This window comes from Scardinius erythrophthalmus (assembly GCF_964197995.2).
Source record: "Scardinius erythrophthalmus genome assembly, chromosome: 8".
In the NCBI taxonomy this organism is placed as follows: Eukaryota; Metazoa; Chordata; class Actinopteri; order Cypriniformes; family Leuciscidae; genus Scardinius; species Scardinius erythrophthalmus.
This window is the reverse complement of record NC_138228.1, coordinates 10500735-10572823: the sequence shown is the minus strand read 5'-3', so window position 1 is coordinate 10572823 and position 72089 is coordinate 10500735. Positions and strand designations below refer to the sequence as shown.

The 72089-nt window shown below is 37.1% G+C and overlaps 5 protein-coding genes across 6 annotated transcripts; 3 read left to right on the top strand and 2 right to left on the bottom strand.

The window, feature by feature from the left end:
• Positions 1–22693: 22693 nt before the first annotated feature.
• On the top strand, positions 22694–25755 carry snapc5 (small nuclear RNA activating complex, polypeptide 5). Its single transcript, XM_081372211.1, has 4 exons — positions 22694–22873; positions 23353–23468; positions 23545–23619; positions 24867–25755. Exons 2-4 carry the CDS (start codon positions 23379–23381, stop codon positions 25041–25043), a joined length of 342 nt encoding a protein of 113 aa, XP_081228337.1. The 5' UTR covers positions 22694–22873; positions 23353–23378; the 3' UTR covers positions 25044–25755.
• A 1745-nt stretch (positions 25756–27500) lies between these two features.
• On the top strand, positions 27501–35834 carry lctlb (lactase-like b; the record flags this gene model as incomplete). Of its 2 annotated transcripts, XM_081372209.1 has the most annotated exons (14): positions 27501–27630; positions 27806–27966; positions 28055–28142; positions 28229–28338; positions 30006–30134; positions 30225–30320; positions 30408–30462; positions 30537–30698; positions 30784–31058; positions 31285–31411; positions 31721–31920; positions 32680–32743; positions 35531–35575; positions 35719–35834. In XM_081372209.1, the coding sequence occupies 14 exons, from the start codon at positions 27501–27503 to the stop codon at positions 35832–35834; spliced, it is 1758 nt and encodes a 585-aa protein (XP_081228335.1). The 2 variants fall into 2 exon arrangements, with proteins under 2 accessions (XP_081228335.1, XP_081228336.1); XM_081372210.1 differs by lacking the exon at positions 35531–35575 and having other exon boundaries at positions 28055–28133.
• zwilch (zwilch kinetochore protein) lies at positions 32409–42998 on the bottom strand. The gene is made up of 19 exons (XM_081372208.1): positions 42642–42998; positions 42465–42504; positions 42296–42385; positions 42080–42198; positions 41804–41994; positions 41610–41689; positions 41362–41517; positions 41185–41256; positions 40978–41071; positions 40741–40793; positions 38987–39089; positions 38824–38903; positions 38545–38701; positions 38359–38387; positions 38123–38259; positions 37799–37894; positions 37162–37277; positions 36949–37045; positions 32409–32608 (listed from the first exon to the last, which is right to left on the bottom strand). Exons 1-18 carry the CDS (start codon positions 42689–42691, stop codon positions 36954–36956), a joined length of 1755 nt encoding a protein of 584 aa, XP_081228334.1. The 5' UTR covers positions 42692–42998; the 3' UTR covers positions 32409–32608; positions 36949–36953.
• A 51-nt stretch (positions 42999–43049) lies between these two features.
• rpl4 (ribosomal protein L4) lies at positions 43050–46910 on the top strand. The gene is made up of 10 exons (XM_081373158.1): positions 43050–43321; positions 44078–44249; positions 44425–44531; positions 45055–45193; positions 45384–45508; positions 45595–45724; positions 45911–46067; positions 46299–46382; positions 46555–46675; positions 46750–46910. Exons 1-10 carry the CDS (start codon positions 43319–43321, stop codon positions 46843–46845), a joined length of 1134 nt encoding a protein of 377 aa, XP_081229284.1. The 5' UTR covers positions 43050–43318; the 3' UTR covers positions 46846–46910.
• A 152-nt stretch (positions 46911–47062) lies between these two features.
• On the bottom strand, positions 47063–58718 carry map2k1 (mitogen-activated protein kinase kinase 1). Its single transcript, XM_081373157.1, has 11 exons — positions 58244–58718; positions 51004–51214; positions 50158–50304; positions 49448–49525; positions 49280–49331; positions 49059–49183; positions 48498–48705; positions 48318–48382; positions 48142–48200; positions 47703–47748; positions 47063–47607 (listed from the first exon to the last, which is right to left on the bottom strand). The coding sequence occupies exons 1-11, from the start codon at positions 58324–58326 to the stop codon at positions 47494–47496; spliced, it is 1188 nt and encodes a 395-aa protein (XP_081229283.1). The 5' UTR covers positions 58327–58718; the 3' UTR covers positions 47063–47493.
• Between the last annotated feature and the right edge of the window lie 13371 nt (positions 58719–72089).

Genomic DNA, 72089 nt, shown 5'->3' with positions numbered 1-72089 from the left:
GTACTTAATTCAAGCGAGTAGAAATGAAAGCGTAAATATCAACTCAATAAAATTAAGTAAAAATTACTCAACTTTTCTGATACTGGGGTTCCCATCATGCACTGGACCTTGAATAATTAATGAGGTTCATTTTTCACTGGTTTCCAGCTGTATTTACACTGTTTTATCATTGCTTTTGTTGTCAGGATTAGTAACTTGCCATTTTGTGACATTACGAGTAAATTTTCTGCTCAAAATTACACATTCAAATACAAAAATTATCCATCAAATGTTACCGTCATTGTGTATTGTCTACCAAGTATTGAGGTCCTTGCATTCACATGATGCTTAACATCTGACAAGATGTAGTATAAATTACTTAGATTATCTAAGTAAAGCACATACTATAAATGACTGGTATAATACAATATTATTGTTTGAGTGAAATGTAAATCGATATTAATCAACCTTTTACTAGCCAAGTTAAAATTACTTATTTTCTTTGATACTTTCAGTTAACTAGGTTAAGTAAAGTTTACTTAATTCCATATTCCAAGTAAATTTAACTTAAAGATTTCTAATTAAAGCTACTGATAAATATGTTTAGGTTTTTACTTGGCAAATCTTTGTAAATTTACTAGCATTTTCTGAGTGGAAAAAGTTGCCTAGCTTTTTTCAAGTAAATCCTACTCCAAATTTTTTTCAGTGTATATTAGACATAATGTACACTATCAGCACTCTTTTTCTAAACCCCTTCCCATCCTAATCAAGCTATCATAACCACCACCATGCTTCATTCACAACAAACAGAGGACACTCAGCATGACAGAGGCCTCTATAAATAGCCATTTCATTGAACTATGTTGTTAATAGGGAGGCACTGCAATGCCTTCTACAGTTGCAAAGGTTAAAAGTTAACAGTAAGCGAATATTTGTATTGCACATTAATTAAACTCAGACTAAAGAAGAAGAAAAAGCAGCACTTGAATACGGAATGTGTCCGTGACAGTTAGCCATCTTTTGATCCACAACCACAGTTTGATAACAAGTAGACATATTAAATCTCTGCAAGTCTAACATTTCCCTGTAAAAAAACAAATCCCTTCAAAAAAAAGAGCAAATCCCTGTTTTGTAGTTGAATGCAAACAATGGCTGAGCTGTAGATCATGCCTGGTGTTGGGCAGAGGCCCAGGCTGTCTGGGCGCAGTGAGCAGGCTTGATTCATTGATCATTAATTCAGTTTACTAACACTGATTTACAAGCAAGCAGCGTCATGGACCCATTCTGGCATAGATTAAAAGGTCTGCCAACGAAATCATGCTTTTGCCAGAGCAGGAAGGGGGGGAACAAATCAAATAAATAAAAGGAATTATTCCGATGCATTTCTTTCAACTCAAAACCATAAAAAGGGCTTTGACACTCTGTCTTCCCTCCTTGCAACAGAAAAATTGATCTACAGTAGCTCTTCTCCACAAACTTTACATCATCTATCATAAAACCTTTGCACAATAGAAATTCTTAAAAAAGTAAGAAAGAGAACTATGCGAGAACTGCCTTACTCTTTAAGTAAACCATGCATAAACTCTTGTGTTGGATTCTAGTAGCAGGCAAACACACTGAAATTGCTGCCAAGCAACCACATTGGACTTGTAAGCTTCAATAAAAATAGACTCTGAGCATATGTTCTGTTGGGCTGACTGGTGTTCTTAAGGTATAATGTTACATTACTGTTAATGATTAAGATTTATCAATGGCCATTTATTATATATTAGGCTATATTTATTATTCATATTTAAGTAAAAAAATAATTAAAACACTGTTCTTTAATACATATAAATAAATGAATATTTTCTATATTTATTCATTAATATAAAATCAATATATAAAATAATAAGCAAATGAACACTTTACTGCTGTCTTTAGGGCATAAAGTGTGCAGTCATCAATATACATGCATGCATTTGAACAAGGGTAATAAAGACAGAGGTTAATAATCAAATAAAGTTCAATAAATTATACAGGTGCCTCCTTTTGACAATACTTAACATGCAAACACAGTCTTCGTCTTCCTAATATACAATGAGCATTACGTCTTTTTAATTCCTCACTCGCTTTCTTAATTCTCCCGTTGTTAATAAAGACTAAAAGGACTATTTCAAAATGTTCCTCTTAGCTCTTTAAAGTAATAATAATAATAATAACTTTCTCAAAGTATAAAACCGTCAAAAAATAAAAGTCAGGACATTAAGAGGTACAGACAAGCTCTTTCAGCAGGCCAGGGAAAAACAACGAGGTGCTTCAAGCCTGAAGGCCATGATACCTGATCATCAAACCACCGCCAATTAGAGCATTAGGAGAAGTCATTTATTTTGCCTATGTTAAAAAAGGTGCTAAACTCTGTGAACCATTCCCTCATACCCTGCTGAAATTTCATCCAGAGTGCGGCCCCACGGAGTGAGAGACAGAGGGATATTGAAGGGCTGTGCGAGGGAAAGACTGATTGGAGAGAATGTGAGACCCCAGAGACATAGACCCCTGGTGCAGACTCTGCCAGGCATGGGCCAATCCTTTTTTTTTTTTTTCACTTTTTCCTCTTCTTGCAATACCTACTTGCTCCGACCATCTACATTTCTAACCAAATAGGCAAAATAAGTGTGTATGTGTATAGTGAAAATACAATTAGAGATAAAGAATTATAGTTTTTACTAGTTGAAATTCAATTGTTGTCATTTTTTTATACCTTTACAAATTCCTTTATAATATAAATAATGTTTTAAATAAAAAAATGCTCAATAGAGAAATATGCAATGATGGTAAAAAAACGAAGTGACGCTTTTAAATATTAAATTATAGGTGGCGGCAAGTCACTGTCTTTATGAGTGAGTCATCGAGTCATTCATTCATTCATTCAGTACCTAAGCAAGTGGCTGTAACTATGAATGAGTCATTGAAGCATTGACTCTCACGATTTGTTCAAAGCCGCAGATTCATTCACAAACACTGCTGTGTGCTGCTGTTCTGTTCGTGGAGCTATTATTTTGTTGAAAAAAATACTGACAATACTGTTTAAAATTAAAATCACTTAATATCAATACCTTTCGTTTATTGAACTGTTGTATAAAATCAGTGTCACATTTGCAATCGTGTGGATATTCGATTAATAAGAGAGTTTAAATCTTAAATCGATCTCTATGCACAGTCTGTGTCTATATTTGTTCTTCATGCTAGTAAGTGCTAAATCCCCTACCTTACAAAGGTAGGGTACATGGTCGAGAACGGCAGTAGGCTATAGCGCTATTAGCCAAGGCAGCATTGTTGAATGAATGCAGTCAGTTTTGACTGCAAAAGATGAGGTAATTTGATTGGATGCCATGTATTTACAGCATTTTACCTGGTAGAAATACATGCTCAGTTTTAATGTTATTTTAAGGTGGAGTAGAATTATATGAACGCAAAACTCAGCATTTTGTTCGCGTACCCCCTTCTGTCACCTCACGTATCCCCAGGGATAGGGGAGAGCAGGGCACAACCTAACACGGAGCTAGTTGTAACACCCTTGTTTTAAATACTTCCACACATGCTAGCATAACGAAACTTAGTGTATTTACTAGATGCCATTTCAACACTCTATAGAGAAAAAATTGTGCCAAAATTCAAATCTTTGGAAGATACCAAAGTCTCTAGCACGGACACCGCCGCCTCCGGAAAGGACACCGCCGTCTCCGGCACGGACACCACCATCTCCAGAAAGGACATCACCGTCTCCGGCACGGACACCAACGTCTCTGGCACGTCTCAGCCATCTCCGGCACGGACACCACGTCTCCAGAACGGACACCACCCACCGTCTCCGGAATGGACACCATCGTCTCCGGAATGGATACCACTGTCTCCGGCACAGACACCAACGTCTCCGGCACGGACACCAACGACTCCGGCATGGATACCACCATCTCTGGCACAGACACCGCGGTCTCCCTCCGGCACAGACACCGCCGTCTCCGGAAAGCACAGCAACGTCTCCGGCACGGACACCACCCACCGTCTCCGGAATGGACACCACTGTCTCCGGAACGGACACCAATATCTCAGGAAAGGACACCACTGTCTCCGGCACGGACACCGCAACGGATACCACCGTCTCCAGCACGGACACCAACGTCTCCAGAACAGACACCAACGACTCCGGAATGGCCACCACCGTCTCCGGCACGGACACCAACGTCTGTGGTGTCCGTGCCGGACACCAACGTCTCCGGCACGGACACCACCATCTCCGGCACGGACACCAAAGTATTAGTGCAAGTACTAGTACAGTGCCAGTGCCAGTGCCTGAATTTTTGTCCCAGTCCACCCCTGACACTTGCCTCCGGAAAGGACACCGCCGTCTCCGGCACGGACACCACCATCTCCAGAAAGGACATCACCGTCTCCGGCACGGACACCAACGTCTCTGGCACGTCTCAGCCATCTCCGGCACGGACACCACGTCTCCAGAACGGACACCACCCACCGTCTCCGGAATGGACGTCACACTCACTCACACTCACGTCAGAGGAAGAGGAAGAGAAGGCCCTTTCCAAACTACTCACCCACATTCTGTGTTCTGATGAAGACCCCTGTTCAACAAGTCATTGACCAACTTTATATTCAGGTTACTTACAAGAAGACTTCCTCTGTCACACTACTATATGCATACTACTGTGCATACTACTATTCTAAAATGTGAGGTCATAATAAGTGTTTTAAAGTATAGTATGTTGAAAAAAAGTATGCCAAAAGTCCCCAGATGGTGGATCTGTGCACATTAATGGCTAATATTACCCACAACATTATATTTTGCACTTTGGAGGAGGATTTAGTTGAATATGTACGTGAAGCCAACAGTCAAGTAGAGATGCCCTGAAATGGGTTTAAGTTGTTAATAATCAATATCTAACCTGATGAATGATATGTATTTAATGTTCTGTGTTATATTTCATCAACATTGTAAACGTTAAAAACAGAATAGCACAGTAGCAAAACAGATATATTTGACCACTATTAAATGCATCATTATGCAAAAAACAAAAAAGTTTATAGAAAGGTTTTTTTAACCTCTTCAAAAACAGCTCTGTTCACAGCGACCCGTTTCGGTGCATGTCTCAATGATAATGAGCAACTGCTCACCCCAACCCTCTCTTCTGTTAGGCGTGTCGACACAAGACAGCTAAAGTGCTGCCTTGGTGGACAGTATAGAGAGCCTAAGTCCCTCCCCTTCCGGTCGACCACCATGGGACCTTAGTTCAGAAAAATATTGTATGGTAGTCAATGGCGAGAGACAACAAATATTTTGATCTCGTTTGAATTGTGCCCTGAATTACACATATGATGTTTGTCAATTTAAAAGATACATTTTAAAGTCAAGAAAGTCGCAGCTTGATGTAAAACTGCTGAGGTATAAGACTGTGAAAATACGGAATTACAAAGACTACAAACCCAGAAGGCGCACATGTGACGTCATACCTTTTCTCTCAATGAATGAAGCTAACTTTACTGAAGCTAACGTCTGTCGTTTTTTCTATAGTCTTACATTATAATCGTAACGTTACGCCGTCATGCCTGAGTGTTTTGAGCCAGAATACACACATACGAGCAACGGATCTTGTGACGTACATAGTGCGAGACGAGAGATGTAGTTCATTGAGCGATTTTCACATAAAACTAAACGTTACTCTTCTGTTTTATGACAAACTGCGACTTTCTTGACTTTCATAATTACCTTTTAAATTGACAAACATCATATGTGTAGTTCAGGGCACAGTTCAGACTGAATAAAAAGATAAGTTATCTCTCGCCATTGACTTTCATACATATTTTTTCCGAACTAAGGTCCCATGAGCCGGAAGCGGAGGGGCAGGACTTAGGCTCTCTATACAAATGGCTGAGGGTGGAAATATGCTAATACAGGACAATATGCTAATAATATGACATCATATTGCTCAGAAAATCCAAACGGCTTGATTATTGAGAGTGTTTAGACTTTTTGAGGATTAAAAAAAGGAGTGAATGTATTTTTTTCATTGGTGGCTGTGTCCACATACTGCAAAGATACATTTATATGCAAAGTTGCAAACACCATATAAAAGTGAATTTTGCATCCGATAACCCCTTTAATGCACAAAAAATAAATTCCATTATTTTATTATCCTATATATAATCCTATTCAGTTTAATGTGATAAATGAGTTAGGTCAAACGTAATATAAAAGTAATCAAAAAGTATAGTCGGATCATATAAGCCTACCTAAAACGTGTAATGTGTAGAGGATTACATTACTAACTACTTAATTTAGAATCAGTAACGGACTACAATTTGTAAGTAGCCTAATCTACCCGACACTGAATATTCCATAAAAATAAGAAAAGTCAATTAGGATTTCATGGTGACTTTAACAGTTTTTGAGAGAACAACATACGATTCAGAACATTTACATGTCACTGGATGTCACATGGCTACAGTCAGCATTTGGACAATCATAGCCTAGCTTACAAAGATAAAAGATGGTGGCGTCCATAACATCTGAAAATCTTATCACAGCTGACAATGTTATTTTTTACAGGTTTTACCTTTGTAGTAGAGTGCAGCACTGGGGTCACGCAGGCAGAACCGATGAGAGCAGCTCCGGGGGAAGAAACGCAACAAACACGATATCGCATTGTATGACGTAACATAGTAGGCTGCTACGGTTCTGTTCACGTAACACAAGTTTACCGAAAATCCGGTTCCTGAAAGATAAAACTAATTTTGTTTAGTTATACAATTTGATTGTCTCTCGCTAATAACAGAACGCAACCGAAGTCAAGTTCTGAGCTATGTGGATGTGGCAGTGAATCATTGGCGATTGAAAAAAAAAAAAAAAAAAAAAGAAAGAAATAATATATATATATATATATATATATATATATATATATATATATATATATATATATATATATATATATATATATATATATATATATATATGTGTGTGTGTGTGTGTGTGTGTGTGTGTGTGTGTGTGTGTGTGTGTGTGTGTGTGTGTGTATATTATATGTGTATAATATATATGTGTGTTTTTATTTATTATTATTCTTATTTATTTATTTATTTTATTATTATTTTACCAGTGAATCATTGTCATTATTTATGTTGATAAGTAACAGGCTATGCACATTTCATTGGTCTCTGGCCGAATGTGCCTCATGCATTGTACGGCGGAGCCCCATGTGAGGAACAGTGCCATCTGCCGGAAGCAGCGAAAAAAACAGGGTGAGTTTTGTGCTGCAGTCTTTCTTTCAGCCTTTAATTCTTCGTGATGGAAAAATTGTTTAACATTTAAATGAAAGTAACGTATTTACTTATACGTAATAACAATTATATTGTGAAATGACTCCTTTACGGGTATAAACCAGCTTGATCTCAAATCTTAATGTAACATTTGGGTCAATGTTGTCTATAAACTATTTTCTAATGGTTTCATATAGTTCTGCAGGGAACTTTTGTGCAGTGTCCTGTTTGAAAGTTGCTGTAGATAACATAACTGGGAGGGAAAACAGCTTCACTTTAGCTGGTTTGCTGCTCTGTTGGCTGGTTCTAAAAGGTTTTGGGTACTTTTCAACTTGTCAGGCTGAGAGACTTGAAATCAGCAAACTAGTTTAGGCTTATTTAAGATGTTTATTATATATTATTAATGATAGTTACCCTGAAGTAACTTAAGTTTAAGTAGTGCTTACTTAGCACAAGAGCACAGTATTGATAGTTGATTGCATTTTGTGTGGTTTTAGCCTCCCAACTTTTTGTGTAACAAAAACATTACCAGCAGCATACATGAAATACAGTGGCATTTTATGCTTAAAAGCAGCTGGGTCTCATGGCTTTTGTTGGCCAATATTGTTTGAAAAAGTCTGACCCAATTCCAAACCTGATGAATGATAGAAAAAACAAACATCAAATTTAATAATCAAGACCTATATTACCCCAGTGCCCCCAACACTGCCAACAGACTTGAACTTGAGCTCCACTTACCAACCTGTCCAAAACAACATTCAAGTCATGGGCCTGGAGCAAGAGTCAAATCTGCTAGAGGGAAAAGGATATTTCATACGACAGCCATCCACGGGCCTCCAACAACAACACCTCAACACAAAGAGGAAATTCTCCCCCGTCCAGTGCTCGCTGCTGGAACACAGCATCCGCTTAATCCTGCGATATAATGAGCTCATTTCACAATGTCATTTGCAGCCTTTTCTTTACTATTACAGTCAAACTGAACTCCATTATCTCCAGGGATACAGTAAAGAAAACAATCACATAGATCCCATTTCCTTGAGTTTGTGTAATCCATCGCATTTGACAAACAGCAGTAGTTTGTGTATATGTATTTTGCAGGTACTTTATTTTCAACCATCATAAACTTCACTGACTGGATTTTGGATTGCTTATTAAGAGGGCTATTCAACTTTGGAAAGCTCAGGGACCGCAAAGCAGGATCCCTTCAACCTCAAGTGCCACGCTCCCAATTTTCATAATAAATATTTTTTATGAACTTGGCAAGTAGAAAATGTGTGGTATTTCTAAAATCTTATATAATAGTATAAATAGTAGGCTATATGACATGAAATAGTTTTTTTTTTTTTTTTTTTGGAAATTCAACCCCAAAATATTCTATTGCATAATTACTGTGTTCAATAATGCCTACATTTTTCACAATATATTCAGATTTTTTATACTTTTTTGCATTGGTAACTATCCCTTTAATTAATTTAGCCTATTAGAAAAACTTTTGTTCAGATTATTTAATTGACTAATAGAATTATTTAAGAAATAATTATTAATTTAATTTGTTTGATTATTTTGTTTTTCTACCAGACACTTGTCAGAAAAGCTAACCGCAAGCCCGTCTCCTGAAAGCATCTGATCAGAGGAGATGGCCGCCCAAGATCCAGCACTTAAGCCGAGGTGACAGTGAGTCTGAAAGACATGATGCAAGTCAGAGAAAATTGGAGATAAACAGATAAAAGAGTGCACTCTCTGCTGGACGCAGCAGGATGCAGAGGACAGGAAATAAACCTGTATTTAAGCTGATTACCTGCCCAGAGCCCTGGGCCTTCTTAGTAGCTCCACACTGCCTGGCCTCTCTTCATCCACCGCTGTTAATTAGAGTTGTGCTCGGGGGGAAAAAGGCTGCCTTGTCAGCCTGGCAAGAGTGTTAGTGATGGCTGGTTGCAGGGGCTCTTAATTGGGTCTGTATGCTGTATCAGTGGCTGGCCTGAGCATTGGTGATGATTGCTGTGAGCAGGTGGCCATGGTGGCAGCTCCACACAGGCAGTCCCAGGCCAGCATGTCTGTTCTCGTCAAGACCTGGAACATTGAGCAGACAGCTCTCACTCATTACCCCAAACCTGCGCACCCCTCATCGCTTAGCAACCAAACCCATGGCCCCTCCACAACACTTTCTCCGGCAGGCCCAAAATCTACCCAACAGTTGTGCTGTGGGCTTTCCAGACTTCTTTATAAGAGGGGCATGCAACTCGACTGCAACGTTCATGCATTAATAAACAAACCTGTAAATGCATAGCGGTTAGTGGCGTGAAGTGGGGAGGCAAAATCCTCACAGTTTAAAAAAAAAAATGTAGTAATGTTCCAGCTGCACTTTATGTTGACACTTTTTTTCAGGGTAAAAAAAAACTATAGGGCTGTCAAATAGATTAATTGCATCTAACATAAAAATTGGTGTAATATATTTATATATATATAAATATATATATATATATATATATATATATGTGTGTGTTAGTGTGTCTATGTGTATATGTAAACAGTATGTATATATATATATACACATACTGTTTACATATACACACAGACACACACACTAACATATATATATATATATATATATATATATATATATATATATATATATTATACACACACACATATATTATATAAACAAACTTTTATGTTAAATGCGATTAATCGCGATTAATTGATTTGACGGCAATAAAAAACATTATTTACACTATCAAGAAAACAACAATAGCCAAAACAATTATATTTTGTATTTTTACATTAACAATGTAATTATCAGTCCATTTATTAAAATAGTATATTTTTATACTTTTTACATTTATTCCAAAATATTAACTTGGTAACAAATTTCATATTTATTTTCGAAATGATGTTTATGTGTTCTTTTTAATAGTCAACTTATTTTGGAATAATTAGTAATTAAAGCTCAGTAAACACTGCTCACTAAATAATCCTCGCAGATCATATTTTCAAGTTGAATGTAACATGACATAAAGCGGTGATATCAAGTGGGTGAATTGTTTACTTTTTAATTACTTCCATTAACACTTTTATTCATTCAGACCGATTTGTAAATGCAGAATGCACATGAAAACGTGAACAGCCCAATAGGCTTTATGCCGAACTTCACGTGAACAGGAAAACGGGACACATTTTGCATAACCCATATAATCAATCATAGCACGATGGAGACTTTGGCTGCGTTCCGCATACTTTGGATGCAGCCATTGCCTCTTCTCACATGACTTTTTCCCCTTTCATTCTCAATTACCCCCACCAAACTCTACTTCTCACTTCAAACACTCTACTGTCACTTTAGAAAAAAGTGTGATTTATACACTTTTAATGGCATATTGCTTTGTTTTATTTTTGTACCATGGATTTTAGTTTCTAATCCAGTTTTTCGAGGAGGCACTGCCTCCCTTGCCTCCTCTGAGGAAACGCCCATGATACAGAGGGTGAGTAAATGATGGCAGAATTGTCATTTTGGGGTGAACAATCAAGCTGATGGACAAGAAATAACTGTCACAACAGAATAAGTTCTGTACATCCTACTTTTTGTGCCTTACATGATGGGCTTTTTCTCCCCGATGTGTGCGTGCCTCCAGACATGCCAGAACTAGAAGTCATACTCCATGACTTGTGCGATTGAGATCGGTCTGATAACACCTTGTCGAACACATACACAGGAATTGTTAAGATCTTGAAAGCATTCTTGTGAAATCTGCAGCCGTCTCTTTCTGGCACAGATCACCATCAGCCCCAGATTACGGTCAATATCTTTGAAAAAAGAAAAAAGAAAGAGCTTACTTACAGAACCAGCCTTGTGACTTCAACTCTCAACACAAGAAGATGTTGATGGATACCATGTGACCAGAAACAGAGAAAGCATAAAACATTTTTCTGAACATGTAAACATCCAGTTTGGTTTGAGTGAAATGAAAAGAGACAGAGTAGACCCACGGCTCCAGAAATACCTCCGTACTTATTGGAGAGAGGCAACTGTTGGTTTTGGGATGACCACATGTCATCTGCTGCTCAGCCAGGCACATGAACTTAATTTATTTTTCCATATTTCTATATTAAATCAATCCATTAGAAGACTCAGTCACACAAGTACCTGGGAGGTAGTGAGGGAAGGGCGGTGAGTAAAGCTGTTGAAAATGTCATGAGTGAATGGAAGTTTGGAAATGAGCTGTAAAAGACTCAATCATTTAGAGATCTCATTTGACTTTAGCATGGCTTAGGAAAGTGGTATTTGGTGGCATCCAGCCCAGCCAGGGAAATGGCAGGAAATGACATCAGCTTTTGAGTTGCGCAGTGCTGCGTTTGTTGAACAGACTTTGGAAATAAATGGACATTTTACAGGTTTCACACCTACAGTGTATGATTATGCTGCTCGCTGTGGCATTGAATGTATGTTGACATTATTGCATACCGTAAAAACATTTTTTTACGGCACTGTATTTAGGTTATAAGATGCAAGCTTTCCAATAGCGATGACAGATTGGAGTGAAAATGTACTGCATATTGAATTTTGAATGCATTATGTCATACCACCACAGAATGTAATCATCTGTAACTTTTAATCATTCTCCTTTCCTCTGTGTCTGCGGGTTTTAGTTTATCTTGTTTTTTGTTTATGTGGCTTATCCGCTAATGTTAGTTTTGTGAATTGTCAAACAGTTACTTGGGTTGTGAATCAAAACCAAAATTTACTTTTTTAAATGCATGTTTCTAGTCTGATTTTAAAGGGCTTGGTAAAAGGCCTTCAAAAATTCATAAAAAAATTTGCTTGTGAATCAATTCATGAACAAATGACTCTTTTGAGCCAGTCAAAGTCTCACAAGCTCATGATGAGTTACCGCTTGAATCAGTCTGATGAATCCTTCACCGAATGAACTCATTGAATCCATCAGGGGTGCATTTCCCAAAAGTTCCATCATTACCAACAGAGTTCAACGAAACTTGCAACCATAGTTGGCTAACGATCCTTTAAGGAAACACAACCCAGAGCTGTTACTTAATCAACCACTGAATCAAGTTAGCATTACTTCCAGTTATGAAATAAATGGATTATTGGAATATTATTGTAAACTTGCTCTTCCTCAGGAATGACTTTTCTTTTTCATCCCCACTTTTCACTTATCAATTTCCAGTGGATAAAATCATGATTTTCTTGTTGAATATCCTACTTCACTCATAAATATGTCACATTACAGAAGATAAAGGTAAGTGGGTTGCAAAATCAATTCACATTGACTTTATATGTGGTCTATAAGGGAGTGGGTGAATTAGTTGTCTCCTGGACTTGGAAAGGTCAGGCTCGGGGCTTAACATTAATAATCCAAAATGGATTTCTGTGGCTTCAGAGCCAAGTTCTCCACTGGATCAGTATGTGCGGTTGGGAGGAATCCACACAGAACCCAAACGGACCCACTGTAACACATACACACACACCCTGCCGTATGGCAACGGACCCACTGGAATTCCCCTGGCTGATCATTTGTCACGGGTTGAGTTTCGCACGGCTGGAATTTCACAGTTTGCGCATGCAGAATATCAGACAAGATGTGTGATGTTTCTGCAGCTCAGGGCTGCCTGTGTGTCGTGTCGATCAAAGTGTGCAATGCCGCTGTTACACTGTTCACACACAGCTGTGTGTTCAGCAGGGTTGCACTTGGGCTACAGGTGCTAGACCTCAGTGTGGAAGTGTTTGTAAATGAATGGTTTTGTCAGTGTGTTCGCACATTCTCCCTGAAGCTAATGCAGATATCAACCTTATACGCTGTAAAAAATGATTTTTCAAAGATGTAGGTAAAACAAGGATTGTTGGTGAATGTTTATTTGTGAAATTTACTTGCAGTTTCTGAGTGAAAATTGTTTGTACGCTACATTTTTTTCAGTGTAGTTACAGTCTACAGACTCAAACCACACAGAAAATGCAGGCCTTCCAGCCCTGATTCGGACCCTCACTCTACCTTGCACCCCGTGGACGATATTCAGGTATGATGCCCAACACTTTTACACCTTTAGTAGTCAACTATATAATTTCATTTAGCACAGTAGAATTCACACCTCTCAGTTCTCCTGCTTATTTGTCCCTCTAGTCCTTGAATCAGTAATGCACTCCATTTTGCTAGTTCATGACATTGTTGAAGCTTTTATCAGTCCACTGGAACTCTAAAGTGAGAAAAGTTCTTCTGTCAAATTTGAGTGTGTATGTGCATGAGTTGTAGGGGAATTACTGCTTCAGAAGTGAGGCCATGTTCCAAGGAGATGTAACAAATGGCAACGGGGAAGAGAAGAAAACCTAGTTCTCCCACTAAACGGAATGTATACATTTGATTGAGATTAGAAGTTTGGAGTAGCTATCATTTATTATTGTCAGATGATGTCTGAAACAAAACAAAAAATCTTACTGACCCCCAACAGTAGTGTATCAAACCCTAGTGATACACTCAGTAAGATTTATTTTTATTTTTTTTTAATTAACACTTTTATTCAGCAAGGATGCAATCATTTGATCAAAAGTGATAGTAAAGACATTTATAATGTTACAAAATATTTCTATTTCAAATAAATGCTGTTCTTTTGAACTTTCTATTTATCAAATAATCCTGAAAAAAAACTGTATCATGGTTTCTGCAAAAAAATATTAAGCAGCACAACTGTTTCCAACATTGATAATAATAAGAAATGTTTCTTGAGCACCAAATAATATTAGAATGATTTCTGAAGGATGTGACACTGAAGACTGGAGTAAAGACTCCACCCCAAACTTTAGAACAGTATACATTTTAAGTATATATAACAATTGCCCAATCAAAAATGTAAATTGTAATGATTTACACAACCTCATGTCATTCCAAATTTGCATAACTTCCATTGAACACAAAAGGTGAATTTTTCATGAATATCCTGCCCATTTTTCTTTAATATAATAAGAATTGGGGCTGTCATGCTTCAAAAGGGACTTAAATCCAAATGACTTCCAAGTCTTTTGAAGCCAGAGCTTTGTGTGAAAAATGTATGCGCTCCGCTCATGGGAAAAGCAGAGATGATGAATTCATGAGCTAATCGTTCTTTTGCATGAATCTTATAAATTAAGCATTGGATCCAGATCACAATGGTCTAAATGATTATTTTACTAATTGGACTGATCCAGTTCTTTAATAAAAACTTGCTGACTCGATTTGATTTGGTTGTGTTCAATTATAGCTCATTAGAGGAGGTCCAGGATATTTTTCAAAAATTGACCTTTTATGCTTCATGGAAGAAAGAACGTCATAAGGCCGAAGCAGACGCAGATGCAGACCAACGCGACATGTCACCAGATGTCTCTTCTCAGACATTCTGACTCCAATTCTGCATGTTCAATCAGCGAAAACTGACGGACCGACGCCATAAGACTCCGACAAAACCCTACGAAGTGTCTGTAGCTTGTGGCCTATAAATGTTTGAGAACATGAAGATGAGAACATGAAGGTGGGTAAATACTGACAATTTTTTCATTTCTGTTTGAACTTTTTTTCTTAGAACTTTGCATTCAAAATCTGTCTTTGTTAAACTACTATAAATTTGAAAGAACTTGTAAAGGACACTCACCTGACCTTTGACTGCTGTTGACATTTAGCTGAATAGACTCTTTCTCACCCTTTCCCAGGGTGGATTTATGTTTTATAGTTTCCTAATTCCTCCTTTCCTCTCCTTTGGCATTCAGAAGAAAGAGAATAAATAGAGTTAAAATTTCCCTCCAAAAATCTTTCAGCGCTCCACTCAGCCGTGCAGAATGCTATCTGGAATTAAAAGGCCTTCACATGAATAGGGGAAGGAAAAAAAATGGACTTGAATTATGAATTATTGATGTGTGAGAGAGAAGGAAGAAAGGAAAACAATGACAAATGAAAACAGCAAGAATTATGTCTGACGTTACCGAGCACTTTAACATGAAATGCCACTGTTGGTGAGCTGGTCTGAAACATGTAAACTAGCAGGCAGACGAAGGGGAAATTGGCCTGGATGAATGTGTATGTTAACTACACCAGAGCTCCACGGGGCAAAAGCTACAGAGCCAGTCTGTGAGCGGCTTGGGATTACACTCCCCCCAGCTTCTCTGAAACAGGCCTCCTAGAGCAGGATTGCTGCATACGGGTGGTCAATTCGTTTAAAGGTTTCAGCTGTGGCAGAGCAGTGCTCCTGTGACTGGCTTTGGATACTAGTTTAGGCTCTCTCTCTCTCTCTCACTCTCCCTCTTGAACCACATCAGATCACCAGCAGTCCAAACACTCACACAAACCACATGCGTGATCTGAGGCGTTCCCTTGCTGTAACATAAAGAAGCTCTCTCCATTTAGTCCAGCCTAAATCAACAGGCCTTTTTACTGTGGTCGCTGCTCATATGGACTTATTGCCAGAATAGGACCAGCGTCATTTGCGCTGCTTTGATTAGTGCTCTCCTCCACACTCAGTTTGTTTAGTGTGACAGTTTGTCATTTGACTGATGCTTTTAGGACTAAAAGCTTGTTTCAACATCCAATCACATGAGTCGTTTGTCCTCTCAACAATGCCAGCGTGCATTTCGTTACCATATTTCAAGGTTTTAGGAACACCTCAAATGAATCTACAGCGCAGTCGTTGTTAGTGATTCAAAAACAAAGGCTATAGCGCGGCCAGTGTAGTGTGTGCAATTCCCATGGGAAGGATTCTTATGAGTCGGTTCTTATTTGTGAATCTCAAACATACAGGATGTCCAGTGTAGTGTGATTTCAAAATGAGTTATTCTTAAGAGCCGGTTCTTCTTAATGAAACAAAGGCCCTGTTTACATCAGGTATTAAAGGTGCAGTAAGCAATTTCTGAGAAACGCTTTTAAAAGTGGATTGGACCGTGCACCAAAAAACATTTGTAGCCAATAAGCAGTAAGGGACCTATTGAGGGTATGTGCGCTAGTGGCAAAAAGACTGAGCAACAGCATTTGTTTTCAGCGTGAATGCCGCGAAAAACAAAATCTGAGGTATATTTTTACAGGCTGCCGAAAGCTACAGAACATAGAAACAAATGGGTCGCTTCAATTTAATTTAAATAAATGGACTCCAGGCAGTGAAAGGTGGATTTGCAGTTATCATTTGTGTGTCAATATGCTGAATTTCAGGGTAAAATCATACCCTATATATTGAATTGTTATTTATTGTATTGAAAACTCATTAATTAAATATTTACCAACGTATAATCTGCATAATTAGACGTAGAAGTTTTAAAGGTCCCGTATTATGCCCCTTTTCACAAGATGTAAAATAAGTCTCTGATGTCCCCAGAGTGTGTATGTGAAGTTTCAGCTCAAAATACCCAACAGATCATTTTTTACAGCATGTTTAAATTGTCATTTTTTGGGGCTCAGAAAAACGCGCTGTTTTAGTGTGTGCCCTTTAAATGCAAATAAGCTGCTGCTGGACGACCCAGGGGGCGGAGCTTCATGAGCTCGCGCTCAGTCTCTCAGGACAATTTCATCTCACGGAATGATGATAATATCAGAAACTCTCAGTAATGGTGTTCATTGATCGAATGCATTCGAACATCCACAAAAGACCGAACATCTAAATTGATTCCTTGTGATTCCCATGCAAATTCCTAAATAAAAGTGATACATTGTAACATATTTTTTTTCTGAAGAAGCCTGTCCTAGTTAAACTTCTTTGTCACTCGGAGAAGGTAAGCTGTCTTATCTGCTCTTTTTAATGGCAGGACTCTTGATTCGTACGTCCACTTTGAGAGCAAGTGATGACAGACAAAGACCACTCTGTTGACCAAGTCGCATTTCTGCGGTCGTTCTGATGATGGTCTGAGACTCTTTTATTAATCATGGTCTTTGATGTCATAATAACCCACTGCGGGAACTCAAAGCAGGTGATTCATTTGGTGCGAAAATCATAGCACGCATAAAGAACCTCAGTGTGTTCACACATCCGCACTCGCCCACTTTCACAGCAGACACGGACTGCTGCCTTGAGTCTGTAAACTGTGTTTGAACACCGCCGCAGAGGGAACGCAAGGCCACACCTTGAAAGTGAAACCGAAAATTGGGAAAAAATAGAATTTCCCCCCAAAAACAGGAATCACGCCTTACTTTGTGGTTTAACGGCGGCAGTGTTTATATTGAATCAATGCTCCAGTTCTGAACAGCGGCCAATATATAGAGTCTTTTGAGGACAGTTGTGTTCACTAGTTGTATAGGCCTACGTGCAGAAGTGTATATGCCGAGACTTCAGATGTGTCACGTGTGCGTGCATCCAGACACGCACGCACACATGACACATGAAGTCTCGGCATATACACTTCTGCACGTAGGCCTATACAACGATATGTCCAAAAGGAAGAGTGAACGGATGGGAAAGGTGAAGGTTGAGACGGAGCTTTGAAAACAAAGAGTCTGAAGTCTCCCCACACACACTTTTCCTTTTCCTTGGAGCACAGAGCTCCTTCCACCATTATAGGCTTAAGGAGTAACATCCTGGACATTATGGTTTTGTTTGTTGGTGCATTTTCATTTATAGAATAGTTTATGTGGGGGTGGGGGGGGGGCTTTAAAAATGGTAAACGGCATGTTCGGTCTGATTTTGTGTAACGGGCCGGCATTGTGCACATTGTTCTTCCCTACAAATAAACATCTTTTGAATGAGAAAGCAGATAGAGAGCATGAAAATGGATTGTTTGACAAGAGTGACCACATACTTTGGCACTGTTACCAATTTGATATAAAGAACAATGAAAAGAATATTATTCCCATGTTAAACTGCTAGAGCTTGGGACAGTCAAAAATGCACCATTCGTCCTCTTTCATGAATTGTTCTCTATCTTGCCATATACATTGTTATATATAGTGTGTATACTTTTCCCTCCATCACTGTTGCTTTGTGAAATTGAGTCACAACTTCCTGACTCGACTGTCCAAAGGTCAATCCTGCTGGCTCAATCCGTGAGGCCCCGTAAGGCCCCTTTCGTGAGGCCCCTCAAACAGCAGGCCCAGCTCCGCATTCCTCAGTCACACAGCACCCTCAAACAGAGCAGTGCTGGGCTTGAAGCAGGCTCCACAGCACTCAACCAGCCAGCTCGAGGAAAGGTCTCACTGCGAGAAAATGCAGGCCAGCAGCAACCCGGCCACCGTGATGACAGGGAGAAGGCAACTGGGGGCTCTGCTGGGCGCAGATTGGTATATGCAGCACATTAGTCTCCGGAGCCAGAGGCCACAGTTAAGCCCACCATGAGGATGTCCTGAATATCTCAAGAAGCCTGTCGTGAAATGTCTGGCTTATATATTATATCTCATCCCTTAATAATGAGAATTTTTTTTAATACTTTAAAAGGTGTGCACATCCAAAATCCAAATTGGGCTCAGATGCAGGACAAAACGATAACAATAAATGAACCTGTCAGGTCTTCATCAGGCACAATGTGCTTTTATTTTTACTATTGGCTATGTTTACTACTGTACTTTTACTATTCCAATTTTTTTCCCCACAATTATTCTCATTACCATAACACAGATTTTTTTAGATTTTTTGAAAATGATTATATAATTTTTTAATTAAACAATGGAAATATACAATATATTAGGTGGTGTGATACAATTTAATATATTATTTTATATTATGAAAAAACTCTTAATGCTCTGAAATGTAATCTTACATTTGATTTTATCTATAAATATTATTGTATATCGTTTTATTTTATTGTCTTCATTCCTTTGATTTCATATTATTAAAAATTCGTAATGCTCTGAAAAGTGATCTTATGTTTATTTAATATTACTATTTATTACAAATTATTTATTTATATTTTATTGATTTTAAATTGATTGTATAATTAAAAAGCTTAATGCTCTGAAATTATATAAAAAAAATAAAGTTTAATTCAATTTTATTTATTACAACATTTTTATGTTATCGTTTATCATTTTATATTGTGTATATAAATGATTAAGTAATAAAATGATTATTTTTAATTATTTAACTATTTTCAAATACAATTTTATTTGATTAGAATAGGCTTTCTTCAGTGTCTTATTTCTTTCCTTTGACTTGAGAGTGAAATATTTTTCTTGCCATGTTCCGTGAGAATCACCCACCAGCACATTCGCTCAGTGAGTCACTCCCATGCCTGTGTTTGGAACTGGCAGCTGTGTAAGCCCTGCACCATTTCCCCTCTGACCCCAAAGAAGCAGGCAGCAGCGCTATGGGCTCCCCGTGCACTGACGGAGCGCTCCAGTTACATCCTTCTGACCAGTCTGACATACACCGCACAAGCACTAAGCCCTCTTTGGATGTCTGGCCATGGAAGAGAGTAGACGTGACATTAGAGGTGGGTGAACTTGGCCAGGTTTGTGTTATCAGAGACTCATATGTCTCCAGTGACCATCATTCAAGCTCTGTGCACTCACTAAACCCACTGACCTCACCTGGATGGCAGCACCAGGCGGTCTCTCTGCCACGAACACTGCCTTGGCTTTCACCTGGCCTAAAAAAGAGCTTTTTCGGGACGTGCCACATCTGCCACAACATGTCTGCTGGTGCCATCCTCACGTGAGATACATGGAGATTGAAAGCAACGATTGAGGAGCTGATTAGAATCAGTAGGAGAGCCTTGCACGAATGAGCTTCACGCGAGTGTACATCATACACTCACTATGATGTAATCGGAAAAGTTTGCAAAATCCATCATGCATAGAATGCCTTGGTAAAATCATTTCAAATAGTTCAAATATAAAAAATAAATACATGAATAAAAATAATGACATTTAAAAATAAAAAATAAATATAATATGACATATTTTAACATGTGCTATACATAAAACACACAGGAATATCTTTCAAACTGGCTTGTTCACATATTAGCTGTGTCTCCAAAGGTCGGACCGAGTGTTGTTAAATGGGACTAGCCTACGGAGTGTTGTTCTTGTCGCCTTGCAACATTTCTTACTAATGATAAGAAATGTTTCTTGAGCACCAAATCATCATATGAATGTAATCTGGAAACTATATTTGCCATGCTGTCATAATCATCTGACACCAGCGTCAGTTGTGTCACTCTTCCATGGACTCATGGGCACACTTAAGAATCTCTCTGAAGTATAGGTCATCCGGGTACTTTATGCCATACCCTGTGAATTCAGGCATAGGCTACTTCTTTTGTCACACACTGTTTTTCCCCTACTGTAGGGAAGTATGTGATTTTGGATGCAGCCCATGTATGTTTTGATTGGTTCATTACATTCAGGTGTGAATTATATCATTAGTCTTTGTGTATATATAGCCCTCATTGTGTCTGGTCTAGCTTTGTTGGTGAGTTTCTGTTCATGGTTCATGTTCAAGCCTGTTCAAGTCAAGTAATGTTGAAGTAATTTACTTTTCCACCATAGTTAAATAAAACTGCACTTGGGTTCTCATCTCAACCTGCCTTCGGTGGATTATGTTACATCTACACTGTCCAGTGGTGCTCACATACCAATGTACACATCTGGATGGGTTTAAATAATTAATACTACTACTACTACTACTAATAATAATAATATAAATAACAAAACAAACTAATTTGATCATCATAATATATTTTAGCATGATTTATGCATGAAACACACAGGAGTATCTTTCAGACGGCTTGTTCTCTACACTGTCCAATGCTGTGTAGTGTACACATCTGGATGGGTTTAGTCAAGGAATCCTATAAAAGAACCTAATGGGCTCATTTTGAGAGATTTTGAGAGATTGATTAAGAGAGCTTTTAGATGTTCTTCACATCAATGAGTTCCATCTGTGATTTATGTGAGTTTTCTTTAAATTAGCGTTTTCTTTATGTCCCCTCTTTGGGAATTGTTTGGGCACGTGCAAACTCGTGCGTGCCTTCCGAACAGGTTGATGTGTCGAGGTGGTGCCTGCAAGTAGCTTCAATATCCCAAAAAGGTTGCATGGAGACTTTGAGTTTGTGAATATATCACACAAGGTTTCCCTTTTATGTTTTGTAAGTAATTCCAGTCATCTAATGCAAAACATGCATAAGGACACTGCATAATATGTTTTGTGTGTGATGCATACAACGGTCCTAATAAATAATGTTCACGAGAAATAATCTTGGATGCCCTTCTGAGCATCCATTGCTTTCAAGCTGACACTGAAGGTTTTATTAGATCAGGCAGTTGAATAAAAGAACAATGCCTTCTAATGGTATTATAGACTCTTAAGACAAATGCAGACAATGATCGGATAATAGCAGCTTAGATGTTTAATGTGGTGCAAATCATCTAAAAAGCAGGGTGCGTGTTTTGTGCGCTGGCATCGAAACACGCATTACATTTGCAATGCATTAGGCTTCCTGGTGCTGTAAAGTTGACACCTGCCAGTTCAAACATCTCCATATGCAGGTGAGGACACAGTACAGGGGGACAGATGGAAATTTATACCGTATGCTTTCTGTTTCTACTAGCTATCTCTATATATAGATATAGGTTATACATAAAAAGAATGAATATGAATAGCATGAATACTGTTTAATATTACTTACTTTGATGTGTCTCCAAAAATTCCATCTTTTATATGGTATAACGCCTGTCCTCAAACTGACCACATGGCGTCACTAATGCGCTCCGTGCAGAGTGTCATAATAGGCATAATATGCTGTGTGATATTATTGTCAGTAAAGGATGAGGTGTGATTGAGTCCTATTTAAAAAAAAAAAAATAAAAAAAAAAAAAATATATATATATATATATATATATATATATATATATATATATATATATATATATATATATATATATATTTAAATATAGCATATTAAAATTATTTTACAAATATCTACAACAATATTAAATAAATAAAAAACGAAATACAGGCCAATATAAAGATATTACTAAATATAAAAAGGTTATAATTATTCTAACTAGATGAGTAAAATTTGTAAACAAACTTTGATGTTGGCTTGAGAAAGCCTAGTCCGAAAGTTGAACAGTTTTAATAGACAGGCTTATAATAATAATGATAATAATAATAATAATAATAGAAGAAAAATATATTTTAACTGAAGAACAGTAGGACTTTTCCATGTACCAACATTTTTATGTATATTTGCCGTTTTGTTTTTATATAGCCTATAAACAGTTGTTAACATAAACAGCTATTAACATATAAAATAAGAATATATATTTAAAAAAAAAAAATTTAATAAATGTATAAAAAAATCTATAATTATCTAAATTATAATCTAAAATATAATGACGTGCCGACATTATTATGTGTTTATCCATATTATATCTCAATTTTTATATATTGTATTATACTGTGTGTATATATATATATTACATAAATAAGAAGCTATAACAAAAGGATTCTGGTCAGTTCAGAAAAAGGTTCAAACCTGCGGCACTCTTCAGTCTTCACGTGCTTTAAGCGCATGCGTGCTGAAAGTGCGCGTGACATGTTCTTCAGAATGCTACAACTGTGGAGTTGAGAAGAAAATAAATAAACAGTTTAATCGAAATCATGCATGTTCCGCAGAGCGTGTTGAACCAATAAAGTAAGTCACGTCGTTTTGTTTATGAGGCTAAAAACTAAGTAAGGCTTAAAGAAATAAATAGCTTGTAACTGTATTTATTTCCGCTAGCATTCTTGCTAAATGAGCTGACTACACGGATGGGTTCGGATACTGTTTTACATAAGAAAATGCAAATAAAATAACTGTTTAGATTATGCATTATTAAGATGACTGTTAAACTGAATAATAATTTAGCTCGATAACTATGGTATGACAGCGTAATTCCCAGAGAAAAGCAACAGCAGCCTGTAAACCACTGGAGATCAGGAACATGATGTACTCACAAACCAAACAACAATTCCATCTACGATTTGATCTTGCAGGCTGTGCGATTAATGTCAACATTGTTTAACTTTAATTTGAAGTTGATATACATAGAGAAATTCATGTTTGCTTCTGAAATCTGAGGCCATGCTCTGTAATAAGCAACGAAAGACATTGTCTCGTGCTTTTGTGTTCAGTAATGCTGTAGAAACACTCGTCCACTATGCTGAGTCGCCTTCAGGAGCTCAAGAAGGAAGAGGAGACTCTTCTGAAAATAAAAGTCATGCTGCAAGATCAGCTCAACAGACTTAAGGCAAGAACAAACGTATGTAAATATTTCATTGTGATCTTTGAGCATAAAACTGATCGTCTTTGTTTATGTTCATCAGTTTGAGGAGGGGACCCTGAAGTCAATGATAAGTGCTCAGACTGAAGAAAGCCCAAATGAAGCCCCTGTCCCGGAGGTAAATAAACACCACATATTCAGACATTAAAAAACATATGTACTTAAAGGAGTCATACTCTCAAAATTAAGAATATTTTATTAAAAAATTCAATTATAGTAAATAAAATATCCCCCCAATGTTGTCTTAAGCTATTATTATTTTTCTTTCTTTCACGTATGTCCAAGTTGGTCTTTATACTGCAAAGCTCCATAAGGGAAGCATCATAAGAGTAACCCATACAACTCTTAAATTCTCATTTGTGGTCAAGTATATTCAAACTTGCTGCCTCATTATCAATCACATGACACAATCAGGTTTTTTTAACAAATAGGATGCATTAAAAGATTTCGGTTCTAAATAAATACTGTTCTTTTTAATTAATACAAATAAGAAATGTTTTTTAAAGGGTTAGTTGACCCAAAAATGAAAATTCTGTCAGTAATTACTCACCCTCATGTTGTTCCAACCGCGTAAGACTTTTGTTCATCTTCAGAACACAAATTAAGATATTTTTGATGAAATCTGAGAGCTGGATCACTCCGCCTGCAGGCTTATGGACACTATAACTTGCTGGCCCAGAAAATGTATTAAAGACATTGTTAATATAGTCCAAGTGACTACAGTGGCTCAATCTTAAGTTTATAAAGCGACGAGAATACTTTTTGTGCGCGAAAACAAACAAAAATAACGACTTTATCCCACTTTTCATTTCCTTCTCTCTGGGCGTCGAGTCTTTTTACGTAGTGTAATAGCGTAGCGCGTCTGTGTTGCACGTCACCACGTAGGCTCACTATTGGGCGACTCTGGTCATGTGTGATACGTGGTGACGTGCAACACAGACGCGCTACGCTATTACACTACTTGGAACAACATGAGGGTGAGTAATTACTGACAGAATTTTCATTTTTGGGTGAACTAACCCTTTAAGCACGAAATCAGCATATTAGAATGATTTCTGAAGGATCATGTGACACTGAAGACTAAGTAATGATGCTGAAAATTCAGCTTTGCATCACAGGAATAAATTTCATTTTAAAAATATATTAAAACAGAAAACATTTATTTTAAATTGTAATAATATTTCACAATATACCCATTTTTACTGTAAATAAATGCTAGCTGGGTGAGCATGAGGCTTATTTTAGAAACATACAAAAAAAATCTTACTGAACCCAAACTTTTGAACGAACTATTATTTTAAATATTAGGACCTTTACATCTTTCAGATCTTTTTTTTTTATTACATTTATATTTGATATGCACAGGTGGAAGTCAACCTGGATGATGAGACAGAGATCAACCAGACCAAACTAGTATTGGGTGCTCAAACAGACTATGACATGGAAGAAGAAGACGAGGAGGAAGAGGACGATGACGACGATGCAGATGATGATCTTGATATGGTGCTAGAAGATGAGGAAGAAGACAACGACGACTACTGACTGTGCCTGCAAAGAGAGCGTTATCATTTACTCCTGTGTTTAGGTGTGTAATCTGCACATTTGGCATGCTGAAAGAGACTGTAACAGACTCTCTCTGTCTTAGATTGGTGTTGCGTTAGGTTAGATAAACTGTTGGTTCACAATCTATAAAATCCTCCAGAACTATGTGTAGCACAAATAGAACTCCTCCTATAACTGTGCTGTTGGCCAAGCCTGCACTTTATGTATTTCTAAATACATATAAATTAAAGATTGCACCAATCCTATTTCATGGTGTTTACCAAGTGATGCTGTACTGTATAGGCTTTATTTAATATTGTATTGTATTGATTTCAGATTTGAATGCATTATGATTATGAAGCTGATGATAAGTATTATGTATGTACATGTTCATGTTGTTAACTTGCAGAGGTATTTTTTCTATTTAGACTGAGTGTGTGGAATACGTTGTGTATGCATGGGCATGACAATTGTTCTAGCTGAGCCAGTATTATAACTTTTTTGTACTTCATTGTTAATGTACAGAGAGTTTCTATGTTTTCTTAGAGAATAAACTCTTTTCTGAGATTTTGAAGGTGCTCAGCGTAATAGACCTGGAGTGATGCAGATTGTTTGGTGTTTTGGTGTTGCCTTGATGTAAATGTATGATGTGTGAATGACATTTTTACATTAACCCCTTGGTACATGCGAATAAAGGCGAGTATGATGATCAGACAGCCGCATTTCCTCTGTTGGCCAGTAATAATGATATAATAAGGTAAAGACTTCTGCCCCATCAAAACACAGCATGAACCTGCAATGTAATAAAAACACTACCAGCATTCAGCATTTTCTAAACACCTGTTAACAATGTGCAACACTTCACAAAAAGAGCGAGGGCAGCTCTGGAGAAAAATGATGCCACAAATAAATAGGCTTCTCAAAGATGATGGCAGTTTTTCAATGGAAAATACAAGCTAAAGGGTTAGTTCACCCAAAAATGAAAATCCTGTCATTAATCACTCACCCTCATGTCGTTCCAAACCCGCAAGGCTTTTCAGAACACAAATGAAATTCTTTTTGATGAAATCTAAGAGCTTTCGGTCTCTCCATTGACAGCTACAAAACTACCGCTTTGACACTTCAAAAAGTTCATAAAGAAATCGTAAAAGTAATCCATGTGAATTGAGCAGTTTAGTAGAAATTAGATTGCTTTATATGATGAACAGGTTGAATTTAGGCTTTTATTCACATATAAACATTTATCAACTCACACATCAGTTGTGGCAAACGGAAGCTCAAGCATGTTCGCTTGACGTGCGAGAACCAATGAGGTTCATTCTCGTGTGTGACTCAGCACGATTGAGCTCCCGCAAGAACCAATGAGGTTCATTCTCGTGTGTGACTCAGCACGATTGAGCTTCTGCAAGAACCAATGAGGTTCATTCTCGTGTGTGACTCAGCACGATTGAGCTTCCGCAAGAACCAATGAGGTTCATTCTCGTGTGTGACTCAGCACGATTGAGATCCCGCAAGACCCAATGAGGTTCATTCTCACGTGTGACGCAGCACGTTTAAGCTTCAGCAAGAGGCTTGTTCTCGCACATCAAGCAGGTTCGGTTGAGCTTCTGTTCATGTTCAGTGATCAATGTTTCTATGTGAATAAAAGCCAAAATTCATTCTGTTCATCGTATAAAGCGGTCAAGTCTCTTCAGAAAATTTGACCTAAACCGCTCAATTCATATGGATTAGCTTTATGAACTATTTGAAGTGTCAAATTGTCAGTTGTGTAGCTGCCAATGGAGGGAAAGAAAGCTCTCTGATTTCATCAAAAAGATCTTCATTTGTGTTCAGAAGATAAACGAAAGTCTTACAGGTTTGGAACGGCATGAGGTTGAGTAAATGATGAGACAGTTTTCTCTTTTGGGTTATATAATAATAATAATAATATTGGAGTAAGAATAAGAGCCTAGATAGCTGCTGTGTAATATTTTGGGTCAATTTATCCCACCATATGGTGTCATTGTTATAGTAAACACAAGAGTATCAGCCTCTCCAACATTAACTTTGCTTACAGAGTGAAACCCTCGTTTGTAAGAGATCTGTCCACCGTTGCAAAATGTGATCACAGTCCATTGACCCTCAATAGGAAGGCTTATGGGTCTACATTGAGGTCCTGGGACCACCTTTAGTCTAGCACAGTGCTTTGCCACCCAGGCTGAACAGTAACAGACTTTGTACGTCAACTTTCAAACCCCAGGATAGTTCTCATCGATTTTAAAGGCATTTCCATCAGGGATCAATGCAGATTCTGTGATAGGTATGTTTAAATCAAGAGTATGAGGTTTGATAATTGATTACTAGGCAAAAGACATTGTTTCCAGTCATTGTGATTCATTGAATCATGTCTTGTGAAAGGGTAACTACCTCTCAGATCAGGAGAGTGTGGTGCTGGAGAGAGTCGCTGAGCGCTGGAATATGATGCTGTCACACCGTGTTGGACGAGTGTGTCATGTGCTTGTGCTGGTGTTGTGTCTGTCTGCGGCTGAGGACTTCGACTGGTCAGCGAACAACCACGACTCCTTCTATTATGGCACTTTTCCAAATGGTATGATCCTACCAATACCATACGGATCCCTTTTCCTCAGCCACAAATGCTCTTGGGAAATCAACAGATTTGCATGGATGTCATTAATAAAAGTTAAATAAGTAAACTGACTAATAAGACTCCATGTGAAAGAATGTTTAAGACGTGTTCCTTACTGTTTGGCTTCATTTGTCAGGATTTTCGTGGGGAGCCGGCGGTTCAGCCTATCAGACAGAAGGAGCCTGGGACAAAGATGGGAAAGGACTGAGCATCTGGGACGTGTTCACTCATAAGAAGGGAAAGACGTTCTTGAATGATACTGGAGACTCTTCGTGTGATGGATACTACAAAATCAAGGTGCCCATGTTGGTTCTGTCATGCTGATTCACTACGAAATGTCCCAGCTGTGAAATGCAACAACATTTTGCTTCATTTTCTTGTAAAGGATGACATTTCGTTGATGAAAGAGCTGAATCTCAATCATTATCGGTTCTCCATCTCCTGGCCCAGGATCATGCCAACTGGTATCAAGTGTAAGTATCTGTACTGCTGGCTCCAGGTAGGACATTTGATATTAATGATCCCATTAAATTTGACTTCCACTTTTGTGTATTTACAGCTGACCATGTGAATGAGAAAGGACTGAAGTATTATGATGTTCTTATTGATGAGCTGCTTGAAAATAAGATCACTCCCATTGTGACCCTGTATCACTGGGACCTGCCACAGGTGTGTACTCTCTTTTAATGAATAGATCTTAAACGGCATATTTAATTTTTTGCAAATAAAAACGAGGCATGTACCTTCTGTTCAATGGGCTCTATAGTACTTTGTCTTTTTTGAATGTTCAGTGGTAAAATTTGACGTGATAGCAAATTTCGTGGCCGAAATCAAGGAATCTGTGCGATTTGGAGTTTCATGTGAGGACAAAAAAAAGTATATTTCACTTGTGTTCAGAAACTTTGTTTGACATTGACTTCTGTGCTGTTCTTCAATGCATCACTAGACTCGCTACAAAATTGACCTTTTTTTGGCCACAAAATTTTCTCAGAATTTGAGGTGTAAACGGTGTTTACACGACACCAATTCCGACTAAAACCGTAAAACTTATGCGTTTTGGCCGTTCATTTACGCAACAACTGTTTTGAGGGCCTGAAAAAGCCAACTGGATTCAAAGTGCAAGTATTTGAAAATGATACCGTTATAGTCTCTGTGTAAATTATGAATTTGTGAAAATGGTGACGTCATACTCATGCGTATTACATGTTCATTCTACATGTTCTTTACAGAGTGACATCGCCAACTACTGGCCTGGCAGCATAATACAGCGTTTTTAGTCGTTTTCGCGGATCCGTGTGAACGGGATGGTTTTGACAACGTTGTTGTCAATAGGTTAAAAATGCAAAGGAAAAACCTTTCCTTTTTTAGTACATCATTGTTGTATAAACGTAAATTTATCTTTTAAGATATGCTCACATTTACCGTTTCTTGATTAAATTTCGTGGGCGAATCAGTGCGATCGGGAGTTCCACATGAGCGCTTATGCAAAGTTGGTCACCAAGTTTTCTTGGTGTAAAAAGTGACTTTTCAACTAAAAACTGAAAACTTTTTATGCGTTTTGGCCATTCCTTTATAGGACAAGGCAAACTTTGGAATATGGGATTCAAAGTGCAAGTTTTTTGAAAACAATACTGTTACACGGTCTCTGTGAAAACTACAAAAACACGAATTTAAGAAGACGGTGACATCATTACATGCTCAGTCTATAGGAACTTTTTTGCCTATGAAAAGCACAGAAATTTCACTTACGTATGTGACCACACTTTACTGTTCTCGTTTGTCCTGACATCCATGTTTTCATTTGTGAAACGTTAATACAGCATTTAACCTAAAATCAGTTCATCAGGAGTCAATTTGATTAAATTTTGACATATCTTTCTAGCCTGGTTAAAACCAGACCATCCTCAGTAGTAACTGAGTTATGGTCTGGCAAAGCTTCATTAATAACTCATTTCCAAAGGGGCGTCACCAACAGACTTCGCTCAAATGCCTCTGGGCGCAATTGGATAGACCTAAAACCAATCAGAGCGATCGTCATTGTGTAAAGCCCACCCCAAAGTTTCTGATTGGTGCCGCGATTTTGACAGATTAGAAATGGGCTTGAATGAGCTCTTTGCCAGACTACTTGCAGAGCAAATCTAAATTTTCTTAGAAATTGTCTGGGTTTTCCCAGGCTAATATCTTTCAACAATATCTGTCAAGTATTGGCAAGTAAAAATATACACATTTAATGAATTAAATGTAACTTATCCACTGCATTGCCTGATGTAATAGATTTCTCTGTAACCTTTTTGGAAAGTTTTATCATTTATCATCATGTCTGTACATTTGGACAGGTTTTGCAAGAGAAATATGGTGGATGGCAGAACATCAGCATGATTAATTATTTCAATGATTTTGCCAACCTTTGCTTTGAACGATATGGGGACCGTGTGAAATACTGGATAACTTTTAATAACCCATGGGTATGCTCACTCAACACATCTTAACTTAATGCCAGCAAATTAAATAAATGTGTAAAGGATATGCTTATTAATGTGCTCAATGTGTGTCAGTCAGTGGCAGTGGAAGGATATGAAACTGGAGAACATGCTCCAGGACTGAAGCTCAGGGGCACGGGGGCCTACAGAGCAGCTCACCACATAATTAAGGTAACATCATTCCCTTGACAGAATATTGCACCATAGTATTTCAAAATGGAGATATATGCAATACTGTTTGTGTTGGTTTAATAACAGGCACATGCTAAGGTTTGGCACACTTACGATTCTCAGTGGCGAAGCAAACAAAGAGGTATGAGCTTACAAATGTCTGTTAGTTTCTCAAAAATGACACCCTCTGAACCCTCTGGCTGCTTTCTTCTCTAGGTATGGTGGGTATTTCACTGTATGGGGACTGGGGAGAGCCTGTGGACATCACTAACCAGAAGGACATTGAGGCTGCTGAGAGATATGTGCAGTTTTACATAGGCTGGTTTGCTACACCCATCTTCCATGGAGATTATCCTCATGTGATGAAGGATTTCATAGGTGCTGTTGCAAAGTAGATGTTGGTTGAATATGTGAGGTCAAGAATGGCAAAATTCAGCATATTAATACCAATTTTGTATCCAAGGGAGGAAAAGCACACAGCAGGGCTTGGGAACCTCTCGACTTCCCTCCTTTTCCTCTCAGGAGAAGAGTTACATCAAAGGCACCTGTGACTTCCTAGGCGTGGGACACTTCACGACACGCTACGTCACCCAAAAGAGCTTCCCTTCCAACCGTGGCAACACCTACTTCTCAGATCGGGATATAGCGGAGCTGGTCGATCCACGTTGGCCTGATCCTGGTTCAGAATGGCTCTACTCGGTTCCTTGGGGCTTTCGCCGTCTGCTCAACTTTATAAAGGTGCACGAAGGCTATCGTTTAAAAGCCATTGGTTTCATTATTTCCTCATGATGAATCTTGATCTTGTTTCAATCATGAATATATTTTTATTACTAATGTCTTAGTATCATGTCAAGAATCATGTGACAGTATCATGTCAAGAATACTACAAGGAAATTTGTATATGTATGAAAAAATCAAATATAATCAAGTCTTTAAACTCTTGACTTATGCTCTTTGACTTAAGACTCAATATGGGAACCCCATGATCTTCATCACTGAGAACGGGGTCTCAGAGAAGATAATGTGCACAGAACTGTGTGATGTCTGGAGGATTCAGTATTACAAGGATTACATCAATGAGATGCTCAAAGGTAACTGATCAATGAATGGATGAACTTTTCTCATCAGTTATTTGCCTTCATGTTGTTCCAAACCAGTATGGCTTTCTTTCTTTAGATGAAAACAAAAGAAGATATTTTGAAGAACTGTTTTTCTCCATATAATGAAAGTCAATGGGGTTCAAAACAATATTGGACCCCACTGACTCACATTGTATGAACAAAAACAACATTTCACATTTTTCAAAATATCTTTTTTGGTGTTCTGCAAAAGAAAGTCATACAGGTTTGCAACAACATGATGGTGAGTAAATGTAAACAGAATTTCTTGTTATCCTGCAGCTATCAGGGATGGAGTGAATGTGAAGGGCTACACCGCCTGGTCCCTGCTAGACAAGTTTGAGTGGGATGAGGGTTACTCAGAGAGGTTCGGCCTGTACTACGTAGACTTCAAGAACAAAAATAAACCTCGCTACCCCAAGGCCTCTGTTCAGTTCTACAAACGCATCATTAATTCGAATGGATTTCCCAATCAAAGAGAGGTAACATCTATATTGTTCATCATGTGTTACTAAAAAGAAAAGAATGGAGGTTATAATTACCTAGTAATGAAGGCATATAAAAGTAGCAATTTCTTTTTCTTATGTTTTGGCTTTTAACATTAAATGTCAGTTTTATACATTACAAGGACACTCGTTGAATCATAAACACACAAAAAGAGTTATACCACACACTCACAGTTAAATAATAAAAGTTATTTTTAGGAAAGTGCTAATTAACATTTTAAATGAACTGATTCTGCTCCAGATTGTTTTACAGCCATCTTGTACTAACATTTTGGATTAGAGCATCTGTTTTGGTACTGAAACATGCTATTTAGAGTCAATGAACATTTTCCAATTAAATAGCTGTTTAGGAGGAATAAGGCAACAACCTCATTGTTGGAGAACCCCCAAGATTAGAATGTAATTACCATCTAAATTATTTTTTCTAATTATTTTTCTGTTTACTGAACAAACTCCAACTCATCACCTTGGACATGTTCCAAATGTTTATTTTCAGATGATACAAAACAACATAATTGTATATATAATTGTTTCTATAATCTATTAAAGGTGGTGTAATTCACAGATTTAAACAGCCAAGTTAAATACCACATAAAATGACAGATTAGAGTAGAAGAATCAGAATAGAATCTTGAAAGGAGTGTCCTTCTGTGCAAACCTCCATCTGTAAGAGAACAGTATGACTAAATGAGACGATGACCATATGCTCTGAATCATCATTATCATCATCGGCAGGTTGAGAACTGGAAGAGTAAAGCTACAGAGACTTGCTCCACCAGCAATCAGCTCCTGGCTGCAGGTCAGTGGATCATTGATTCTAACTTAGTTGAACCAGGGCAAACAAGGAAAAATTCCATTTGTTGACCACAGGCTAAAAAGAATAATCGTGTAGCCTTTAATCAAGAACAAATTCAATGGTTACAAATTCCCTTGAACAGTGCATGAGAACATTCCTTGTCTTCATCTGGATCTCCACTGTTTTATTATGCTAACCTCATTTGTGGTTTGACGAGGTTTCTACTTAGTGGTAGTGTCCATAGGGACCCGGTATGCTTACCATGAGAATGGATCGACAAAGGCTTTTGGGGAGGTCTGAAACAGAGACTGAACTGAAACCTCTAACAGGATTTTTCTTTGTTTGCCCCTCCAGCTAGATGAAAAATCCAAGGAAAATAAAGATCATGCAGAGATGCCAAAGGTTTGGCCAGTGCATGATGAAGTTTAGACACTAGGGTAAAGTTTCTTTTCTTTTTGGCTTGGCAAACTACCGACAATGTCGTTAAAAAAAACTCAAATGATTTTGTGGTGTAGTTGGATAAAAGGAACATTAAGCAACTCCAGTTCTGGCCTACTCTAATCTTGAGAAGCTGAAATATCTCAAATCTTCAGAGGCCATATCTTAATTAAATGCCAACATAAAGAAAAAGCCAGATCAGCTATTGAAGTACATTAAAGGAGCAGTACATTGAGAAACCTCATTTCATTAGAATGTTCTATATACTGTGGAGTGCAACAGTGCTCGCTCACTTTTTTAATTGCCTTGGTTCTAAAAGTATTTTTCCCATTCATTTATAATCTTTTTTTAAAAAGTCTTCCTTAAAGAGTTATAAGTCATCGACCAAACCAACCAGCTATGAGGTAAATCACAAATTTGATTTGAAACAAAAAAATATTTGAAAGAGAAGACCAAAAGACAAAGGCACAAGTCTTAACGGCTTTTAACAAAGAAATGTTGATTCTGTATGTAAAAACCATATATTTTACGTTTATTGCAAAATATGCAGTAGTTAATGCACTTTATTAGGTACACCTGTTCAACTGCTTGTTGACGCAAATATCCATTCAGCCAATCACATGGCAGCAAAAGTTCAAACTGAGCATCATCAGAATGGGGAAGAAAAGTGTTTAAAGTGACTTTAAACATGGGATGGTTGTTTGTGCCAGACGGGCTGGTCTGAGTATTTCAGAAAATCTACTGGGATTTTCACACAAAACCATCTCTAGGGTTTACAGAGAATGGGCCGAACAAGAGAAAACATCCAGTGAGTGGCAGTTCTGTGGGCGAAAATGCCTTATTGATGCCAGAGGTCAGAGGAGAATGACCAGACTGGTCGAGCTGGTAGACAGGCAACAGTGAATAATCACTCGTAACAACCGAGGTCTGAAAAATAGCATCTCTGTACGTACAACACTTCAAACCTTGAAGCAGATGGGCTACAGCAGCAGACGAACACACCGGGTGCCAATCCTGTCAGATAAGAACAGGAAACTGAGGCTCACCCAATGCAGAGGCTCACCAAAATTGAATAGAAGAAGATTGGAAAAAACATTGCCGGGTCTGATGAATATTGACTTCTGCTGCTGCGACATTCAGATGGTAGGGTCAGAATTTGGCGACAACATAAAAGCATGGATCCATCCAGCCTTGTATCAACGGTTCAGGCTGCTGGTGTAATGGTGTGAAGGATATTTTCTTAGCTCACTTTGGGTCCCTTAGTACCAATTGAACATCATTTAAACGCCACAGTCTACCTGAGTATTGTTGCTGTCCATGTCTATCCCTTTACAGTGTACCCATCTTCTGATGGCTACTTCCAGCTGGATAATGTGACATGTCACAAAGCTCAGATCATCTCAAACTGGTTTCTTGAACTTTGCAATGAGTTCACTGTACTCAAATGGCTTCCACAGGCACCAGATCTCAATCCAATAGAGCAGCTTTGGGATGTGGTGGAACGGGAGATTCACATCATGGATTTGGAGCCGACAAATCTGCAGCAACTGTGCGATGCTCATGTCAATATGGACCAAAATCTCTGAGGAATGTTTTCAGAACCTTTTTGAATCTGTGCCATGAAGAATTAAGGCAGTTCTAAAGGCAAAGGGGGTCCAACTCGATACTAGCAAGGTGTACCTAATAAAGCGTAGGGACTCTATCATTTTGTTTAAATTCTCTGATTGGTGACATTTTTTCCCCACAGAATCCAGGGTAATATATTTTTTCACCATGAATTCCGATGTTAAAAGTGATTTGTTAAAAAAATACGTTGAAATAATGTGGGCTGATGACTCAAACAAAAACATATAACATTAAATACCATCAATTAATAATCTTGTAGCTCACAATAGGTCTGTCTTTAAAGGTTATCGGAAAAATCAGTTTCTATAAGGAGAAAATGAATAGGATTTGTACTTGCGGAACCTGACTGTTGCACAAGTTTTCATCAGGAGCAATTGTGTATGGACTATATGGAACATAACTTTTGATGAACTCACTGCTGTTTTTATATTATCAGCAAAAAAAAATCATCTGATTATTAAGATTTCAAATCTTTTTAATCTGAATTTTGCTCATTCATATTTCAAACTGAAATGCTGCATACTGTATGTGCTGTATAATATAAAAAAAAAAAAAACAGCCAGATTATAAATGAATAAATGTCAAGGATGCTTGATGTGGATGACATCCTTTTTCTTATAACCCAGTTGACTGAATCGTGGCACTTTAATGTGAGCTTACACAGTGGCCCTCAAAGGGTTAATGTGCCCTGATGATATCCTAAGATTATTTCTCTCTCTTCATTAGAGGAACAGCGGAATACAGCTGCCAATATTCTAAGACTTATTCATGGTAAGCCATCACACACAAACACACCACAGCTAGAAGAGAACTATATTAACCCTTTGAGTGCTCTGTTATGCAAAAGCAATGTGAAGACTGGGCTGCGCTAACATGTTTGGGGTGATAAACATGTTTGTGTGTATATGTTTCAGATCCTTTAACCAGCCACATGGAGATGGTGACTGAGGTTGTGGTTCCCACGGTGTGCACCCTCTGCATTTTGATCAGCGCTGTCTTTCTCATGATCCTGCTGCGCAAACGCAACTAGCTCACTTTTTTATAAGGAAAACTAACTGAATTCGGCCCCTGTTTCTCATTTAATACTCTTTGCAGGCTGGGAGGCTGAGGTTAAGGATACTATGCTGAATTTAAAGGTACAATATAACTTTTGGCCCTCTAGCAGTTAAAAAACAAAACTGCATGCATTTTGCAGAAGAACATTGATTGTTTTGGTTGTGCTTCGACTCTGCGGGACTGTGCGGATGAATATAGTTATCCTACTGCTCATAAAAGTTTAATTGTTATGGACTAATTATAAACTGTTTGTTCTTTAATTCCAGTTTGTTCTGTTCCATTTGTTCCACACCACACAGTTTAGCCGGAGCAACTTTTCTTTATTTATGGATATGACAAGACATGCATGGGCAAGTTTACCACAAAAACCATCCCAACAGGTCTAAAATAAAAATTTTTATAATAGGCTTACTATAGTGAATCAGGGTAAGACAAAAACATGTTTTGGAGGAAGGATTGATTTTTTTGAATCATTATTTCAATTTAGTTAATTTTGAACAACAACAAAAAAAAGTTACATAGTGTACCTTTAAATGATATAGGCAAATAGTCTTTCAGTTTTGGATATTACTTCTATGTGGACTAACCTTTAACCCTACCGTTCAAAAGTTTGGGGTCAGATTTTTTTTTCAGATTTCAGTGCTGTTCTTTTTAACTTTCTATTCATCGATTTCTATTCATATCACGTTTCCGCAAAAAATATTAACCAGCACAGCTGTTTTCAACCGTGATGATAAAAATAAATGTTTCTTGAGTACCAAATGATCATATTAGAAGATAGAAGACTGGAGTAATGGCTTCTGAAAATTCAGCTTTTCCATGACATTTTAAAATATATTATATAAAAAGTTATTTTAAATTGTAACAATTTCACATTATCACTGTATTTTCAAATAAATGCAGCCTTGCTGATCATTTGACTCTTCTTTCAAAAACATAAAAAATACTTTTGAACAGTATTGTACACAAAAAGTGCCACAAATTAAAACTACTGCAATAAAAAATAAAGAAATAAACAAATGAATACAAACTTTATTTCTTTTCCACTACATTTTCTGTGAGTACATTTCCATTAAATGGAGTCTTACCGGTGTTAAGTGAAGCTGATGAGGCTACAGCTCACCATGGCCCTGTAGTAAGACATCTTCTCACACTCTCCATTGACAGACTCATCCAGGGGCACATCTGCATGTGTGTGACAAGATTAGTTTAAATGTCATATTTCTTTTCGTTTTCAACAAACTCAACAACAAAAGATATGAAACTGGCAAAGAAAAAAAAAACCCTGCCGGTGACTTTACCTAAGTCAAAACTGATGTGGTCTACTAGGGGCTTGTCACTGAGGTACAATGCTGTCTTGACTTCCTTAGACCCCTGTCCACTGGACACCTCCATGCCCCAAGAGAATGGCTGCTCCCTGAGAGAATAACATAAACCAACATTAATTCACACTTATAAATGTCATTACACTGTTCAGTACATCCTACATCAAATGGCAAAGTAATCAATGCTGGGTAGATTACTTACAAATTGTAGTCTATAACCAAATATAAATCAGATGATACAATTTTGAACATTTAAATAATTTGAACATAAAAACAATCAAATTAAAACACTAAATAAGAATAAGATTAAATATTTTATTTGTTTATGCTGTGTTTCCATGTAATTATAGTCGCCTGACTTGTGGCCAAGTCTGTATGTGCAATTCCATCAAACTTTTGAGAAAGGAGAATTTAAAGGATTAAAAAGAATCAATGAATTCTGAATAATTTACTGCCATTTTGTGAATATTAAGTAATCATGTAATCAACGAAAATGTAACTGTATTCTGAATTTTCTGAAAATTCTGAAAATCTATATTACATATAATCAATTACTCCCCAGCACTGAAAGTAATGCAGAGACAATATGACAGGAAATGCAGCATCAACTCACTTTTCATAAAAGTAGCTAATGAGGGCAGGCTTAACTTGCAACTGGAAGACGTGGTCCTCGTCATAGTTGGATGTTTTATAGTACTGCAAACAGGACCTGACATCAAATATCATGGTTAGAACACGTTTACCAAGACCCAGCAACTGAAATTAGATTTTTCGCTCTATTTTTTAATCTCTTGCAATGCAGTGTTCTCTGATGGAAAAGTGCACCCTAAATCATAAACCACAATTTCCTGTGAAAAATGGAATGATATATTACTTATGTACATTTTGAATCACCATTTGATTAATATATAATTCAGGGGAAAGGCAGGAAGCTCACTGAGTGAAAAGGAAAAGGCGGTCATGAGGAAGACTGAGAAAAGTACTGCAGGTGCCCAGGATCTCCAGCAGGTGGTGCAGTTTCCTCACTCTTATCACCTGCTCCTGCAGGTCAACATCAGTGTCCAAGTAGTAACTCTGGAAATTTGAGATAAAATGTATAAACCACTCCAGCACCATATTATTTATATCGACCAAAATCTTTAAAAAATAAAAATAAAATCAAACTGTTCCTACCAAATAGTTGAGAGTTGTAAGTTCCTTTCCTAAAAAAGAAGGAAGTCAGAATCAAGACGTTTAGTCTGCTTCTCAAAGTATTTTTGAGCATCTAAAAATTAACAACTTTCTTATGTAGCCAATTAGCAGATGAAGTGAATTATAAACCAAAGAAGAGCTACATTTAAAATTTGAAAGTTAGTGTACCAACAAGGTAGTTGATGAAGTCTTTCCTGATCTTGTCCAGGCCCAACTCCAGCAGCATATTAGCGGGAGTGAGGCCAGTGAGAGGCATGGTGTCTATCTGCTGCTGGTACGACTGCAGGATCAACTTACTGAGAGTGCTATTGCTGTCTTTGTGGATCTAAGTGGGGAAAATACACTCATTACATACCATTTTAAAATATTTATGCTAAAAAAAATATATTTTTTTAAATCACAATGAAATATATTTAATGCATTTATGCATAATACAGTTGCACACACCCATGGTTTGATTTTACCAAGTTTCACTGCTTTGACAACAATTTTCAGGCATTCTGTTATGTCTTGATATGAAGTTACACCTATGAGAAAAAAATAATAATTAATTTAGTTACAGTGAAATTGTTTTGCTGTGTTTGTGAAATTTTGCAATGCTAATATTTACTCCTCCTCATCTTCTCCCACAGTTGTTCAGTAAAATCCAGGTCTCCTCTCTCAATTACCATCGAGCTGAAAACTGCGGTAGCGTCTGTCTTAGCTTTCTGTTTCTGTTACAAAAGATTAAAGGAATAGTTCATCCATTAATAAAAATCCTGTCATTATTTTCTCGCTGATGTCGTTCAGATACATATGACTTTCCTTCTTCAGTGGAACACAAAAAGAGAATTTTTGAACAATAATTGGGCTACACTTCAATATAATGAAAGTGAATGATTGAGAACTGTCAAAATCATATTAGATTATATTCAGGGCCGGATTTATGCATAGGCATTCTAGGCACGCGCCAAAGATTGCATGTCCAGGGGGGACCCTAATTACAATGAAGGGAAAAATATCTATTTTTTAATTATTACTTCACTCTACTGCTAAACCTCAGTACAACAATTACTTTATAAATTAATAAAAATTAAAATATTGTCACAGTCGGGTAGAAACCTTGTATCTCCATATTTCGTTTTTTTTTCATAAATCATTACAATTGGTCACCCATTTGCCCCTTAAAGGTACAATATGTAAGATTTTTGTAATAAAATACCCAAAAATCACTTGCACAGTGTGATATTTTTCCTGCAGTTGTGTACTTACAATATCCCAAAAGTTCCCAAAGATTTTTCATTTCAGAGAAATTCCAATTTTAAATAATGGCTCGTCCCTGGTCATTGTCGCCTGTCAATGACGTAATATCCGCGTTATCCCTGGTTTCCTCTCGTACTGCCATAGTAACCATGGCGACAGACGTAGACAACTGCGTTACGTCTAGCGGCACGCTTACGCTGTTGTTGTTTCGTTCAAACATTATGGACCACGGCAAGCAGACTTTGGGACAAAAGGATAAATAAAATGAGGATCAATATCGGCGTGGCGTTTTCGAGATGCCGAGAGCTCCATGTCCGCGACTAACTTGGACTTGACAGAGACGCCACTCTTGCATGTACTTTATTAGTTTAGTATGATAGTGTAGACCAAGTAAAACAGCGCTGTGTAACCTCACAAGTTTAATTTATCAAATAAACTGACCTGTGTGAGTAGTAATTCAGCGGGTAAGTTAGTTCGGTAGAATAAAATGTCCTTATTTCTTTATATTCGCGAGACTAATTAGTAATCGCGCCCTGTTTTATACCGCAGTCATGTTAAAAACATGCAACATATATATATATACACACATACATACATACATACACACACACATATATATTATATACATATATATATATATATATATATATATACACACACACTCACATATAAAGGCTAATGTTTTATGTACTTCAGGAGTGGAGAAGAGTGTCTTAGTCTAGCATTTGATGTGAAGTCACAGCCAATACTCTCATAAAAAGCCTGTGCGAAGCACTTCATCTTTTATGACATGAGATCTTGGCCAAATGATAGAAAAAACAGCAACAGCTACAATTAACTTCATAACCTGTAAGTTGATGAAAACGTAACGCGATGCACTTACTGCCTCTCAGATTTGGCCGTTCTAATGAAAATGCGACATTCACTGCTCAAAACCTTCAGAACTTAATTTGAGCTTGATTTTGGTCAAATGTTAATAATATAATGACACATTCAATATATGATCATATATAACGCCACAATATCAACTTTGACAACATGCAACAATGGGGACAAAAATGTATTTTGCCTATGTCACAATATGAGGTAAATGAGATAAGATTGATTATATTATCAATTTACCTCAGAAAGTTTGTCAGTTTGTCCTGGTACTCCATGAGCAAGGTTCTCAAGCTCTAAAAAAGAAGGAAACATAATAAACATAATAATCCATCTCCCTCAAACGTCACACACACTATAAAGCAAAAAAAAAAAAAATAATCCACGACTGACACAGAGAAAATCAGCATTCATATCTATTTGCTGCTTATTTCTGCAGCTGTGTATTCATATCACACAGATCAATCTCACTGTATTTACCCTCTATGAGTGCTCTGGTCAGGTCCACTGCAGACTGAGTCTCCATTGGTTCCAACCATTCAGTTTCTCCTGTTCTCAAACCCTCTGCCAGAGCCTAGTCAAGGGTTTTAAAATAAAAATAATGACATTAACATAATAATAATGACAATTCGGCTATGCAAATAAACCCTATAATAGTATATAAGTAATATTAAAATAATTCCATACCAGAAGGAACTCCATCTCTCTGTGGGTCTGATACAATGGACTTCTTATGTCTCCAACTGAGACTTTGATATTCTGTAATATCAAACCAAACAAAAAACTAAGAACCCCAATATACAGTATAAACAAAACTAAATGACTAAAGTGTCACAGGCAAATGAATGCGGCATAGGCGCTGACCAGAGTTGCTTTAGAAGACAAGGGAGGACATTCCAAGACTTTGTCCACATTATTCCATGTCAGACTCGCTATTACACTGCTTTGGGAGTCAAACATCATGCTCTCTTCTTTCAAGGAGCAAAACATGTTGAACTGTGCATAGCCTTTGGTCGCCACCTGGAAGAAAGAAAAATCAGATAATTAGGTTTAATAGATATCTAATAGTGAAGTGCCTATAAGAGTTATACAGAAAATATATATTTTTTTACTGTAGAAGGATGGTGTCTATTCTGATGCTCTTGTTTAAGCTCATCCAATGTGGTGAAAGAGGTTTCATCTCCTGTTGGACCTGCAGGAAATTGGGAAATAAGAGAAGGTTGTTTCTCTTTACAAAGAATAATCTTATAGGTAAAATTACTGGATTGGATCCATAATGTAATACATGAGTAATGAGTGCTATTACCTTTGCAGCAGACTGTATACAGTTTGACACCACTGGTTTTGTTTCCACTGTAGACAGTTTCTACTCCAAGCCAGGCACTGGCACAATGGTCAGACTTGTCACAACGAACCCAGAGAGGGTGCAAAGCGCCTGGGACTTCCACTTGGGGCATGTTGGGGTTATGTGCCATGGTGTACCACGACAGCAGCTGCCTGGTTGAAGAAAGTGAGTTATGATTATTCATAATCACAATGCTAGTTTTAATTATACTATATTGCAACAAGCCGCTTCTTTTACCTTGCTTTCATGACAGAGAGAGGCTGAGGCCCCAGATCTTGTTCCACTTTATAAAGTGTCTCTTCAACAACACTGGTGTCAGCTGAAGTGTCTGTAGATTCGGCTTCACATTTTGGTTGCTTTTGATAAAATAAGTTTACAAATGATGTCATGTTTACTGTAAATAGGAATGGCACATAATGTGTGTATATCGGGGGCAATCACAAACTGACTTACTGCTTTCTCACAGACGAAGACAGGCTGATTTCCACTGATTATGTTGTGTAAAAGCTCTTCCTTCTCCACCAGGAGTACTGAAATATCATCCTGAAACAAAGAAACAACTTATTTTCAACACTGAGCGTTGAGCATCTTCTCTATACAAATGCAACCACAGTAATTTTACCATATACGTGCAGCTGTCTTTACTTTCATCCTGACATAACCTAAAACAGGAAAGGAAAGAAATATGAGTTAAGCATATGAATTACGTAAATAACATATACTGTACGTAGTGAAACATGACAGACCTGCCAGTTATTCAAGTTTAATCGCAGTAGAAAATATAACGACAATTACTCACTTGAGAAATTTAACAAAAGCGCTGGCGTCGGAAACTATTTTGGATCCCATTCCCTTCGTTTGAAAACAAAGTCAATATAAAGATATGATAAAAAATGTTCCCCGTTTTGAATGAAAAACTTTTGATGAAAAACAATTTGATTACAGCGCGCCAAATGTACGTCACCAGGGGTTAAGACGCAGTCACGCAGACGTCTTTTTGCCACGCCTATTGTTTTTAAAAATGAATCTTCAACAACAAAACGATTTTTAAAAATAAAATTCTATATTATTTTCATCTAAAATGCAATGTATTAAATACAAAAAAAATCCAAACGTTTATAAATATTTTAAATAATTATTTAAAGTAGTTCTACATGACCCATCCGCCAGCTTCCACTACTTAAATAGTGCCAAAATATATACCGCCACGTTTATTATTTTATCTTATTGCAATTCATTGTCAATAAATAATAAATTATGATTCAAGACGATTTCATTAAAACAAATATTTATATTATATCTAGATCATATTAATAAAATAAGATATTGGCTAATATAAAACAACCGACTTGGGCGGAAGTGACGTGTGTCGGATGGATATGGAAGTGCCTGTGTAGTGCTTCATTCTTCCTTTTCTTCCGTGGCCGCCATCGAGTTAGGACCGTGGTTCCTGGCGTGCCGTGAAAACTTATTATAATGGTGAGCACAATGAATGCTTTTTCAATAAAGATTCTTTATTTCATTGTTTTGCGTGTATGTAGGTCATGATGAGTTGTTTTTTGGATGAAATGTTAGGCGTTAGCTATTATCCTCGCACTACAGCGAATCTCGGCAGCCATTTTGATTCAGTGCGGCGTGTATGCACGTGTAGTAGTCATGATTTGGCAGCTGACTCTCAATATTCAGACGTGCTTATAAAGAACACATATTTATTCTCTTTAGAACTCCAGTTTGTGATCCAAGTAGAATTTGACAGCCAAGTTGACAACACATGTAAGAACATTGTTGGAAACGTCAACTTGCGTGTTGTGGCCTAGTTTTATTGAGCGCAGACGCTTGGCTCTTGGATCTTTAAGTATTAAAGATCGTTCACTTTAAAACGACAGTTTGTCGTTTTTTCATCCTCATGCTAACAAAAAATAAATATTAAAAGAAAGTCATACAAGCAACCTGAGGGCAAGTCAATGATGGCACGTTTTATTTAGGCTGAACTGTTACTTAAATCCACATCACTTATCACTGTATTACTGGTTTAATTGTTTTCTTTATAAAAAATGGTGCTCTTGCTATGATGGTGTAATTTGCGTCTTACTCTGTGATCAGTGACAGTAGCCTGCTGTCTCATGCTGGCACAAGAGGTTGATGAAAACAAAGACTGAGCAAGATTAAAAGCTCTAACTAATGAATAAACCTGGAAATATGTTTAAGTTATTCATACGTCTTTTTTTGTTTTAGGCTTGCGCCCGACCGTTAGTCTCGGTCTACTCCGAGAAAGGAGAGACAACCGGCAAAAATGTGGTTATGCCTGCAGTGTTCAGGGCTCCCATCCGCCCTGATGTTGTGAACTTTGTGCACACCAACATGCGCAAGAACAAGCGCCAGCCCTATGCTGTAAGCGAACAGGCCGGTGAGTGTTGTTTTAAATCCAGAGTTAAAACGTTGCTTCAATGATGATATTCCACTTCGGTCCGTGTTTCTGACAACTGATTATGATGGAAGTTCTGATGAGACTTGGTCTGTGTCTGAAATATTTCACTGTTATGATGTGATCAAATATAACTCCAAAAGATGTGTCATTTCAGGTCACCAGACCAGTGCCGAATCCTGGGGCACAGGAAGAGCCGTGGCCCGTATCCCTCGTGTGCGCGGTGGTGGTACCCACCGCTCCGGACAGGGTGCTTTCGGAAATGTATCCTGAACTAACTCGCTATTAAGAACTTGTCAAATCTTTGATTGTAAGCAACCCTTGCTGTGATGGTGTAATTTGCGTCCGACTCTACACACAGTGACAGTTGCCTGCTGTCTTATGCTGGTGTGGAAGGTTGACGAATATTCTGAGTCTGAGCAAGTTCACATATATATTTAGGTATTAAGGGCTGTTCACACCAACAAAAAAGCAATAGATGGGCTGAATGAGCATGTAAATAAGTGGCCTTATAGAAAAGCACATTCACCAAGTGTTGTGACTTGTAGTATTCTGTAGGACTTTCAAAGTATTGTTACAGCAGATGGTCTGGGCATTTGACCAAAAACACAGATCTTGCATTAGTTTCTGTGCGTTCTGATAAATGGGATTGAACAATTTTTATTTTGGACAACATGCAAATGTTTGTGTTGGTCTGAAAGATGTTAACAATTTTGCTCTGGTGTGAACATTTGTTTGGTGTGAACAGGCGTTTAGTGTGAAATGTTGACCCTTGACTCCACTGTAGATGTGTCGTGGTGGCCGCATGTTTGCCCCCACAAAGACCTGGCGCCGTTGGCACCGCAGGATCAATGTTAACCAGAAGCGTTACGCCATCTGCTCTGCCCTGGCTGCTTCTGCTCTGCCTGCCCTGGTCTTGGCCAAAGGTGAGCAAACAAGTGCTTCATAATGCTTGAGCATTCTACTCAATTCAGTGCAAAAGAATCCTCCATTTGCAGTAGGGCCGAATCAAAACTATTTGTTTTTTCCCTTTCAAAAGAACAGTAGCAATTATAGAATATTTAAAAAATGACCATGCTAAAACTTAATTTTTGTGACGAATGCTAAATGTTTCAGGTCACCGCATTGAGGAGATTCCTGAAGTCCCAGTTGTCGTTGATGATAAAGTTGAAGGATACAAGAAGACTAAGGAAGCCGTGCTTCTCTTGAAGAAACTTAAGGCATGGAATGACATCAAGAAGGTGAGCTACTCTCAAACTCTTGATATTGACTGAAAATATTGCGTTTACCACAATTAAATATTTTAATGTGTATTTCTGGTCTCCAGGTTTATGCTTCTCAGCGTATGCGTGCCGGTAAGGGTAAGATGAGGAACCGAAGGCGTATCCAGCGTAAAGGACCATGCATCATCTACAACGAAGACAACGGTGTGACACGAGCTTTCAGAAACATCCCTGGTACGCAAAGTGATCTTGTATTTGACATTTTCCTCAACCTTAACACATTTAATACATGATGATGTCCACTTCTAGGTCCGTGTTTATGAATTCTATGATCTTAGTGGAAGTTCTGACTAATTGAACACAATGGATTTCATTTGTCTAGATGGTTGTAAAATCATTAACAAGGTATCTTTTACTCAGGCGTCACACTGCAGTCCGTGAGCAGACTGGACCTGTTAAAGCTTGCTCCAGGTGGACACATCGGTCGCTTTTGCATTTGGACCGAGGGTGCCTTCCGCAAGCTGGATAACCTGTACGGCACTTGGCGCAAAGCTTCCTCCCTTAAAGTTGACTACAAGTGAGTTCCCTTAACCTTTCATCTTATCCTTTTGTGGTTGTGCTTTGTACAACAGTGATGAACTTGTACTTAGTCCGTGTTTATGAACACAATGATAACATTATAAGTTCTGAGTCAACATGGTGGACTGAATCCCCACTTGTTAAAATGCGCAAATTTTTTTTATATATGTATGTATATGTGTAGATATTGAACACAAGCTTGTGGACTTACTGCCTTGTCATGTTCCAGCTTGCCCATGCACAAAATGAACACCACAGATCTGCACAGAATCATCCAGAGTGAGGAAGTCCAGAAGGCACTTCGTCCTGCTAAGTAAGTTTTGGTTACTTTGACTGTCATTTTGCCAACATATTGCAATGATGAGATTCCTACTTCTGGTCCGTGTTTCTGACTACTGATTGTAATGGAAGTTCTGAGCCATCTTGCTTTGAATCTCAAAGGCTTACAGTACAAGTCGAGTAACGCTTTTTTTATTTTATTGCAGCCGCAAAATTAATCGCAGAGTGTTCAAGAAGAACCCTCTGAAGAACCTGAGAGTGATGTTAAAGCTCAACCCATACGCCAAGACTGCACGTCGCCGTGCTATCCTGGAACACAACCCCGATGTAAGTTCCCTCATGACCAAGTCTCTTGTCTAATCACTAGCTGAGCAATTTCTAAACCTTTGAACTCTGTGCAGATCAAGGCCAAGATGCTGAAACCCAAGAAGAAGAGGGTTGTGAAGAAGACCAAGGCCCAGAAGCCGGCAGCTGCTCCGGCTCCGGCTCAAGCTTAGGGCTCATAAACAGACTGGAGTTCACAAATGCTTTTCAAATAAAACAACTGTTGAAAATTGATAAATCTGTCCTTTTTAATCCACTGCATACCACTTAAGCACTGCCACATTCAATCAGTTGTCATGTTAAATAAATCTCTTATTATAATATAGAAGTTTGTATAAGTTAAATTACCTTTTTTTTTTCACTTTGAGTTAAAGACTGCACATTCACCATATTGAAATAAAGCAGAACACAAAATATAACAATGAAATGATGTAACCACTTCAGGGATAGCTGAAAATGTAAAAAGTATATTGTGATAAGTTCATATTTAAAGGGGGATCCTTTGCATTTAAGTTCCTGTGCAGTGTGTCAGCCTTTTGATGGCTTTTGCAATCAAAATTACATTGATTTTGTTGTTAAAAAAAAAAAAAAAAAAAAAAAAAAAAAAAAAACGTTTAACCAGTATTTGACAACAGATTTCAAGCCCCGATCAGGTTGATGCATTGTTAATTACAGCAGTATGCTTGTTAATACTCAAGACAACATTAAAAAAAAGGTGGGGGTGGATTCAGGAGACAGTTTACTGTTGGCCTCAGGGTGGAACTGGAGATGTTGTGTGAGAAGAAACACTAAATGGTTGGCTTAGAAAAAGATGGCTGCTCTCACATTCCCACACTGTGAGTTGGAGTTGCTGGCTGGTTTAGCCCAATGGTGCTGCATAGCCATCCAGCAAAGTCAACCTCCTCTGCCTCAGAGTTCTTAATGAAGGCATGGACCTGAAAAAGACAATTATGTTAGATGTATGAGGTGAATTCTTGCAACAGAAAAAAATATCTGTATATGAGAACTGACAGAAAAGGATTGTTCCTACCATCAGTTGCTTGAGGTCTGCTCTTTCTGCTGGATTTTTGATTAAACTAAGCAAAACAAGAAAACACATTGAGAAATAAAGTATGAAAAATGTAAAAATATTGATAGAAAAAAAATCAGATGGGATGCAAAATGTTTCTCGAAGTAACACTTTTGAGAGCAAATCTCCCATATATTTTTTTGCCATGTCCATTTAGGGGCTCCGATTTCAAACTGTTTTTTAGTTCAACCACCAGATGGAGCAGCAAGCTCCACTGAAGAAGCATTTTAGATTAGAGTATGCTTTTATCCAAAGCAGCTTTCAGTGCACTGCATTTTATAAGTATCCTAGTTGCCTGGAAATCGAACCCATGACCTTAACATGCACGGCTAGTGTCGTGCTCTAATAGGTGAGCTACAGGAATAAAACTAAATGCAAATAACATTATGTTTTTGCTTACCATTTGTTAACAAAGTCTTGAAATTCTGCACCAAAGATGCTTGGCAGCTTAGGAGGTGGCTGAAAAAGGAAAAATGCTCCATTAAGCCTAAGTGAAGCAGCCAATTAATACTCACTTTAATTAATTCACTGCCATAAAGCCGTTTAGTGGTCTTATAAGCACCACTTTAAACTTACCTCATTGACAATATAGTCAAGCAGCTCAAATATCGCCATGGGAGGTCTGCTGTCTGGACCATATGCTGACAGGACAAACAGATAAAAATCAAATCAAATGTTTTATAGTAAGAAACACCTTAAACATAATTGATCAGTTTGTACATGTTCTTGCAGATAGGATGGTAAAAAGCCACTCACACCCGCCGGGTCGACCAGGGGGCCTGGGTTTAGGGGAGGACTCGCTGGCGGAGGGGTCACCCTCGAGGGGCTGACCAAAGATTTGCTCCAGTTCCTTGGCATCAGGTGGTGGGATAGGGAAGCGTCCAATGGCCATCTCCACTAGAGAGAGACCCATGCTCCATATGTCAGACTGGACAGAGTAGTGAGTCCCTTGAAGGCGTTCAGGCTACAGATGGACACAGAAAAACAGGGATCATACGGAGAGGAAATTAACATTATCAAACAGGAAGAGATATGATGAAAAACAGGAGCCTGAACAAACAAATGGCTGCCTTGAGATACTCCAAATGAAATATCCAGGAAATAATCACAATGTCAAATAATCCAGAACCTAATTATGTTGTAGAAATAAAAAATATAAGATAGATAGATAGATAGATAGATAGATAGATAGATAGATAGATAGATAGATAGATAGATAGATAGATAGATAGATAGATGGATAGATGGATAGATGGATAGATGGATAGATGGACAGATGGATTTTATTTTATTTTTTTGCTGAGAATGTAAACTTACAGACATATAGGACCTGGTGCCCACAAACGAATTGGCCATGGAGTCAATGAGTTGTCCGCTCACACCAAAGTCACACAGCTTGATCTCACCACGCGAGTTCACCAGGATGTTGGATGGTTTAACATCTGCAAGAAAAGGAAAAGGTCTTCCCTTCAGTAAATACTGTCAACAGAAAGAGTAAATGAACAGATGACGGTTTGAGATAGCGTGACTCCAATCACCTCTGTGCATGATCTTGTGTTTCTCCCGCAGGTAGGACAGGCCTTTTATCACCTGCATGAATAGAAAGAAAACAGGTCCAGAAACATAGAGTACTTCAGCCTTATTATTTTGGAAACAGTCCACAAGAGATCGAGGATATTTTTGAGATAGGTTACAGAGATACTGACCGCAATGCTAACTTTGCCCAGTATTTGTTCTGGGATTTTGCCTGCTTTCTTCAGGGACTGATCCAGGGAGCCGCCATCCTAAAAAAAAAAAGAATTTGATGGAGATATTTTATAGTACCTATAAAAGCAAAGGCAGTGTAGAGATACTGAAAGGATATTGAACTATATATACTGTATATAATATATATATGAACTATATATATAAGTCTCTTATACTCATCAAGGCTGCATTATTTGATACAAAAATAAAGCAAAAACAGTAATATTGTGAAATACTATTCCAATCTAAAATAACTGTTTTCTATTTTAATATATTTTTATATGTAATCTATTCCTGAGATGTCAAAGCTTAATTTCTAGCATCATTACTCTAGTCTTCATCGTCACATGATCCTTCAAATATCATTCTGATAAGCTGATTTGCTGCTCAAGAAGCCTTTCTTATTATTATGAATGTTGAAAACATTTGTGCAGCTTAATATTTGGTATCAATGAAACCATGATACTTTTTTTCTTTCTCAGGATTCTTTGATGAAGAGAAAGTAAAAAGAACAGCATTTATTTGAAATATCAGTTTGAATAAATTTGATGGATCCTTGACAAATAAAATGATTTAAATCTTACTGACCGTAAACTACTGAACTTAATATATTTAGACAAACTCTCATTTTCCTCTGTATTATGTTTGACACCGAGAGAGGACACAGTACCATGTTCTCCATACATATGCTGATCTCTCCATCACTGTAGAAAGCCCCGTAGAAGCCCACTATGTAGGGAGAGTTACATTCATGCAGCACCTGCAACTCTCTGATGATCTGATTCCTTATCGCTGGCTTGATCTCGAGGTGGATCAACTACATGAAAATAAGAAAAAGTGAAAAAATAGGTTTGTTTTATTAATAATCAACCCCTGAAATTGAAGAAACATTGACATATTTTGACTTTATGTTTACCATGTTGCGATTTTGTCTTAATAAGTGCAGTGCAAAGCATAATTCTGAAGCCTCATTAATTTCCTTCAGTACCAGGCAGTGCCAGGCTCTCTGTAATTACCAGGGTGTCTGCATTATACAGTTAGCTGATAAGGAGGAGTTACTTCTCTGCATGCATACTGTCAGTTCTTTGTTTCATGTACACTGTAAATGAGTTGTTTGGAGTTCAGCTTGTTTTCTTCCCTGGGAACTCTTATATTAAAACCATTTGTTTCATCACAGTATGTATTGGACCACTGGTAATTTGGCTTTAATAGTAGATGTCTTTTCTTGGACACGTTTTTTAGGAAAAGTGTTATTTGACTCAAATGCAATTAGCATATAGCATCCATTCAGCATGCTAAGAACAGAATGTCATGGCTTTTCGCTGCAATCTCCTAACTTCTTCCAATCTATAAAAAGACATGATGACATGAATAGCTGATGCCTTCTGAGGCAAGCAGCTCTAAAACGGCATCTGATCGATTCAAGGCTGGAAAAGACAATCAATGGACTTCAGTGACCTTTCTTGCAAACTTGAAGCTGAAACTGAAATATAAAGTTTGCTTCACCATAACTTACCTTCCTGGCCATGATGAAGCCTGAGGGTCTGTGTAAGACCTTGAAGACCACTCCTCCATTGCCTGCACCCAACTCACAAATCTTCTCAAAGTCATCGTCTTTTAACTCTCCAACCTTCTGCTTTTGGGTAAGGAAAGCTTCCAGGCGTTTCTTCTGCTGCTCATCCAGTTCCAGTTCCTCTAGCTTCTTCTGCAGAGCTTCCAGATTTGTTCTAACACAAACACAGACAGAAATGAATTTAATTTCTAAAATGCTGAAGCAAAATGGCTTAATCAACAATCAACACAGTCATGAGAATCTGCAGTGGTCCTCCCTATTAATTTCAGTATGCTAAAAAGTTATTTTTTTCCCCAAGAATTTCATACTTTTAAATATGTAATGAATTTTCTTCAACAGTTGAATCACCCTGACATTTTTTTTTTCAAAACTTTCAAAATGATTTTTAATTCAATATATAAATAAATGCTCATCACAGGATATGTGTATTCAAGTCATCATATTTTTAGATGCATTACATTTTTAAAGTATGTTTGATTACATAAACAGAACAAAACTGCATCATGTCATGACACCTTTTCCATTTTTCAAACTACAGTGCAGTTTCGTTATTTTGAACTAAAACTAAAGCTATTAAAAATAATTTTCATTAATTGAAATAAGCTGAAAAAATATGAATATTGCCTTGGCATCTAAGTTTAAGTACTAAAATTACACTAAAAATTATATAAAAATAAATTAAAGCTAAATAGAAAAATGACTAACAACAAAATTACTAAAAACAAATTAAAATGAAAACTGAAAATATAAAAATAAAAGCCATGTCAAATTAAGAATAAATTATATAATAGTATATAAAAGCATTCACAATGTAAAAGAATAGCAGTTCACACCACTGCTATAACGATAACGGCACAGAGAAAACGATAGATGGAATCACTTTCAGAACGATTTTATCCAGCTGATGAACGATAAAAACAGTGACAGCCAATCAGAATCCATCCTGCTGTAACGAGCTCAAGCATTTAAAGCGGCAGACAAGCCCGCACTTAGAATAAACAGAATGATATGTGGATGCTACTAGTTATCTTTATAGTTATCGTTCTTAGTGTGAACGGGCCTTTATTCCTGCTTTATGGTTAAACATTAATGTCACTCTACAAGAAAGACTCCTCTCTTGAAGTAAGAAGACAAACTCTTGCATGCTGAAACACATTCCCATCCTTAAGGAAGAAAACATGTAGAAATATTGAATATGCTATTGTACAAAGTGGTGGGAAGGCTTTATAACATCTTCTTCCTAAAGTTCTGTTTGAGGAAACAGTGAGTTCCTCTAAGCATGCGAGCCTTTCCCTTGGCCCTGTTGTCATGGTGATGTATTTCCTTAGCTTTCTGCTGGAAGAGTGAACTTCCATGACCCTCTGCTCTCCATCCTCTCTGCATCTCCTTCAACACCACTGTTCTTCACCATGGCTTAACTGCATCTACCAAGCGGATTTTTCAAATGAACCAATTAAAAGTCTCACGATTATGATGCTGATACCAATTATGAATTATTTAAACATAACTTTTCATGCAGCTTGTGTGCCACACGTTGCAAACATCTGTGATGCGGCTGTATCTTCAAATGAATGTTTTCAGAACCATCGGACACTATGAGCCTCAAGGGCTTTTAAGCATTGAGCCGATTCAGATGGAAAACATGTTGTCCTGCTGCTGAACAATGTTTCAGGCCACAATAATTGACACTCACACATAAATTTACATTAAACCGTGCTGATCAGTCCGCAACATATTGCAACACGCTTTGCTCCAGGACAGACAGCACGACTCAGGTGGATGAGAGCAGCGCAAGTACTCCAGGATGTCTTTATCTAATCTATATGCAGAACGGGGAAAAGTGTTTTCATTTTTGACAGCAAGGCCAGTTATAACCATGGTTACGAGGCTGCTGTGTGGGTGTAAGTGGGTGGCGTGGATGAGCTGTGGTGGAGACGTGATAATGGTGAAGGACGCACAAGATGCCAGAGTGGAGAAAAATACTTGTGAAACTTGTGTTGCATGTAGGAGGGCGAACAATGCCTCCATATCCAGAGTGATTTCACTGCAAGATTTGTTTTTTTCAGCTGGCCTAGTCAAACCAGTAGTTCAAATTTTTACTTGCCAATGCCATGCCAACATTTTTATTTGCCCCATCACAAAAAAAGATACATTTCATTTTTTGTGACATTTTCATTCGGTTTAAAATTGACCATGTTTTATTTTTTGCTTGGTTTTTATGTTTCAGTAATATCTGAAAATTATCTTTATTTATTATATTATAATAAAAACAACATGAATCATTTCTGGAAAACAATGACAACTACATATAAAATGCATAACAAAATTATTTATAATTTGAAAAATTGGTTAATAAACTGCATAACAGCAAAATTGACAACATTGTTCAATACATCACAAAAAAACTCAAATGATAAAAGGGTACTTTAACGGAAAAAAAGAAATCAGTGCTACCCGATGACAGAGAAATAGGGCTGTTGCCTTCCCTTTTGCCAAATAGGTAGGAAAACTGCATCCGAAATTACATTCTTCCCATAAAGTAGGCGAAAAACAGCATGTGACAAAAGAATTATGTCCAAATTCACAGTACTCATAAAAGAGTAGGCAAAAAGTACTCAGATGACCTATTGAGATTCTAAAGTGTGCATCCGATGGACACTTTACTATCCCATGAGGCCACGGGAGAGGATTTATGAATGGCAGTGAAGTGACGAAACCCTGGTAGGTCACATGATAATGACAACATCCCGAATGTCCACATTACATTCATGCTATTTAGAAAAAAAAAATGTTAGTGGTCGTGAAGTGATTACTAATTCAAAATAAGTACCTACTGAAAAGAGTATGCGATTTCGGACGCAACCGTACACCCATAATGTCGTTCCAAACCCGCAAGACTTTCATTCATCTTCAGAACACAAATAAAGATCTTTTTAATGGAATCTGAGAGCTTTCTTTCTCTCCATAGACAGCAATGCAACTGACACTTTAAACATTAAAAACTCTTACAGATGAGTTGATAAATGTTTATATGTGAATAAAAGCCCGAATTCAATCTGTTCTTCATATAAAGTGATTGAATAAATGGATTATTTTTTACTATCTCATCTCTTTCAAAATGTCAGTTGAGTAGCTGTCAATGGAGGGACAGAAATCGCTCAAATTTCATTAAAAATATCTTCATTTGTGTTCCGAAAATGAACAAAAGTCTTATGGGTTTGGAACGACACGAGGATGAGTAATTAATGAACTAATTGAAATTTTTGGGTGAACTATCCCTTTAAAGTAATAAATAATTCAATCCTACTATGCAGTGAATTATTTAGTCTACCCTTTGATACACCACAAAAAGGGCAAATTCTTTCTGAGAAAAGATACAAAATTGCATAAGCTACTTATGGTTTGAGATTCAAATACAGAAAAGCCTCTGAAGGCCCAAGAAGTGTACTTGAAAGAATTATAACTTCACTTCCATTTTTTTCAAGCGTTTTTGAAGATGTGTTTGGATACAGTATGATCAAACACAGGAAATAAGTGGTCAACTTCACATGTCGTACCTTGGAATGTGAATGTAAACACTAGGGAGCACCGGGATCAGCAGAGGTTAGACAGAAGCAAACCATTTTTTCGCTGGGGAGGTCAATATTTAACTATACACTCCATAAATCATTCCTGTGGATACATCTGTGTTGTCATCAATTTAAACTCAGACATAAGCACAATAAAAGAAGAGAATTAGGGAACAGGTAGGGAATGTATGGGAATAATCAAGCTCTTCTTTATGCACTATAGAGCATTCATACACCCAGCAGTGCTCTTAAGTAAAATGGAGAGCAGCAGATGGTGCCATGGTGTGTGAGTGGTGTGATTGTGTAACACTGTAACATTGTGTGGTTTCCTACTGATTATTATCTTGAAAAGACACAATGCAGCATAGAGCTCATGGGAAACAATAGCAGCAGAGGTACTGTCTGCTGCCAATGGAGAGAGATGAAACAAAATTGGCACTGGCAGCATACAAAATTAGCATAGCCAAGTGCCAAATGTAAGTAAAACTGGCTTTGGCAAATTACTAAAAAAGGTTACTAGTCATTTGGACAATAACCTTTTAAATACATCACATACAATACATAAATACAACATATTGCAAGTCAGACATTTTTTTCTAATGTGAATGACACAAATGTATACTATTACATGTTCAACAAAAACATTAAGCTGTTTTCAACATTGATTATAAGAAATGTTACTTGAGCACCAAATCAGCCTATTAGAATATAACAATTAAAGGAATAAAATAGGAAACAGTCATTTTAAATTGTAGTTTAAATTACAGTTTACATTCGCATTTTTGATCAAATAAATGCAGCCTCGGTGAGCATAAGAGACTCCTTTCGAAAAGTTAAAAAATCTTACAGACCCCAAACTTTTGAATGATAATGTACAGTGCTATGCATAAGTTTAGACACCCATGCTAAAGTTGACTAAAAAGAGGAATAAAAAATCATCTTTTGGAAATTGAACTTAATGCCTTAATTTAAAAAATTAGGAAAAATCCAACCTTTAAGGACACCAATTTTCTTTGTGAATGAATAATGTATCGTAAATAAATAAATGTTCTTCCTTAAAATACAGGGTGCATAAGTTTTGACACCCCTATGTTAAATTCCCATAGAGGCAGGCAGATTTTTATTTTTAAAGGCCAGTTATTTCATGGATCCAGGATACTATGCATCCTGATAAAGTTCCCTTGGCCTTTGGAATTAAAATAGCCCCACATCATCACATAGCCTTCACCATACCTAGAGATTGGCATGGGGTACTTTCCATAAGATCATCTCTCAATGCAAATCAAACTAGCTATTAGGCTAACTGAAATAAAACCATGCCAATCTCTAGGTATGGTGAAGGCTATGTGATGATGTGGGGCTATTTTAATTCCAAAGGCCAAGGGAACTTTATCAGGATGCATAGTATCCTGGATCCATGAAGTAACTGGCCTTTAAAAATAAAAATCTGCCTGCCTCTATGGGAATTTAACATAGGGGTGTCAAAACTTATGCACCCTGTATTTTAAGGAAGAACATTTATTTATTTACGATACATTATTCATTCACAAAGAAAATTGGTGTCCTTAAAGGTTGGATTTTTCCTAATTTTTTAAATTAAGGCATTAAGTTCAGTTTCCAAAAGATGATTTTTTATTCCTCTTTTTAATCAACTTTAGTATGGGTGTCTAAACTTATGCATAGCACTGTATATGTGGTGAGACATACTGAATGTAGAATATTGGTTGCATTAAGTCACCAAAACAAAAAAGACGAAGAAGAAAATCATATCCGGTCTTAAAAACTTAAGATAATATTTATGACTGGTAAATCAATTTACTCATCATTGGAGGCAGTTACAATTGCATTCGTACTTCTAATTTACATAATTAGTAAATGCATTAAAGAGGTGATGCATATGAAGTTCTTCTCAAGCGATAAGCAAGAACTTGTAAAATAATATAACAGCACTCTTTGAGATAGGCAAGCCACGACAGATTTAAATCAGAAACTTCTAGGAAAAAAGTGTTGTCACAGTATTTAACATTCCACTGAGCCTCCCTCTATAACACTGACTTCCACAGGATTGAATCACCACTACACACACACACACACACACACACACACACACACACACACACACACACACACACACACACATTCCAAAGCGAGCTCGCCACAGCCTGTCCTGCTCTTCAGGAAGGAATGTAATTCTACTTTACTGTCATTCTCCCAAACATCACTACTGTAGCACTATTATAGCACAGCTAATACTTCTTATTTATGTAGAAATAATAACCATTTTCTATATACCAGACTGAAACTTTATCCTCAAATAATTAATAGTCTCTTAATGCCAAATGGAGAGACTACAAGAGGGGAAAGTGTCTGAGCCCCCAAATGAGCTCAATGAAACAAGAGGCAATGACATGCACCACTGGCTCAGGCTGTAAGGATTGTCACTGGTCACAGGTCTGCCAAACGAAGGTATAGCACTGACAGAGGTGGTCCTCACTGTCACCATATCTGTCTGTGGGGATGTGATGCAAACAAATCAATACGCCATCACTTGTATCTATATGGTGGTCAGTTTAAAAAATCCTCCGTAATCACATACTGAGGTAAACTGGTGGATACTTGAGCTCAGAGAATGCCGTGACATTAATTAAACATATCCATCAGGATCAACAAAACATAGAGTTGTGGCTTCTACACTAATTTATGTCTGAACCACATACTACAGAGGACAGCAGTGTTGTGTGTGTTGGCTGCTCTGTCCAAATGTGATAAGGTATTCTCATTGATCTTAGTGGCAGGAGATGCGGCACTTTTATGTTCACCTGATGGATACTAAACAACACTGATATATGGGTCATTCCACAAACAGTGTGTTCCTCATTAAAACTAACAATACATAACTGTCTGAAGCCATCTTTTACTGTGTTAAAATGGACATTTATCTAAGCACAGCTAAAAAACATTCAATATACTGGGGTCAAAAGATGTCAAGGCTATATTCCAACATATACATCTATTAAGTCATTTTATACTCTATGAACTTTACACAGTTTTTAAACTGAACTGAATCAATACTGAACTGACTTAAGCTGAATAATGATACTGCTGTTTTCTGTAAAGCTGATTTACCACAGAATTTGTCTCATATTTGATTAAGTTTATATGACCGTCATTTTCCTGTTTAGTACTTTGAAGCTGCTTTGAAACAATCTGTCTTATATAAAGCAAGGTGACTTCATTTGACATTATCTGATTGAATGTTTAAAAATTGACAGTTAAAATCACTTTATTAAATTTAAAAAGTCACCCAATTTTGTAAAATGACCCCCATTTGTGGTATTATAAGTCAACTAATAATGACCTTACAATTCATTCCTGGGCTTTAATTCTGTTGACACTTACAAATCACGAACACACCCTCAAAAATATCCACAATTGAATGCCCAATAAATCAGATTAAGCAATGCCAAATCCATGAAGTATTCCTGTTAGAGTCCAACAACATTCTTAAGGAGCCAAACAATCCATGAAATAGCCTAAGCAACTTAAAGTGAACGTGAAGTCTTCTAATAGCTTATTCGCCATGAAATGGCATCGTGAGACTGAAGCCAACTCACTCTGTGGCCCCGGTTCCGTTTACAGCGTTCCCATCTGGAATTGGGTTCAGCTGGATCGGCTCTGGCTTCCTCCTTTTTTGCATGATGAATCCTGATAGCTGGCTTCTCGGCAGTGAAAAGAAAAATTCAAACAGGAGCAATCTGATCCGCAGACTACACCAACTCGCCTACAGAGCAATGATGCATAAGCTATGAATAGCCTATCACACCCTACCAATCTCGGTTTGCTTTAAAATAAATATATAAATAAAGACAGAATGCTGTCAGCGACCACCTCGCGTGGTCATCTGACAGGAAGGACGAAGGCTGTTTCGAAGAATAGATTATTCACGGAGAAATGGAGTATTTCTAGAGGTGGACGACTGTAGAGGATGGGTAGGCTACTGAGAGATTGTCTCTTGTCTTTACGTCATGAAAATATTTACATCTGTCTTCCGGACAGCATGAACGCGTGTGGAGAATGACTCCATCTGCTGGTGTGAATGCGTTATTACTCTAGATTTATATTCAACAGGCCTGCCTGCTAATTAAAACTAAGACATTTCAACAATCTATCGTCAGCATTCTGACTTTTTATGCGTTTATGTATCAGAATATACACCTTCGAAATAATTGATAGCATATTTTCAACTTTTACACACCCCGACTTTCAGACCTCCTATATAAAAAGCTATAAAGTTTGATCACATTTATTCTTGTCTGATCTAATTATTGTTTATTCATATTCGTTTATGATAATTCTTCTCTGTGGACCCCCTGCAGATCTTTCCCTGGTTGAAAACCCTGGCAATAGATGATAGCCTACAGCCAGGCCTGTAGAAAAGTATTAAATAGTATATTGCCATTCAGGTCTCATGCAGTTGGAAGGTAACTGACTATTACAAGTTTGAATTGACTTTAAAGTGAAAAGTGAAAAACAAACAGCTCATATAACTTCCATAAAAGTGTTATTTTAATAGAAAAGCAGAAGCCTGTGCCTGTGGTGAAGCACATTTACACTGGACTAGATGTACATACATAATAAAATAATCACATATAACCAACACATTACATACTGCATTATATTTTGTTTGATGGTCTTACATCCTTAACTCTTTGAAAATAATGGTTGATTTGTTGCCTTTTGTTGGACCTATTTAAGGATGCATTTAAGAGTTGGTTTCGGATTGATTTTGTATAAAAAATTATTTTAAAAACACAATTTAACCAGTTTAAAATTATACAGAGAAAACAAATCATATTGAAAAGTCAGATCCATGTCTATATTATGTCTCACTGTGTGTAACCGTTATTATCATGCAAGATGGACATGTCCACCAGAAAATAAAAACAATTCCAGAATGATGTCCTTATACAATACACTACTATCGAAAAATAAAGATCAAAGATCTATTACAAAATGGACAAATATTTTTTCAAATCTCATTTTACAGGAAGGGCAACCAGCCCCACTTGGAGATTAAACATAGATGTATACAAATCTTCTCTACACTCCTCAAGGCCTTAAATCTGTCTGCAGCTTAGTAAACAGATGCATCTCTTTTGCTCCTTCCAAGTTGTGTCTTTCTCAGCATTTATCTATGTTCATGCCGGAACCAGTCCAGATTCAGCCTAATTACTTATCTCTGCTCATACTGTCCTTTCATCTACTGCACATTTCAGAGCTTTTGTGGTTGATACTATTCCTATAAGCATACAATATCCTATATAGATTATTCCCATCTGTACTCTAATGAAAAATGTCAAATAGAGAATAAATTCTATAAGGTCATTTGTGCATTACCAGGCCTACTAAGCATGATAAATAAATGTTTAGCCATCATTTCTGAATAAGCATTTAGCTGCGTCTTTCTTGACTCTTAACAATTGTATAGTAACATTGTAAACACTAAACAGTAAAGCCTTTTCTAACTATAAGCATAATTTATCAGCAATTTACTCAATTCAGTGCAACAGGCAGATTTGCTCTGTCAGCATTCTTGATAGGCTCCCCCCTGCGATTTCATAAAAAGCAGATCTGGATAATTACTGAATCTGCATTTAGGTATGCAAGAAATCATGTCCTCTTAGGAACAGCAGATATTATTAAAATTGAAGAGTTGTCAAATTAAAGATGCATAACTTTGAAAAAGAGTAAGCAAAAACAGAAAATTATATTTATTAGCTGAAATTGATCCACTGTTATAAATGGTCTCGTCCTTTAATTTTTTTCTAACTGAGAAGGTCATTTTTATTCAGTACGTGTTCAGTGTAGATCTGCAATCTAGGAATTTACTAGATTATCTAAGATCTTTTATTGTCTGCATTGTCTTGTCTTGGGAAGCTACGGTATTGGCACATTATGAAGTTATGAAGGATCTGTTGAAGGATGAGCCCTGGATTCAGGTTAGACTCTTTTTTATTTTATACCACATTGAAATCACCATGAAATCAAACTTGACTATTCCTATTTTTTTTTTTTTTTTAAATATTGCAGTATCTATTCTAAATGATTTATCTGTGCAGGTCATTTTTATAATTTTTTTAATTCATATGTTCTCGTAATCATAAGTGATGACCTAAGTATTTGGCACAACCACTGGAGAACCTGTCACTCACAGAGACGCTCACTGCAGAGTAAATGGGTGGAGCTTGACGTTCCCCTAGCTGGATGGTCCAACTACACCCTAACCCTACCCATAACCCTATCGCTAAACATAACTCCACCCATTTGATCGACAGAGGTGGAGCTGGACTAGGTCAAGAGCCACCCACTACATCCAAAGAGGGGGAGCTGGGCGTCATTTGACTCTGCAATGAGCACCACTTACATTCAGAGATCTCAGCAATAGCAAACCACAACGTTCCAATATGGACAAAATCAAGTCCTGCCCTACATTTTTTCAGAAGCCGTTTCTTTCGGATGTACGTCACAACAGGGAAGAAAAATACCATGGCAGCTTATGCCGACTTTAAGATTGATATGGAAGATATTGTGTGTAAATAAAATCTATTGTAAAAGGATTAATTAATGTTTTAAAGTAAAATGGATGAAAACGAGGGATGCACCGACATGAAAATTTACCGATTTGGCTAATACCAATAACCGATAATTCTTTGTATTTGAAAACCGATAACCGATACATTGACAAATCTAAATTTATAGTGCAGATTTGTGCTGCACTTGTTGCACTGAACTGTATTTTTCTTTTCATATCCAATCATATTTCAAGCCATTCAATAACATCATGGAGTGCACATCTGAAGTGTCTCAGCTGAAGGAAATCATCTTTAATTTTTGGCTTTAATATATCAGCCAAATTTTCTTATCTCATTAAAAATGATCATATGTCGGCAGTCAGCCAATAGCCTACCAATATGGTGTCCGATATATCTTGCATCCCTAATGAAAACAATATATTAGGGTGTGTTCATTTTTGTCATTGAGATGACTTGGAAAAAGTGTCCCAAATAATCAACCTGAATATATGAATAAATCATTGCTGTTTGTTCAACATCATTTTAAAGTCAATATGACACACTAATTTGCAACCTATTTAATTTCGGAATCTAATGTGGTCTATCTGATATGCAGGATCTGTATCATGGCAAAGTAGGGAATTGATTGGATGGTTCCCACACTTCCCAGTGTGAATCACAAAAGCACAATAGAATAGGCCTTAGACATAGGCTACTATGTCAGACACTATACTTTTCACAGAGGCCTAACATATTTTTTGCCTATAGTTTTGCATATTATTATTTTACATCGTCCGGTTATTTGAAAATTTTCAGTGTGAACATAGGCTCACTTACAATATTTATACTATAGAAAATTGCAAAGAATTGTAGTTCACTGTATACAGTCTATAGGCTATTTACCAAAATTGTGGTTTTGCTTTAAGTGTGACAGTAAAAGTTCACCGAGAACGGGTTTTCACCAAATGAACGTGTATGTGTTGTTTACAAGTGCTTGCAGTTTCAGCACCATGATCTCTGACGTCACGTGAGTTTAAAATGAGGCCGCGCGAGAGGCAGAAACATTCGGCAACAGTGTCGGTTACAGAGGATGAACCGCAGCGCAACGCTCTGACAACACTGCTCAAATAACGCGAACATTACGTCGAATGTAATAAAATACAGCCCAGGACTCTTCATCATATAGTCTGCTATAAACTACAACGAGAAAGTGGAGAGTTTGATTACGAAGACGAAGACTATGGACGAACAGCAAGAAGCGAATTCACATCAGGGAAAGTAAAACGGACCAGGAGAAGGTAGGCTACATATTTTCTATTTCGCTTTTAAAGCCCCTTTAGCCTGTAACTGTTAGTAGGCTACACAGTAATCTGCAATAAAATAATCATATTCGTAATATTGATAAAGCCTACGCAATGTGTTGCTGAATCCAAGGGCGTAGATTTGGTTTGAACATTGGGGGGGTTGAAGTTTGGGTTCTGCATATTTTTCATGTGATCATGGTATACATATTGAAGGGGTTGTAATGCATAGATTTAAATATTGGGGGGGTTATCTCCCCCCTAACCCCCCCACAAATTACGCCCCTGGCTGAATCATATACAAGCGGTTCAGAATTTAACAGCGTTTATAAATGTATTGCTGAATATCAATTGAAATAGTTTCTCGCATGTCTTACACATTTTAGCTTTAGACGAGTTTATGAAAACATCCTTTGAACATTATCATTCAAGCATAATTTGAGATGATTAACCTGGTCATTGAAGGTAAGCTATAGCACATATGGTTTTAGTAATGATCTCATACTCTATTTATACGACATTTGTTTTTATTCTGTAAGCTCGCTAATGAAATTAAATAAAATGTTTTATAGCAGAAAATTAAGTTATTTTTTACTTGATCAGTATGCTTTATCACATATAATTTTAGCTAATTTTGGGGAGCGAGATCGAGCTGTCAGTTTTGCTCAACCTTACATTACTGCAGTCTATATTTATTTATAAGCGTGATAGATTTTCTCCTATTGCCAAAGTTGACGTATCGTGTACGTCCTTCAGTTCCTCAGCCAGTGTCTTCATTCAATTCAGCGTTTTCTGGGTTTAATTATTTTAGCTTGGGAATGGTTATAAATAAAACTAAATGCGTTGTCGTATGTCAATAAAATCAAATGTGCTGAATTAATCTATCCATATTTTATACAGTGTTGTTAACGGAATCTTTTGCAAACTGCACTAAATACAATGCTATATAGCTAATATTACGCTGCCAAACCACTCGTGATATCTTGATGTCTGTGAAACCAGTCTTACCACAGTAATTTACAAGGGTTGCAATAACGATTTAATTGTAAAACACTTACTGGTATTCCTAAGACGAGTTTATGTATGCTAATGAAGACTGAATAGGCTAATACGTCAAGCATTTATAATATATGCGAGTTACTGTTGTTTTCAATCAAAGGCATAAAGCATTTGAGACGAGACGACGCGCCGGTCGCTCGGGATCGTCTTCTTTCCATTCATTACTTTTGGTGGAAAGTTTTTTTAGGCCACTAGATGGCTCTGTTGAGCAATTTGACAGCCTTATTGAGATGTTTAGAGCCCCTGTTCATAACCAAACAGATGCAGTCCTTTAATTATCGAAAAATTGTAGATTATATAGGCTAGTAGAGTCATTTTTTCCAGTAGCAATATTCCTTCATACAGACAAGAACAGCTCTATAAAGGCTTAACTGTAATTGGTTGGCTCTTCAGTGTTCAATGTTCACGTTTACGTCGCTGTGTGCTATTTTGTTGGACATCATTTGTATCTGATTGACTGTGTAGGCTATCATTTTTGAAATGTGTGGACATAAAGATTTTCCATGTCTGACTGAGCTTTCCAGGTTGTTTGGCAGTTGCTTTCTCTCTGGCTGTTAAAAACCAAGCTAAATGTCTCGTAACATCAGCGCTATTGACTTTTGTCAATCCAAACTAATGTCATATGATTGACCAATACCCTTTATGGTGTAAAATAAGCTGCGTATTGCGATAATGACACAAAAGTCATAGGTTAGATTTTTGCTCTGTGTTCAAAGTGTGCGTGACCTGCATTAAGTTCAGAATGTGGAGAAACAATATGGATTTTGTTGCATGCACAGAAAATATGTTCATAGATTTGTCTGACTCAGATTTTCAAGATTTGTTCCTCAGTCTGGCAAATCTAAGGCTATGTTTGCCTGCATGTTGGTTAGTTTGCTTGCCTTGACTGCATTACAGCCATCTGTCAAAAAGTCATAAATGTACTTTGCCAATACAGTAATGCAGCTTTTGTTTTCAGTCTTGAGCTTTTAGCCTAATTAAACAGCAGTGTTGTTGAGAAGATATTCATTAGTTGGCTGCTATTTATTCTGCCCAATTATTTCTTCAAGAGAAACTAAAAACGGCATTGTTGTGTTTAGTTCCCCCCCCCCCCATTTTTGGCATTTTGTATAAAAGAAATTGCACCTAAAATTAGAATGCAGCTCAGTCTCGAGTCAAGTTATTTTCTGCACTGTTTGCTTAGTATGTTTAAAAGGTGAAAAGTTGCAAAACTGTTTTGTTAAGATACCGAATAAGAATGTACCAGTGAATCATTAATAATACAATATTACAGCAACAATATCCAAATAAATGATGCAATCGATTTGCGAGATTTGTGATTTAGTGCAAATATGAAAATAATGAGAATGCTTGATGATGTTGACTGCTTGCACCACTTATCTCTGGTTCAATTTGACCTTGATGTATTGTGTTTTGAGTCTTGGGACATTGTTGTCAAGCCTAACCTTCTGTGTGACTGAGCATGCATGTGGTAAGCAAGACAGGAAGCTCAACAATGAGAGACTGAGCGCTGCTTTGTGTAGCACCACTGGCCTGTGAGCCCTGATTCGTCCTGACAGCACTTAATGACAGGGAAGCAGGGGCATTTTTGGTTTAATTTTCTGAGCTGTTTTGCAAAGTGAAGCTTGAGCCAAGGGCAAAGAAATCTTTTTTCTCTTTTCAATGTTATGCCATCTCCTGTAGAGTTTACAGTTTCCAGTCTAGTAAACCTTTTCAGCTGAAAATCCTGATGTTTTCTTCAATCAATAATCTTAATTAGTGCTGATTAATGAAGGGACTCTGGTTGCGCATTGCTAATAGTTGTTTGAATTCCCAAGGACGAAGCACTTCAACTTTCTGCTTTGCCTGGCATTTTAAGTTTTGAGTCAAATTTAATTTTATGACATGCTTTTACATTTCTGAAAGAGTTAGGCCTGAAGATTTTCAAATAACCGATGAGATTCGTTTTAATTGGTTAGATGTTGGAGATGGTGATTTGAGGCAGAGGAGTGGTTTTCAAATTAAGATTTCATTAGTATTCTGTGGCTATACACAGACTCGTATCAATGCAGAAAATGAGCTGCATCCTTTTGTTTTAGTATTCAGATTTAAAAAGATTATTTATTTTTATGTAGCCAGGTTAAATTTGATTGCAACAACATAAATGTAACATTAGTATCACAAACTGTTGGCTTATTTTCTTATTTTATGTCAGTTTAGGCCTTTGCATCGATCTTGTTAGAGGATTTAGATGTTAATATAAGCTAGGAAATTCATGGCAAAGCCATTTCGAGTGATGACGGATGTTTTACCAAAATTATTTGTGTGTGTGAAGGTAATCTTTAATGTTTAGCAAATTGCTATGGAAACTGCATAAAATGGCCTTGTTTTGTTGTGACCCTCATCTGAGTCTTTGCTTTGTCTCCATTAGTGTACGTTTGCTCATTTTCATGTCATTTTTGTATCTTAATCTTTATGACTGACAAACAGGGATATAGAGAATGGAAGCGATGATGAGAACTGTTGGATTATAATAGGTGTATTGTGTATGAAGTGGAATGCTATAGATTGTGGAAAAGTTCAGATTGATTCTTTAATGCCCTGTATTTTATTGTACATGACTTCATATAATAGGCTATATAAAATAGTTTTTAGTGTTTTGCTGCTCTTCAGATTTATCCCTTTCTGCCCTATCGTTGCCATGGGCTCACTTTACAAGAACGATTGACCTAGCTACAAAGGACTTTCCCCCAAGAAAATGTTTTACCTTTGCTAAAACAGCATTAACCACTGAAGTAACAAACTATGTATGCTATGCTATAGGCAGGGTTCTCAAACTGTGGGTTGCAGAGTGGAAAAAGTTGGGTCACTTTGCTGAAGCTAAATTTATGTTTCAGTGAATGACACGCACACACAGACAGTTTAGTCGAGGCTGCACTAGGGCTGCGCAATATATTGAAATTATCGAAATATCGCAAATGTATCGTGATATGCATAATGCAACGGCTTGCGATAACTGGGGTCATGAACAAAAGACTTCTCTGACTGAATAACTTTTGTAGCTTTAATAAGAATCAGTAAGCTATATATTTAATTCATACAGTGAAGACTGCAGTGTTTTTTTTTTTTTTTTACATTTGATTATTCAGATTCTGTTGTTAAATAAACCTGAAACCCTAAACCCCCGGTTTACACTGACGTCAAAATGACACCTACTTGTTGCTACAGTAAAACACTGCTGTTCACTTTCAGAAGTTGTAGGGATGTTTTCTTTTGACAAAAAGAATGTGAAACATGTATATAGGCTATAGAATTTTAGATATATTTTAAATATAATTATAGTTTATTTTACACACTTTAAGGATATATTGCATTTTTATTCAATATCATGCAGGGCTGCACGATATACCAAAATTTAATAGTGCGATATTGCTTAGTGTGATTTTTGAAGAAAAAAATGACAGTTTTACCATGAAAGTAAGATTTTGAAGCTCCATTTGTGCACAGTGTGCAACCATTAAAAATGAATTAAAATGTAAGAACATGCAAACCATAAATCTTTGTAAACCATAAAAAGATGGATGAAACAGCAGTCAATTAGAATGAGAATGGATAATTTTCTAAATTGGAATGGGCATATCAAATTTGACCCATCATTACTTCAATGGAGTTCGCCTAATTATGCATGTATTCTATATTTCATAATAAAATTTTGAATTGATGTAAACAACAATTTATAGGTCAAACCTTAGCCCACACTGTACACATTAACACTATAATGTCTTTTATAGTGCATAATATAGTAACACTGGATGCTGTGCAATGGCACTGAAGACAGTGCTCAGTAGAGGAAACCTTCAATAGCATAGTAAGGCCTGACCTTTATTCTGCAAATCAAGCTGTTTTCTTAATGAGCTGCCTGATAGATGTTATTTTAGCCAAAACGTATTGAACATTATACTTTGAACAAATACCCTGAGGTCAGAGTGGGAGCATTAAGAAATGTTAATGAAAAATATAAAGCCATTAGCTGAACCTTCTTGGGTCAGCTTCTGCTCTGTAATTGAAAATCTTGATGTATGTTTCTCGTTTCCTCTGATCGCATATACAGAGATCAAGGACAGCCACAGTTTTCTTGACAGTATGTATCGTCCCTCTCCTTTCCACGTCCTTGTCTCCTGTCTGTACTCAATCTGTATATATTTTCACTGTGGACTACAGTGTTGCATGTCATCGCCTGTCTCAGTATGGCAAATCATGTTCTTTCATTAAGATCTTTGTGTCAGTACTTGTTCTCAACCTCACAGATGTTTTTTCTGTCCGTTAAACCAGAGGTTACTGTTTACTTTTCCGCTGGAAGGAAAATTTGAAAGAGGCAAGCCAAACATGTATTTAATAACAGAAGAGGATAGGAATACAGTGCTTGGTTGGCTTTTATGAAATGCCATCTGAATGTACTGAAGAGTCCACACACACTCAACAGGTCAATTGTGCACAATAAGACCAACAAATCTACTTTATGAATGACCTGAACTGATTTTTTCAAAATGGTGTGAAATGATGCTGTAATCTTACCTTGTCATAATGTAAGGGCTTGCATGAAACATGGTGAATATGTCTCTAGGGAACAAAACAGCTCATAGTTGCTGTGTTTGGACCAACTACTCATTAATAATCAAACAATACTTTTGTGCTGCATTTGTCCAACAGAGCACATCAAAGAGGAAGATTGTTTAGACAGTTGTTCGAGCACTTGCAAAGACATTAGTGTCAAATTAAGAAAGACATTAAAGTCAGCCGTGTATGGAAGCTTGTTTCCGCCACTGAATAAAAATAAAAAAGGTAATTGCGACTTTTTATCTCACAATTAAGATTTTTTTCGCGCATTTCAGAATTTTTTTATCAGAATTGCATGATATAGGCCTAAACTTATAAAGTCAGAATTGCGAGAAATAAACTCACAATAGCGAGTTATAAAGTCTGAATTGTGTGATATAAAGTGACAATTGTGTGTCACAATTGCATATACTTATTACACTAATTACACTTAAGTATAGGCCTACTTGACTGAGAGAAAAGTCCAAGTATATTTGGCCTGCATTTGTACTCAATCTTTTGATCGAGAAATACTGTAATGTATAATTAAGTTTTCAAAGTATACTTGGCTTGTAGTTGTGTTAAGTCTTTTGATCGAGTAGCCTATGAAATATTTTTACAGAGTTTTTCATACAGTCTTATGAAACTTACATTGTTTGAAAATATTGATTAGAATAATATTGATATAAAACAGATATGTTTCTAATTCTGCGTATCTGAATTTTTGTGTAGGGTAGTCCACTGAAAGTGTACATAGGAATTTACTTTAATTCTACTTTACTCTTTCCCCACCATTGACTGAATTTTCCAGCTATCCATGTTTTCACTGTTATACGGTTGGGGGCGCTATGATGCATCTTCTAGTACAGAATCTCCGGATCAAAACACAGGAGAAGAAGAAGCTGAAACAAGCGATAGTATTTTGCTCATTTAAATGTAAAATAACGTGATCATCAAACATTAAACAGCGTGTAAATCAAAACTGCTTAATGTAACCAAATGAAATGAAGCGTAAGCCATGAAGAGAAAACGACTGTGAAGCTTTGGGGGTGTTGGACTCGAGTTTACTACTGTTACACTTATAGTAGGGGAGAGCGGGGCACAAAGTAACGCTTTTTGACTTTCTCAGTTTGTGTAAATCTACTTAAGGTTCAGAGTATTTATTTTTTCCCACATTAATTTCCCACATGTCTAGTACAATTATGTGTTTTTGTTTTATTAATACAGTATATACTTTTTTCTGGATATACCCCGAAAGAATGGAAGTGAAATGTGACAACATGCCCCATAGGTGGGGTACATTGTAACATGTGAGGGGCACATTGTAACATGACCATATGACAGATTAAAATGCTATCTGATCGAATAAAAAAATAAAATACAATTAAAAAACTTTTTCATATAAAATAATGGCAATTTTTAATAATTAAATATAAACTCATTTTTGAGTTTTGACTACGAACACAGGAAAACACAGCTATACAACATAGTTCAAAACAAATAAATAATTAGTAATTTCTGAACATTGACTCTCAGTCTTTATTCACCTTTTTCTCACGTTTTCTCAATAAAATTAATAAAAGTATAGAATATAATAGCATATTTCTAATAGGGGCACATTGTAACGCAGTGTTACAACATGCCCCCGCCTGCACAACTGGGATTTAAACCCTGCTAGTGTCTTCTGCTAGTTAGCGAAGCATTTACTAACTATCTCAACTGTTAAATAACATCTTAGAGATTAAAATAATATCAGATTTGTCTTATTTTAAATAAACACAAAAAATAGAGATTAAAAATTAACTTAAGTAAGAAATTTACTTTTGCTATGGTTTAATAAATGTCTATGGATATCTTCCACAAAAAAAAAAAATTTGGCGGAATTTTTTTTTTATATATAGTGTTGATATGGCAACTAGTAAATACACAAAGTTTCGTCATCCAAGCATGTGCGGAAGTATTTAAAACAAGCGTGTTACAACTAGCCCCGCGTTAGGTTGTGCCCCGCGCTCCCCTACACTCCCCTACACTTAAACGTATACTTTTATATACTAAAAGTGGGCCAATTTAGTCCCTAGCAGTATTGAAATAGTACACTTACAAGTTTACTACAAGTACACATTGATATTAGTATACTTACTACATAAAGTATACTTAAAAATATACTTGAACATTACTTAAGTATACTTCTTTTTCGTTAGGGGAGTTATAAAGTCAGAATTGTACGATATAAACTATTTTTTTCCTCAGAATTGTACTTACTGTATAAATCGCAAAATGTGAGTGTATATCTCACAATTCTAAGAAAAAAAGTCAGAATTGCGAGATACAAACTCGCAATTGTGAGAAAAAAAAGTCAGAATTGCGAGATATAAACTATTATATTCAGACTTTTATTCAAGCAATTGCGAGTTTATATGCCGCAATTATATCCTCTATTGTGTGAAAAAAGTTGCAATTATCTTTTAAATTGTTTTATTCCATGGCAGAAACAAGCTTCCATAGCCGTGATACTACTATATGTTAAATAGAATTGGGGGATAGAGTGGCAAAGTAGCTCCTAAATTAAATACTTTATGAAATAAATGTAACCAGGCAAGACATGGAAGAGATTAGAAAATAAGACAATAAGAAATGTTTCTTAAGCACCAAATCAGCATATTAGAATAATCTCTGAGGGATCATGCGAACTGACGACTGGAGTAATGATGCTGAAAATTCAGCTTTGCCATCACAGGAGTAGATCACATTTTAAATGATAATTCACAATATTACTTTTTTAATGTGTTTTTGATCATATAACTGCAGCCTTGGTGAGATTTAAAAAAATAATAATTTAAGTCTTATCAACCTCAATCTTTTGAACGGTAAGTTACATATTTGTTTTCAACAAGCAGCCTGAAGGGTCCAAGTACTTCCATGTTCAGCCAATTAGAAGAAATTATAATACTTAATTTGATGAACGTTTAAGGTTTTCAACTGCTAGTTTGTTCAGAGTGAAACAATCTTTCATATCTTACTGCAGTTTTTTTCTGTACAGATGATGAATGATAAGTCACACAATCGTGAGTTCAGAGGGAACAAGAATAGAATCAAATAAAGATCGGCTGTGAGCATCTTTAAGCAAAGCTAATTAACAAGCACTGATGTGAGCTTATAGTGAGGCTCAATAGAGCTCGTCTCTCTGATGCCAACTCCACACCTCTTAGCGGTTCTGCCGGGTCCTGAATAATGCACTCATCAGGTCTTTTCCCGGTGGTTGTAATGACAAGCAGCTCTCCCTCGAGAATCCACTGACTTTTTACAAATACTGCTGATGGTCCTGCTTACATCTGCCACTTATCTCAATCAGAGGCGTATTACCATAAAGACCTGCTCTCAGAGCCGCACAGCCTCCCTGACCTGCTCTCGGAAGACGTAAGATGTCGTCACACCCCAGGACGCTTCTTATGAGGGATCATTGCAAGCGGCTGGAAACTAAAGCGGCTCTGTTTTGTAATTGAAGTGGGTAAGGGTCATCGTTTTTAATGCAGCTTATAAATCCTTCCTTATATTGAAAGGTTACATTAATGCAAAATTGAGTAGCTCACAGAAACCAGGCCATCTGCTTGTTGGCTCCACTGGATCTTTGGAGTTATAGCATCATTTTGGATTTGGATTGAGTTGGTTATTCATTAACATTACAGGCTTTCAGTTACGGCACCCATTATGAGCACTATAGCCCAAGGACTTCATCCAGCCTTTACTGTAAACCAAGAGTGCCCCTGAATTGTATATTATGAGAGTCATAATTTACCATTGCAATCCCAGTGAGTGTGTCCCCCATTAACTTTATGCTTTTTTGCTTCAAGCTATTCCTGTCCCAGCACTCACAATGGAGAGCCCTAAACAAGCTCAGTGTAGCATGGATCCGTCTTGTATAGTGAGACATCTTAATGGATTTACCGAGGGTG

Excerpts from the sequence above, each read along its gene's own strand:
- zwilch (XM_081372208.1), bottom strand. The coding sequence starts at position 42,691 with ATGGGATCCAAAATAGTTTCCGACGCCAGCGCTTTTGTTAAATTTCTC. Across the intron at positions 42,386-42,464 it reads AAGACAGCTGCACGTATATG|GATGATATTTCAGTACTCCT; the intron begins GTAAAATTACTG and ends TCTTTGTTTCAG. Across the intron at positions 37,046-37,161 it reads CCACATCAGTTTTGACTTAG|ATGTGCCCCTGGATGAGTCT; the intron begins GTAAAGTCACCG and ends ACACACATGCAG.
- rpl4 (XM_081373158.1), top strand. Across the intron at positions 45,509-45,594 it reads CATGGAATGACATCAAGAAG|GTTTATGCTTCTCAGCGTAT; the intron begins GTGAGCTACTCT and ends TCTGGTCTCCAG. Across the intron at positions 46,068-46,298 it reads TCCCTTAAAGTTGACTACAA|CTTGCCCATGCACAAAATGA; the intron begins GTGAGTTCCCTT and ends GTCATGTTCCAG.
- map2k1 (XM_081373157.1), bottom strand. The coding sequence starts at position 58,326 with ATGCAAAAAAGGAGGAAGCCAGAGCCGATCCAGCTGAACCCAATTCCA. Across the intron at positions 51,215-58,243 it reads AACGGAACCGGGGCCACAGA|AACAAATCTGGAAGCTCTGC; the intron begins GTGAGTTGGCTT and ends TGTTTGTGTTAG. Across the intron at positions 49,332-49,447 it reads TGGGCAAAGTTAGCATTGCG|GTGATAAAAGGCCTGTCCTA; the intron begins GTCAGTATCTCT and ends CTATTCATGCAG.
- snapc5 (XM_081372211.1), top strand. The coding sequence starts at position 23,379 with ATGCTGAGTCGCCTTCAGGAGCTCAAGAAGGAAGAGGAGACTCTTCTG. Across the intron at positions 23,469-23,544 it reads ATCAGCTCAACAGACTTAAG|TTTGAGGAGGGGACCCTGAA; the intron begins GCAAGAACAAAC and ends TATGTTCATCAG. Across the intron at positions 23,620-24,866 it reads ATGAAGCCCCTGTCCCGGAG|GTGGAAGTCAACCTGGATGA; the intron begins GTAAATAAACAC and ends TGATATGCACAG.